This window comes from Halichoerus grypus, chromosome 9, assembly GCF_964656455.1.
Source record: "Halichoerus grypus chromosome 9, mHalGry1.hap1.1, whole genome shotgun sequence".
Taxonomy (NCBI): Eukaryota; Metazoa; Chordata; class Mammalia; order Carnivora; family Phocidae; genus Halichoerus; species Halichoerus grypus.
Window position 1 is genome coordinate 13360259 of NC_135720.1, and position 72089 is coordinate 13432347.

Consider the following 72089-nt stretch of genomic DNA (forward strand, 5'->3'; position numbering starts at 1 on the left):
TCAGGAATTTTTTTTGGAATTCAAAATTATCCAACAAAGTGAAATTCAAAATGTCGGGCATCCAATTAAAAATTACCAGACATGCAAAGAAGCATTCATGTACAATGCATTATGAGGAAACAGATTATTAATTCAGAAATAACACAGATAATTGAAGTAGTACAGGACATCATATTACTATAATTGTCTTCCATTTGTCAAGGAAGACAGAGGTAGAACATGTTAAGTAGAGAGATTAAAGACATAAAAAGACCAAAATCAAAGTACTAGAGATGAAAATTGCTATGCATGAAATAAAAAATACATTGGCAGATTAGACATTGCAGACTATTTACCAGTGGCAGCTGTACAAAATAAAATACATAGAGAGAAAAACTGGAAAAAAAAAAAAACAGCATGATTGAACTGTGGGACAAATTTAAGTTATCAGACGTATATGTAATTGGATCCCTGCAAAGGGTGGATGTGATTTTTAAAGAAATAATGGTGAAAAATTGCCAAAATTTGAAGAAAACTATAAATTCACTGATCCAATAAGTTCAATGAACCTCAAGCACAATAAACACGAAGAAAACTATGCCATAACACATCAAAATCAAATTGCCTAAAAACAGATTAAGAGGAAATATACATGTCAGAGATGAAAAAAAATTATAAAAAGGAAAAAAGATAAGGCTGATAAAGATAAGGCAGACTTTTAATCAAGAATGAAAAATAGAAGACAGTGGAGCAATATCTTTAAAGGCCTGAAAGAAAAAATAACTGGCAATCTAGGAATTTTTAGAAACAAAAATACATTTCTGAAACTAAAGTGGGGTAAAGATTTTTTGCACACATAAAAGCTGAAACGATTAATCATCAACACTGTAAAAAATGTTAAAGTCCTCCATTCAGGAGGAAAATGATACCATATGGAAACATGGATGTACAAAAAGTAAAAAGTTTACCTCTAAATGACTTTAAAAATGTTAGCTACATGGAAGATATATGTAAAATTTTAAATCTCTTTAAAATATAATCAATAAGTTAAAGCAAAAATAGTAACAATGTATGGTGGGGTTTATAAGATTTGTAGAAGTAGAATGTCTGATATCATTACAAAGTCCAGAGGGGAAGAAATGGAAGTACACAATTGTAATGTTCATATACTACATGTGAAGTAATAACAGCCTTGGAGGCTAAAGATAAGGGACACCTGGGTGGCTCAGTCAGTTAAGCGTCTGCCTTCGGCTCAGGTCATGGTGCCAGGGTCCTGGATTGAGTCCCTCATCTGGCTCCTTCCTCAAAGGAGAGCTTGCTTCTCCCTCTGCCTGCCACTCCCCCTGCTTGTGCTCTCTCTCTCTTTCCCTTTCTTACAAGTAAATAGATAGAATCTTTTTTTTAAAAAAAAATAACAATCAGATAGTAAGTAACAGAAGGATAGATAGAAACCTAGCCATTTTGAAAATCATATTAAATGTAAATGGGCTAAATTTTCTCACTAAAATAGATTGTCAGTTCAATTTTAAAAACAAAACACTTAACTATGTGCTGCCCATAAGAAACGCACTTTAAATATAATGACACAAAAAGCTTAAAAGTATGAAAACCAATATACCATGCTAATACAAATTCTAAGGAACCAGGAATAACTATATTAATATCAAACAAAGTAGATTTCAATGGGAGTGAGAGTTATTTCATAATTATAAAAGTATAAATTCAAGAAATAACAATTCTAAATTGCATCTAAGAAGAAAGCTTCAAAATTCACGAACAAAAACTGATAAAAACCACAAGGAGAAAGAGACAAACTCATATTTACAGTGGAGATTTCAGTAACCCATTCTCAATAACTTTAGAAAAGGAGGCATAAAATAATTAAGATTATACACATCTTAAATGACATTATAAACCAACTGACCTCTCTGAAATTTATATGGAAAACAAGTCTCTATAATTGAGAAGTATTCAAGTAACACAATTGAATTAAATTAATAATCAGTAACCGGAAGATTTTGGGGAAAATTCTGAAATATTTGGAAATTAAAGCACACAATTTAAAATAACCTATGAGTAAAGGAAGAAATCAAATAAGAAATTAGAAATGTTTCTTAACTGAATGAAAATGAAAACAACATATCAGAATATGTGTCATGCCATTAAAGTGGTATTTTGGGGGAAATTTATAGTACTAAACACCTATGCTAGAAAAGAAGAAAGGATTTCAAATTAATGACCTCAGCTTCTACTTTAAGAAACTCAAAAGGAGGAGCAAAGTAAACCCAAAACAATCAGAAAAAAAGAAATGATAAAGATTATAGGCAGAATTAATGAAATAGAAAAGAGAATTCCAATAGAGAAAATGAATAAAATTTTGATCTTCTTTGAACAGGTAAATCAGGACAAAAAAAGAGAAGATACAATTACCAATAAGCAAATAAGAGAGGTGACATTACATATTCTACAGATAGTAAAAAGATAAGGGGACCATAAGGGCAGTAGTAAGATAATACTATATATGGTAAAGACAGTGAGAGATTACTATCAACAACTTTATGACAATAAATTCAACAACTTAGATTAAATGAACAAAGTCTTGTAAGGCACAAACTAAAAAAACTTCACTTAAGAAGAAATAGATAATCCAAATAACTCTATATTTATCATAGACCTTCAATTTGTGGTTTATAAACTTCTCACAAAGTAAGCTCCAAGCCCAGATGAATTCACTGACAAATTCTACCAAACAATTAAGGAAGTAGTAATACCAATTCTACATGAAGTCCTTCAGAAAAATTGCACGACCAAAGACAGTATAAGAAGAGAAAATTATTAATATCTCTTATGAATATAGATGCAAAAATTCTTAATTAAATTTTAGTAAATATAATCAAACCACAGATAGAAACATAACACATTATACCAAACTCTTAATGAAATTTTAATAAACATAATCAAACCATAGATAGAAACATAGCACATTATACCAGTGGGTTTTTGCTTTCTAGGAGTGCAAGTTTGGTTTACCATTAGAAATCAATCAATGTAACTCACTATACTAAAAGATTTCAAGAGAATAAAACACATGGCCATCTCAACAGATTGAGAAAAAGCATTTGAAAGAAATTCATCATTTATTCTTGATAAAAACTTTCAACAAACCAGGAAGAGAAGGAGACGTCTTCATTTCAGTAAAGGACATTTATTACAAACCTACAGCTAACATCATTCTTTATGGTGGAAAGCCAAGATCAGAAACAAGGCAAAGCTATCTGCTCTAGTCACTTCTGTTAAACATTTTCCTAGAGGTTATAATATGTGCAATGGGCAGGAAAAATAAATTAAAGACATGCAAATTGGAAAATGAGAAGTAAAACTTTTTATTTGCAGATGATATGGTTCTCTCTATAGAAAAAGTTATGGCACCTAAAAAAAGCTAGTAGAACTATTGAGTGAATTTAGTTTGGTTAATTTGGTGAAGTTAGTATAAGTTCAGTTATACAAAATCAAACTGTATTTTCATATGTTCACAACAGATGTTCAGGAATTGAAATTTTAAAAATACCATTTACAAAAACATCAATAAATGTGAAATACTTAGGACTAAATATGACAGAAGATGTGTAGGATATGTATATGAAAATACAGAGCATTGTTGACAAAAATGAAGACCCAAATAAATAGAAAAACCATGTTCATGGGTTACAGATGAGAAGATTTAATTTTTCCCTTACTTTGTCTATACATTCAACACAATTTCAAATGAGAATATAGTAGGATTTTTTTGTAGAAATTAATAAGCTGCTTCTAAAACTCATATGGAAATGCAAAGGACTTTGAATAGCCAAAATGATTCTGAAAAAGAACATTGCTTAGAGGGCTAATAACACTATCTGACTTCAAGGCTTGTTATAAAGCTACAATCACCAAAACAGTGTGAGAGTGGCATCAATATAGACAAGTAGATGAATGGAACAGAATAGATAGTCCAGAAATAGACCTATACATATATGATCAATTTGACTTTTTGACAAAGTTTCAAAGACAGCTTTGCCTTTCCACAATTCTTTGGAATGGGGGCAGTTTTTTCAACTATTGGTCTTTGAATAATTGGAGATCCATATGTAAGAAAATTCCCCAAAGCAAAAACAAATAAATAAAAATCCTGCAGGGTTTTAAGGCAGGGATAAAAACACTTTGTAGAATATTATCTCCTAGAGATGTGGGAGGTTGTCATTATTGCATTTCATTTATTCTCAGACACACTTTTTTCTTTTCATTTTAAAAAACATCTCTGAAATCCATTTGTGATTAAAATTGGTGGCATCTTATAGTTCCTGTCAGGTGGCAGTCTCAGCACAGTTGTCACTTCCTGCATATGTGTGAATTTGATCATAGTTGCAATGGTTTATTACAGTTCAGGTGATAGATGTATCTTAATATAAGAAATTCTTATATTCTTAAAAGAATTCTTATATTCTTATAAGAATATAAGAAATTTTCATTTTGAGCATATTTCATTTTGAGTATAGGCAAACTATTTTAATTTTGAATCTTATGTTTTTGCCAACAGTTGCAAATTATTCTGAGCTAACTTTGGTGAATAAGATTGAGCAGCCATCTGGGGAATTGTTTTAGGTCAAAAGTGATATAACTATAAAGAGAGAGTATTTCTTGTGTGGTTTATAAACTGTCCTGACAGTAGTTCCAAAAGAAGGTTCTTGGCATACTTTGTGCAGTATTCAGAACTACAGGAAGAGAAAGACAGCATCTCTTTACATATGTAAACATAAGGATATGTATACAAAGAAGCCTTATTACTTTGCAATCTTACTTCAAAAGTAATTAAACAATTACTAATTTCATCCAACAAATGTGTAATGAGTGAATACTCTATAGGATCATGCTAGGAACCATAGGGAAGACAATACTAATTAGTAATAATATCAACCATGGATGAAGCAATACTTTGTATTTGAAGAAAATACTTTTCAAGTATTTAGAGACATTTGTTATCTCATTTAATCACTACAACAGCCCTGTGAAAAATGCATTATTATCTTCATTTTCTAAATGAGTTAATGCAGAAGTAGGTTAAATCACTTTCCCAGTGTCACTCAGTACTCAGTTAAGATGAGGCAGAACTAAGCTAAGGCTAGCTAAGCTAAGTACCTCAGTGTGACTTGTGAAACTGATCTTAAGCAACTTTTATTTGATGAGGGAACAAGTGAATTGTCATAGAATAGGCCATGATTTCACAAGATTACATTTGGAAGGAATTTCATGCAGTTGAATTTTTAACTAAATCTTGAATTATTTCTTTTTTTTTTTTTTAAGATTTTATTTATTTATTTGACAGAGTGAGAGACAGCGAAAGGGGGAATGCAAGCAGGGGGAGTGGGAGAGGGAGAGGGAGAGGGAGAGGGAGAGGGAGAAGCAGGCTTCCCACTGAGCAGGGAGCCCTAAGCGGGGCAGGACCCCAGGACCTTGGGATCATGACCTGAGCTGAAGGCAGATGCCCAATGACTGAGCCACCCAGGAGCCCCTTGAATTATTTCAATAGGTATATCTAGAAGGAAGAAACAGTAGAGTTGGAAGGGAATTATAGGAGAGGAGACATAGAGGTGATAAAATGCTGGACAAGCTTGTAGAAATTACGTTTAACTCATTGGGTCTATGCCTAGAAAGGAACGTAAGGACTTCATCTTCTAGGGTCTAAACACAGAGGTGACAGCTCTTTGTCTATTTTATTAGGTTTGAGTAGAAGAAAGGTGTGGAATTCTGAGTTTAGTGTAACTCCAACAGCTGAATTTTGTTTAAGAAGCTTAACATGGCAATTGAATATAGTCTGGATTAAAGCAATAAATCAAGAAGAAACATTAGGAGTCTGAGTTATGATAATGGCTTTGAAAATGGAGTTAAAGGAATAATACAGGTAGAGTAATATATTGGCAAGAGTAGTCAGTGTGCTACCAAAGATTTCTTTTTTTGGGTGGGTGAGAGTAGGACAGAGGGGGCAGGGTGAGAGACACTTACCGGGTGACTATAATTCCTTAAGAATTCCTAAAGTTAAATTCTGATAAGAAATATTGATTATGCTCTTGTACCCAGAAAAATGTACCCTGGTAAACTAGTGTTTTAAAGAGTATGCAGCTATAAAGAGATAATATTATTCTTTGATTATCTATCTATTATCTATCTCTCATCTATCTCATCTATCTATCTAGCCCGTCATCATCTATCTTCTGCCTTTAGCTTATTGGTTAAGGGCTGAACTTGGTGCTAGACAGCTCTTTTTATCTCTAAAATATCTAATATATGCCCGTGAACAAAATTTCTTTACTGTGTTTAGCCTAAACTTTCTCATATGTAAAATGGGGACATTAATGATGCTTCCCAAATAAGTTTATTATGATTAAATGAAATAACATATCTATAGTCTTTATCATAGTATTTTGTCATAGTCAGCACTAAAATATATGAGCATGCACATATGTGCATATTTTAAAACGTGTAAGTATATTTGTGGATGGGCTCTTGATTCTGCTGACTAGGTGTTTATTTCCTTTGGGGACTAATTACAGTACGGACAAAGACAGATTGTTGAAAATATTATCCTGTGGGAAGAGTTAATGTTTCATGCTTTGTCAATCCTTTTCCATCTCCTTTGGTGGCTACTTGTAGCTAAAGCACCCCCAATTCCCTAGGTTCTCCCTAGGATTCTCCCTTTGGCACTATCTTTCAATTGCTCTTGGTACTGAGAGACCTTCCTAATTTATCCATTTCATCACTGGAATCAGGTTTTATTCTTGGACTTCATTCTCCAAGTACTACTAATATAATCTTATGTATGTATATGTGGATTACAATTGCTTAATGAATTACTTTTTCCAGAGAATGGATTTACATTTAACCGAACTTAAAGAGTTTAAGATAATGGTTCTCAAATTTGAGTATGAATCAGAATCATGTGAGGGCAATAAAACACAGCTTGGCGGGCCTCAGTCCCATCAACTCTGAGTAGCGCTGGGATGAGACGTGAGGATGTGTATTTCTATTAAGTTCTTAGGGGGTGTTGATGCTGTTGTGTGGGGACCACACACTGAGAACCTCTGCTATAAGCTAAAGGGATATTATTAGAAGGAGTTTTCAGAATCCCAACTAGGTTACTAGGGGAGGCATTCGGTGTAAGGGAGACTTTCAGTAGTACTTCTAAAGAATAGGTGGAGATACCTTGGCAGTCAAGTGACTTCTACTGTTAACAGCAAAGGTTTTTCTGTGCCTTTATTTAGGTTATTTTACCTCCCAGGTGTCTGATGAAGATTCAATTGTCCAAAAACTATATTTTATATTGGAAAACTTGGATTTTTTTTTTACCATAGGTCGTCTCTAGTTTCTTTACTCCACGGAAATTTCTGTGTGTATACCACACTGACTTTTCAAATCTGCATGCATTAGCAATCTAGTGCCTCTTCCCAAACACATTTTATTTAGATTTAGATTTGCTTTCTAAAAGTATAAAAAATCTGAGGATAATCCCTGCCTTCTTGGGTCTCCTCAGTGATCAATGTGTCACCATTAGGATGGAAAGGATGGAAACTGCCACCTCTCTAACTTTGGAATTTGTATCACTTCATAAGACAGTTACTGACCTGAATCCTGAACCTCCAGGGCTCATTGTTTTTAGAGTCTGTGGTGAATACAGATGAATGAAAGGGAAATGCATGTCTGGTGTTACAGGGCTGCCTTAGTCCTCTGAATTGTTCAGATGATTGTTTCTTTGTAATTGTCCATGTAATAACTTTAATTTCCTACTTTACTTTGCATGCATAAGCCTGGCTGCAATCCAACAACTGAATTCTTTAGGATAATTATCAGGAGTGTCTTATAAGAGTTGACAGTTGCATGGAAATTCATGTTTCAAAAAGTGAATAATTATATGTACAGGTATCAAACAATATGCATTCTAAAGTACTCATTTGAACCGATTATAAATGATTGGCCAAATCATACTGAACTTTTCTATTCTTAACGGTCTGTATGTTGAGTACCAATCCAACTCAAGCTTAGCTTCAAAACCTCCTTTTGATCTCTGAACGCCTGCTGAAAATAGTTCATCTGCAGATAGCTGTTACACTAGTGCACTTTCATGTCCTCTTCTTGCATGCACAATCTCCTCTATTCCCCACAGCAAACTCATGTTTCTCATCAGTCAATTCTCCTTCTGAAACATTTCTTTGTCTGTGAAATTTCATTTGTGTATTTGATACTATGACATGTTTTCTTGGTGCACATCTATATTTTGCCACAGTTCATCATTTTAAAATGATCTTCTTGACTAGTCTCGATTTAGTTTTAGATTTTCTTCAATGTTTGAATTTAATTTCCTGTCCATTGTTTCACCTGTCTGAAACATGGTAGATACGTTAAAAATAAATAATTTAAAATAGATGGCTATTAGATTTAGGTGTACATTGTCACCTCTTTCATCCTTTCCTACTTTTTCCCCTTCTAAATTCAATCTGTTTACATTGGCAGTATTTTATCACACTTAAGTCCTCCTACCTGTGCTTCTCTGTGCATCTCTTCCTAGATGTAAGAAACTGATTGTGGATATTAGCAACAGAAATGAAAACACCACTTTGCTCCTTTTTATTCCACTCTGCAGTTTCTTTAAGCAATTAGGTCTCTTTGCAAAGGGAATGATTGGCTCATTAGCTCTTTGTGGAAATGGTCTAAAATCCTCTAAGAAGACAAAGACAGAGGATGTGCTTTTCTGCTGGAAATGCCACCACTATTAGTGATCTCCAGTCAACAATGTCAAAAATACAGGTGGTTTTGAAATGTCTTATGAACTTGTTCCTCTTCTTTCCATACCTTTCATGCCCTGTGAATTTATATGAGCAAATGCTGAAAATTCATACTGAATCATAAAAATAAAGATTTTGCAATGATTTCAAGGTAAAAGAAAAACCTTGCATTGAATTGATTGATTAGGGTGTAGGAAATTTGATGACCATAGGAGAAGAAAAAGGATTTTGTTGAAAGGATTTGAGTGGAAGCATTCCATGTTGAAGCAGGAAGGCGGATTAGGGAGAATGCATATCTATCATGGAGCTTTAGTTCTCTGGCCAGTTCTCATGTTTTTATGTCCTCTGAAGGCAATTTGTATAAGAATCTGAAAAATGGGTTTGCATGTAAAAATCTCTGTGTGAGACTTTGGTGGTGAAAGAAAATGCTCTTTGATACCTAAGTTATGGTGAATGAGGGACTCAGGCACCAGTGTAAGAGAAAGACAAAAACCTCAATAATCAAGATACACAATATTTTAATGGGATATATTAAAAATGAAAAATTAATACAAAAATCTATGAGAGACAAACACAAAATTTTAAATAAAAACTGGATCAATACTACTGATTTTTCCTTTGCCTCAATCTTCAATATGGCCTCATTTGGTACTGCTCTTAGGGATTATTGTGTCAAAATGCAGTATAAATTAATTTGCATATATATTTGTGGGTGTTGGCTGGGGTAAAGAGTTCTACTTTAAGCTTCACCTCAGTGGAGAATTGACACAATAGGACTACAGAATCCATCAGTAGGAAACAACTCTATTGGCAAAACCATTAGTTTGGGTAGAATATTTCCATATTTTGGAGGGCAGCACCATCAAAGAAACTAAAGATGAAGATAATAAAAATTATCAGTCTGACAGCAATTGTTCAGGACAACTGTCTGGGAAGATTTTGAAACTTATAGAAACATCCATGGAAAAAGCTAGGTTATCCTGTGTATTCTCAAGTAGAGAGAGGATAAGCAAGAGATACACTTAACTGCTTTTACTTACTTTGGGTAAATTCTTAAACTAAATGATCTTAGAAGCAAAGAAGAATTTAAAGAACAGAGAGAATGGGAAAGTCAAATAAGCCATCATCACCAAACTTTACTGGGAAATGAGGATGGAAGCATCATTGTATAATTTAAATGATGATTCCCCAGCCAACGGCTTGTCATGACAACATCCCATTTTGAATTATGTATTCTTTTGGGCACTTTTTCTGAAATAATTTAGAAAGCCAAGTAACCTTTTGGAATTGAAAAAAAGACTAGGGCTCTTACTTAGAAAACTAGAAAGTTTAATGAATAACATGGCATACATTATTCTTCAAAATTGATGTGAATAGGATATGTATGTTTAGCAACATTGAATGATCCCACAGGGTATCACACAGAAAGTTAGAGAAAGAAATTGGGAAGTAGTGTATTGTACTTTCCCTGAAGAGAATATCTACCAATCTCTGCTTCTCTGTATAATTATGCCGACATTATTATTGCTTCATAGTTTGTGTTTGCTGATTCCATTTGCATGTTGTCTAGCGTGGAAGGACCTTATAATTCACTCAGTTTGCCTCTTCAATGTCTTTTGGCCTTGGCTTCACAAACTTTTGGGTGGCTTCCTCAGCTCCTTGTATTTCAACAAAATATTGTTGCATGACTTAAATATGTTAGACACATCTTTGGACAGTGGATACACAGGTATTAATAAGACACTTAAGGAGCTCATTTTTTCTTGAGGACAGACAGCATGGTAAAGGGTTATAATAATAAGAAACACAATGACACCGAAGTATGTGAACATTTAATCCCCTCCATTCTGAATTATTCCCTACTGGTACCACTGTCTTGATAATTTTGGTACTCTCTTATTGGGCTCTTTGGTTTACAATCTCTTCTAATTCTTACTTACTTTGTCATTCTAAATAAACGGGCCTTCCTGATATATTTTCTCACACTTATCAGCATTTCCGCAACTTTCAAGGCTTCCTAGTACTTCAAGAAAATAAATCCAGTCTCCTTGGCAAAGTCCCCCTGACCTTTCAAACTGTAGCTTGAGTCATTTCCAACTATATGATCCACTGTTTTGTTCATCTCCCCCTAAAGCTCTTATACTCATAGTCAAATAGATTTCTATTATTTTCTATACATTATCATCTTGTTAGCTTATCCTATTTGGAACAGTGTCTCATATATTTTCTCTTTTCTAAATACTTCAAGGCACAGCTTAACTGCAATGTCTAGTCAAAGCTCTTCTTAGTCATCCCAAGTCACCTTGACAACAAGTTTCAGAATGTCTGAGATCCTTATTTTTTGTATCTTTTGTATCTTGTAACTTTTTAGAAATTATTTTATGCCATGAGTGGTCACTTTTGAATATGCATATTCTATCTTCAAAAAAATTAAGTATTTATGGAACCGAATTCTCAAAAAAAATTGTTTCAGGAACTTCCAGAGTATTCCCCATAGTATATATACAGTAAATGTTTGCAATAATGATGGTAGATAGTAGAGTGGTGGTGCCTCTTGAAGAAACAAGTTAAAACTAGTTTGCTCTCTTAGTGAGCATTGTCAGCCAGAATTAAGCGAAAATTACCATGAATTTCCTGAATTATACCCTGTTGACAATCAGCCAAAATTTATCAGCTGAGGCAACTTTGGAAATAATGATCCTCCAAAAGCTTATTAAATCAGTTTATTCAACTAATAAAAATTAACTTCAAGTTATAATATTTATATTTAAATTTATGGAATTTTAGAGAAATCTCCAGCTTTATTTAAATAAAATGAAAAGTGCACTTTCACTATAAATGGATATTATTTCTTAATATGCACTAATGAGCACTGATAGTGATCTGACTGACAGCTTTAACTAAGTAGACAAAAGGGCAATATTTTTCATTATTGGAGACAAGAAATTTGTCAAAAACTAGACTGGCATATCAAAAAGCAAACTTCATGAAAGCATAATAGATTTTACTTAACACCACACATTGTTTCATTTCCTGCTTGAAGATAATTATATTAAGACATATTAATATGTATTTATCCACCTCATTCTTGTACATAAAAAATGTTTGAGATGGTTTTTGATTAAAACACATTGAGTATGCATATGATTGGGAAATTAATATTAGTTGTATGGACTCTGAAGCCAGACTACTTGTACTCAAGTTCCAGTCCACTGATTACTTAGTGGGTAATTCCTTAACATCTCTTTAACTCCGTTCAGTCATTTGAATGTTGGGATACTAAGAGGACCTGCTCACAGAATTCTTAGGAGAATTAAATACTGAATTAACATTTGCAAAGCACTTAGAACAATGGCTAATACAAAAATATAAAAATACTGTTGTTAAAAAATTTCACTAAAATTACCAGGATGAAGACTTTTTACAAAGGGACAATTATATTAAATTGGTGAATGACTCTCAAATACAGCAAAACTTCATAGAAGTTAATTATGCAAAAAAAGAAGTTAATTATGCAATACCTCCAAAGGTCTGAAGGAAAATGTAGGTCAACTTAGATTTCTATATATAGCTAAACTATTTTTTAAAAATGAGGTCTGTGGTATAGTATAGAATATATCTTGTCGTAGGTGCCTGGGTGGCTCAGTCGGTTAAGTATTTGCCTTCAGCTCAGGTCATGATCTCAGAGTCCTGGGATCGAGTCCCATGTCAGGCTTCTTGCTTAGTGGGGAGCCTGCTTCTCCCTCTTCTCCCCATAGGTGCTCTCTCTCACTCTCTCTCTCTAATAAATAAATAAAATCTTAAAAAAAAGAATATCTGGTCTTTGTCCTCAGTTTTTATTACAGAGATTCAATAATCCCTGGAATTTTCTTTCTTTTTTTTTTTTTTTAAAGATTTTATTTATTTGACAGAGAGAGACACAGCGAGAGAGGGAACACAAGCTGGGGGAGCTGGAGAGGAAGAAAGAGGCTTCCCGCAGAGCCGGGAGCCCGATGCGGGGCTTGATCCCAGGACACTGGGATCATGACCTGAGCCGAAGGCAGACGCTTAATGACTGAGCCACCCAGGCGCCCCTCCCTGGAATTTTCTGAGTGATAGAAATGTCTTCTATTATTCTTAAGAGCCCCTTTCCAGCACACCTGGATTTATGCTGATCAGATGACTCACGGTGAATGTTTAGACAGTTTCAAGGGAGAAGTTAACCACTCCAGAAAGGCTACATTACATGTGATTGGAAGATTGGAACTTTCAGTCCCAACACCTGACTTCAGAGGATAGAAGAGGGTCTGGAGACTGAACTCAATCATTTGGCCAATTACATAATAAGACCCCAAATTCTGGACACCCAGAGCTTAAAGAGTATCCTAGTTGGTGAGCACATTGATTTGCCAGGAGGGTGACTCAGTCTGGTTCCACGGGGTAGAAGGTATAGAAGCTCTCTATCTGGGATCTCCCAGACCTTGCCCTGGGTTTCTCTCTCATTTGGTTATTCCTGAATTGTATCTTTTATTTTAAAATGCTACCCATAGACACAGAAGTTTCAATGAGTTCTAGAAGTCATTCTAAAGAACTATGAAGGCTGAGCAGATCATGGGAAATGTATAGCTAGTTGTCCAGAGTGTGGGTAGGCTCCCAAATTTGCAGCTGGGACCTGAAGTGGGGTTAGTATTGTGGGGGACTTTTCCCCTAGCTTAGGGGTTCCTCACTAACTTTGGATAGTCAGGGTCAGAATTGAATTGGAGTGTAGGACATCCAGTTGATGTCAGAGAAGTGGTGTCAGAATAAGGTCTAATAAACAAAACTTTTAGACATAAAGAAAGTTAAAAAAAAAAAAGCTTACCTCTGTGTAACTACTAAAAATCCCACTATATGAGAAATTTTAGTAAGAAATAAACCCAGAAAGAAAAGGAGTTGGATGTGGAAAGTAATACAGATCAATGATAAGGTGTAAACTCTGTCAGTAATTCCAATGAACTCTTGATGAATAAAAGCCAAAAATTTTGTGCTAATAATAGCTGTAATTAAAATTTTAGATAATACTAAAGATGTAGGAATGCAGTTTCAAGGGTGGGTAAGCCAGATAATGTCTTTATTTTGATTGGTAGCAGGATAGAGATTTCAATTCTTTTTTGTTTTTTTTTAAGAAAAATATAGAAATAAGTATCTACATCTCCAGAACCAATCTATCTATTGTAGAGCTATAAGGACAATCATCAAAATCATAGAAGCTAATTATATTACTTCTTAAATGCAGAAGAAAAAAAAAAGAACACTTTGAATCTTCAACTTAAAGATAAGCAGGAAAAATAAAATAATATAAAAAGTTAGCTAAATAAGTAACACAAAATAAGAGTGTATAAATAAATTCATATATGTCATTTATATCAATAAATACAAACAGATTAAGCCCGGCGATTGAAGGACAGAGATCATTAAGCTATTTTTAAAGAAGCTGCCTGTTTTCTGCTTTCAGAAATGACTGAGGCAATATCAGTAAGATTATATATATGAAGTATGAGGAAAATATACCCAAGGAAAATACTGATCAAAATTGAACTTATATAGCAATGTTAATTTTAGATAAAATTGCACTAAACAAATTAAATAACAAAAGTATTAAACAATATCACAGCTTAAATTTGAAAGAAACAATCCAATAAAAACTCTATCACAAACTTTGCACCAAGACACATAAAAACATATAAACAAGCAAGTTGCAAACATGTAAAGCAATAAGTGACGGATTTCTAAAGAGAAATGGTCAAATCTATAGTCATAGAGCAGAATTGCACACTTTTCTCAGGAACTGCTAGATAAAGACAGAAAGAAAAAATATTAGTAGAACTATAAGAGATATAAAGAAAATGTATAAGTTTCACCTACTAGAGAAGTAGAAAGTGAGAGAGATCTAATAATAATACCAATATAAAAATATAAGAATATATAATTAGTAGAATTACACACACAGACACACACACACAAGAATACATAGAACAGTTACACAAAAATGACCATGGGCAGGATTACAGAGGAAATCCCAACAAATTAAAAAGAATCAGATGATACAGGCTACAGTCGCTGACTACAATGTCATTAAAATTGTAGAGCAATATATAAGGTAAGAAAACAAAAGCATTCACATACATTCACTCAAGTGACAGTTTAGAACAAACAAGCAAACACTCCAAACTATGGCTTTGTGTTTAAGACTTTCTTCACTCTCTTTCCATTTCCTCTATGTGGTCATATGCAATAATTATGGACAAGTATCAAGTTCTAGGGAGAAAATTCATCCCACAGATTTTTTGGACTATTTTTTAATAATTTAATGCCATGAAATAATTTTTCAAAGACCACCAACTCATTTTTTCAAATGTTCTTTAATATTAAAAACATTCTTATAGAAAAAATATGAAATGATTTCAAAGGAATAATTGTATCGATAACATTAAAGAAAAAAGACACACTAACTTCATCAGTATGGATCAGGAATGTCATGATGAAGTCTAGTGTACTTTACTATTTAGCCAATAATGTCTATAAATATGTGATTTATAGTAATTCCCATGTATCAACTAATGTTCAGTAGTGTTTTCAAGTAAGAGAGTGGCCTTTAAGTATATGTTTGTGTTGTAAAAATATCTTCTGTCATAATAACCATTTCAGAATGAAGGAGAGATTCTAAGCCATACGAAGAAAAGGAAATTACTTCTGTTTTGCTGCTGAAAATACTTTGCTTATGTTTCACAAGCACATAGGCAGAACTGAGAACGTTTTAACTCTCATAGTAAAATTTTTTTTTTGAAGATGTTTTTAACAAGCTCCTTTTCAACTCTAGTGTAGAGTGTATCTTGCCAATATTTTCAGAGACTAATAAATATTGCTGTAATCAACTCAGAATATTGCTAATACTGGGGTGCAGGTGCCCCTTCAGATCACTACATTTATATCTTTGGGGTAAATAACACAATGTTTATAGCAGCAATGACCACAATAGCCAAACTACGGAAAGAGCCCCGATGTCCACCCACAGATGAATGGATAAAGAAGATGTGGTATATACATATATACAATACAATATTATGCAGCCATCAAAAAATGAAATCTTGCCATTTGCAATGACGTGGATGGAACTAGATGGTATTATGCTAAGCAAAATAAGTTAGTCAGAGAAAGATAATTATCATATGATCTCGCTGATATGTGGAATTTAAGAAACAAAACAGAGGATCATAGGGGAAGAGAGGAAAAAATAAAACAAGATGAAACCAGAGAGGGAGACAAACCATAAAAGACTCTTAATCATAGGAAACAAGCTGAGGGTTGCTGGGGGAGAGATGGGTGGGGGCGATGGGGTAACTGGGTGATGGACATTAAGGAGGGCATGTGATGTAATGAGGACTGGGTATTATATAACACTAATGAATCACAGGCCTGACCTCTGAAGCCAATAATACATTATATGTTAATTCGATTTAAATAAAAAAAGTTTTAAAAAAGAATATTGCTAATACTAGTTGTATTGTTGTTCCTACAACTACACTAGGGTATCAAAACTCATTTTTTCCTAATAATTTAAGAAAGAGATTTTCTCACTGTTTGGAGGCAACAATGATGAAGCTGTTCTGTGAACAGGAGGGATTGGATTAGGAGGTGAAAATCTTTGCAGAGCAATGTTCTCTGGGATTTCAAGTTGGATAAATGTGGAACCAGCAGGAGCTTTCAATAACACGTGCTGGCTTTGTGGATCATTATATTACACGCTTGTATGATAAAATATTTAGGAGAGGAAATTGAGTTCAGTCTTTTTATTCCTGTGAAAAATAGTCATTGTTTCTTATTCATCTACGTGTAACTGGTATACACAGAGATCAAATGACCTTTGAATGCACTTCAAACTTAATTCTGTGTTTTAGGTTCCATGATTACAAAACAGTCTTTCCAGGCTGGTGAAGTCCAAAGAGGTTACTTCCAAACCTCATTAGGTCTTCAGCTACAGCTGGGTATTTGTTAAAAAGGAAATTAAAGGACCAAAGCTGGCACCATTACACAGTGTCAGCTCCCAGTTCCATAATAACTTAAGTTTTGTCTTCATGAGATTTAAACTCTTTATTAATTTAGTTTTTGTTTAGGAAAGCATTATATGCAAATAATTTTGTGTGGTACTATATTGCTTATATATAAAAAAAAAAAAGTGCCATACCATCCATGCCAGCGCTTAAGCACTCACAATGACTCAACACCAACTATTTCACATGGGGTTCATTTCTTTGTTGGACTCCTCTAATAATTTATAAATTCCACCTTGTATTACACTTGAATCTGCCTCCTTGCAACTTTTAACTATTAGGCATTGTTTTTTCCCCCCAGAAAAAGAGATCTTTCTATCTCGGAACATTATAATTTACTTTTTGAGCCTCTATTTAACCCTTTTAAGTAATAGATAGAGTACTTTAAGTTTTCTTTTTTTTTTTACATTGCAAAGAAATTTGGTATTGAAATCTATGTTTTATGTCATTGAAAAATTAAATAGAAATCTCATATGAGTGTCTTTTAAAATAAAAATTGAAATACAACTTACAAGAAAATTAGACTTTCTCTTTACAGACTGTGATACTCTTTCAAAAACATTTCTTATTTCATCAAAGTACTAGAAGAATGAATTTTAATGTAGGAGAGTAAGTATCATTAGCAATGTAAAATTTTACATTATGTCTAAAAATATTACGTTATTTTATTTTTCCTTTATGTGATAAAATTTAAACCTCCAGGTAAAAATTTGCTTTTGATTTCTAAAAACTGGTTGAATAATATTATGATAGACTACAATACGATTCAGATTTTTTGGCTGCACAGAATTTGTTCGACTAGATATTATTTAAATAAAGCAAGTCTACTGCTGAGGCTTGTCAGTTATAGTGTGACATGTAGTTTGGGGGTAAAATGGTATTAGTGTGATGGAATTGAATCTGAGTAATCTCTTTTCTTCCCTCCTTTCCTCCCTCCCTCCCTCCCTTCCTTCCTATCTTCCTTCTTTCCTTCCTTCCCTTCCTCTCCTTTCTTCTCCTTCCCATGTCCTCCTTCTCCTCCCCTTCTTCTCCTTCTCCTCCTCCTCCTCTCCCTCCTCCCTTTCTCCTTCCGCCTTCTTCTTCTCCTCCTCCTTCTCTTCCTCCTCCTCCTCCTCTTTCTTCTCTCCCCTCTTCCTCCTTCCATTTTTTCTTCTTCCTCTTAGTTTACTTTGAGAGCAAGACCTCTGTCTTCCTCCATGTATGTTTTAAGTGTGTGTGAATTAAAAAGAATGTAGACATTACCTTAAATTAAACAAGTACTTATCTGGGGATCATTGAGCAAATCTAAACTAAATGATGCAGTCAGTTTTTCTGATCACCCTCCATTTATCATTTATCTGTAGAGTATGAACTAGCTGTGTCATTACCTCTGTGTCGGAGAGGGCAATTTCCAAACCTCTGCTTCTCCTTGAACTGACCTCTTAAGGATAAGTCAGGCTAAGTGTACCTGCTGGATAATCTGAAGACTCTTTGATATTTTAAAAAAACTTGCTTTACTCCTCTACAGATATTCATTAGAGACCACGTCCACTTACAGAAAAGGACAAATCTTTTCACCACTTTTGTGCATTCATTTTTTGAAGACTTGTCATTTTTACTTTGCAATATGGGTAAACTTTAATTATCAACCATATTAGTATAGAATTTGAAATAAATCTTTTTCCTAAGGTTAAGTTAACTTCATATATAATACATACATATATACACACACACACTCATGTGCACACATACATACATATATGTAATAGAGACCAAATAAATATGTGGGTAAGCACATTTTCACATTTCCTACTAGAGAATATACTTTTCAAGTATTTATCAAGCACTGATTTCTTCAAATGGTCAAGTTACTTAAGCTTTTTGAGATTTTGCATGTTCATCTGTAAAACTAGACTAATGATACTTAAATCTACTTAAATCATGAAAGTACTATGTGGATAAGGGGAGATGATAAAGTATAATGGAAATAATTAAGAAAATTTAAACTATTATTATTATATAATACTGACCTCAGCTGAGAAGGTTGTTAGGCTACTGCCAGGTGACTGATGGATATGTGGTCTAGGCCATATGTGTGCTAAGACCAGACTGACTTAATAAGCGCCTGCCAGGACCGGGGATAGTACTTGCAGGTATGGGGCAAGGCTTAATCAGACAGAGCCTCTGGGCACATTATAATCTAGTGAAGGAAACAGACACAAACTTAAAAGTGTTATGATAGAGCTTTTAAAAAATGAAACAGAGAAGAGGGAAGGAAAATTAATTCCAGTGCAAAAATGAGAGGATCTTGTGGAAAAAACAGGGTTTACACTTGAAAAATAGATAGAGCTGACAGCCATCAAGTGTAAATCGAAAAGAGAGTAGATTTAGGTCATTACTCTGTCCATAGTACAAAGAATGTCTACATTGTAACTAGTGAAAATTAACTAAATATCAAGGATAATATTGAAGAGCAAACTGAAAAGAAAATTGCCAAAGGCACAATTAAGTACCTTCTCCAATATTCAGAGATGATTTTCTTTACCAATTCATTTAGAATGTCAGACTATAGTCAGAAGGTCTTTTTGGAGATTTTACTCTGAACCTGGTTTTGTTAATTGTCAAAACGTTCTAGACGGAATCGCTCTTTCCGTTTTTGCCATTAATTTTAAAGACAACCATTCTAGTTTTTCTGCTTTTCAGTCTTTCTGTAATTAGAACTCTTGTTTCTCCTAGACTTTACATAGAAGCTGACAAGTACAAGAACAGCAGAAATGCAATGAAATTATGTAACACATAGTTGCAAATTTCTACCCCAAGGCTCTTTTCTTCTTTTCCAAAGAGACAAGGGGTTTTCCTGGAACTGATTGTGTATGTGTGGGGCGGGGGCGGGTGGCATGGTATAGCCAAGGGAAACACTCTGAATAGCTGACTAGTAACTTTTTAAGCAGTGGTTGCAGTAGTGTTTTCCATTATAAATGGAATTATTTAACAAAAATTACTTTTTCTAATACCAAACCATGTTGACTCAAATTTAATCATTTAGGTATGTATGTATTTTTTTGAGCCTTTCTTTTTTTAAAATTTAATTTTATTATGTTATGTTAATCACCATACATTATTTTGATTAGTATTCCATGATTCATTGTTTGTATATAACACCCAGTGCTCCATTCAATATGTGCCCTCCTTAATACCCATCACCGGGCTAACCCATCCCCCCACCCCACTCCCCTCTAAAACCCTCAGTTTGTTTCTCAGAGTCCATAGTCTCTTGTGGTTCGTCTCCTCCTCCAATTCCCCCCCCTTCATTTTTCCCTTCCTACTATCTTCTTTTTTTTTAATGTATTTTAAAATGTTATGAATCCATTTCAGCAAATCTGAGAAATGGGGAACATAAAATAAATCACCCAATCCCAACCCAATGCTCCTGGTATTTCATCTTTCTATAATTTGTTCAATGTCTGATTATCTATTGGCCTTTCTATCACCCTGCCATTCTCTTCCGTTTATCTACAGCATGGCAATCGCACCTCTTATTTTGCTTATGTAATATATCCATGTATTGATCTTGGATTTTACAAAATCTTAAAAATTACGGATTTTTATAGCTTTATATTTTCACAGAATGAATATATTATCATTTTTTATTTTATTTTTTTTGAAGATTTTATTTATTTGAAAGAGAGCACATGAGCAGGGGAAGGAGGGACAGAGGGAGAGGGAGAAGCAGACTCCCCGCTGAGCAGGGAGCCAGATGCGGGGCTCGATCCCAGGACCCTGAGATCATTACTTGAGCCAAAGGCAGACACTTAACCAACTAAGACACCAGGAACCCCAGATTATGATTTTTTTAAGATAATGACTTACTGCTGGGTTTTTAGGATATCCCAAGGTCTTCTGTTGTTGTTGAATCATAAACATACTTAGATAAAGATCATTATACATATAACTTCAGTGAGATATCTGGGTAAATGAACATGAACTATTTTATACCTCTTGACCACATAGATACAGTATCAAGAACTGGAGGGTATTATGCTGAGCGAAATAAGTCAATCAGAGAAAGACATGTATCATATGACCTCACTGATATGAGGAATTCTTAATCTCAGGAAACAAACTGAGGGTTGCTGAAGTGGTGGGGGGTGGGAGGGATGGGGTGGCTGGGTGATAGACTTTGGGGAGGGTATGTGCTATGGTGAGCACTGTGAATTGTGTAATGGACTCTGAGAAACAAACTGAGGGTTCTAAAGGGGAGGGGGTTGGGGGGATGGGTTAGCCTGGTGATGGGTATTAAAGAGGGCATGTACTGCATGGAGTACTCGGTGTTATACGCAAACAATGAATCATGGAACACTACATCAAAAACTAATGATGTAATGTATGGTGATTAACATAACATAATAAAAAAATAAAATAAAATGAAATTCTCAAACTAAAAAAGAAAAGAAAAATTTAATAGTTTCTCTTATTCTTGGTTTTCTTGCCAATTGGTTAAAAGAGATGCTGCTCACTATAGTGAAATGATCTTGCTTACTAGCTCTTGAATTTGGGAGGTTATAGAACCTCCGGAAAATTCTCAGTTTCATCACATAGAAAGTTGGAATAATAATACTTTCTCAAAGTGTTCTGATGTTTAAATAAAATAACAACAAGTCTTCTAGCAATTGCCTACTTAGTGAGCATTTGATTGATAGCTATTAGTATTAATTTGTTCCAGTTTGCATTTTTAAAAAAATATTATAATGATGTTGAAAGTCATCTGAAATACTTGGAGGTGATTTGGATTTCTTACTGTTGTTTACACGTTCATGCCTATTATCTCATGGCCATGTGTCTGTGCTAACCACAGGCATTACTGAAGAGAAAGGGATTCCAGATCCAGGCTCTCTAGTCTCTTGGCCAGAATTTTCCCTATCTAGGCCACTTTAGATCAGTCTCTTTATTTTTTTATTTTTTATATTTTTTAAAGATTTATTTATTTTTTTGAGAGAGAGAGAGTGCAAGGGGAGGGACACAGGAAGAGAAACTCAAGCAGACTCCTTGCTGAGTGCAGAGCCTGACCTAGGGATCCACCTCAGGACCCTAAGATCATGACCTGAGCTGAAATCTGAAATCAAGAGTCAGTCGCTTAGCCAACTGAACCACCTAGGCACCCCCAATGTCTGCTTTTAAAGACTCTACTGATGGGCCATGGCTCCTTCAGTAATTTGTTTTCACATTTTCAAACTGATGGTTACATTATTATTATTATTATTATTATTATTATTATTATTATTATTTTAATAGGGGAGACATTTCACATTCTTCACTCAGTTGTTTCACCTGAAATTGTATACTTAACCTTTTGAGGCTAAAGTCTACCTCTGATTTTTTAGTATACGTACTGCCGAAGAGTGACCTTTATATGGTCCAGACTACTGTGCAGAAATTTGATCCCAGGGCTCACGGCCAAAGCTCTTGTTTGTTTCATCCAACAGCTTTGCTTGTTTCATCTTCTTTCTATATAAGTACCTGAGGTATCTCCCAAGGAGAAGAGAATACTGGGGGCAGGGCATCTTGCAAATACCGTTTGAAAATTGTTCAATATTATTCCCAAAGCTTGTTTAGCTTCAGGAGACCCTGCCAATATGTGAATGGGGGCAGCAGTTTAGAGGCAAATCCTGGGCTAGGGTAAGTCTACCATGAAATGGATAGTATTACGGCATGTGGTTTTTTAACCTTTGAAATGTAAATATAAGAACTGATGTCTGGTGCACAATTAGTTATCTCAGTCTGTTCCCTGTTTAACTTGTTTTGAACACCACTAAAGGAATTGTCACCTCTCATGATAAGTGGGCTGGAAGTAACCTACCAGGTGCTCTCAATTGGACTGTCTGTATTAGTTATTTGATAGCCCAGACATTGAATCTTGGGGAGCAGGACAGCCGAGTGACAAGTGGAAAAACAAACACTTGATGATTTAGTGGCCTTTATTTAGATACCCCTCCATCTCTTTCTGAATGAAGGAATTTCAATGGTGGTTAAATAAAATAGACTTCCAAAGGAGAAAATTTTTCCCTTATATTTCTGCCTCCTAAACTTTTGCCCCCCCCCCCCCAGTTAATTCTAGGAAAATTACTGATCTAATTCATCCAATTCTAGGATATTGTGTAGATTATATTTTCTAGGCTAATGTTTTGCATTAAACAGTCAGACACATGTGAATCATCCTCCCTGTGTTCTCTCTTTCGCCCAAGCAGCAGCAGAGGTAGTTGACTCATGACTGGGCTTCTACGGCTCCTGCGGTCTTCAGGGGCTTCTAAGGATACAGAGATCTACGAGTACCATCTTCAGTAAGCACAGTGCTGGGGTCAGGCTGTACGTAGTACAGAGATGGGGTGATTCAGATTTTGGAAAAAAAAAAAAACCTGTTTCTTGTTATGCTTAAGTTCTAGAACTGTTTTGAAGGTTTGTTTCTCTGTGTACCTTCATGAGGGGAATATAAGATGGGGCCCATTAGAAATGGCTAGCCACTTTTACCTGGCTTCTTTTTGTTATTGACAAACCTAGAAAGAATTTCTCTTTCTAAAATGGATTAATGCGATTTACTTGTTTTTCTATGACAACTAAAAATATAATTTACTATTTAAATCAGATAATCATTTAAATATTGATATAATTTTGTAATTATTAGCCCGTATATCAATCAGCCTTAGCTCCAAGTGAACAAAAAGCAGTTTTCACATAAACCAGCTCTAATAAGTTGTTTATAAAGCCAAGCATATGGTAATAAAACAATCTTCCTAAAATTTTGTCTTCTCCTATGTCTTCTCTTTATCAGTGAACATGGAAGGACATGGTCAGTACCTCTGCCTTTCTAGGCAAAAACAGTAAAGAACTAACCACATGAGTTAGTTTTGTTTTAAAAGTCTTGAATATCCACACCTAATACAGCAGACCAATGTTATGAAGTAGGGCATTGTGAGATCTAAATGTAAATCAGGAAATGAACCAGAATCTAGATTAGAGGTTTATAAACCACAGGCACAGGACAAATGGGTCCTGCTGTGCTGCTTGTTCTTACAGATAAGGATTCATTGGAACACCGCTACACCCATTATTTATTTTACTATCTATTGCCCATGGCTGCTTTCACACTACAAAGGCAGAATTGAGAAATTGCACAGAAATGGAATGATCGGTAAAGCTGACAATGTTTATTATCTGGACATTCAAGTAAAATTTTTTCAATCCGGGGCGCCTGGGTGGCTCAGTCGTTAAGCGTCTGCCTTCAGCTCAGGTCATGATCCCAGGGTCCTGAGATCGAGCCCCGCATCGGGCTCCCTGCTCAGCGGGAAGCCTGCTTCTCCTTCTCCCACTCCCCCTGCTTGTGTTCCGTCTCTCTCTGTCAAATAAATAAATAAATAAAATCTTTAAAAAAAAAAAAAATTGTTTCAATCCCTGATCTAGATCAACAATTTTATGATACATAAAAATCTTATTGAATGGTACTGGTAAAACCAAAAGATAGGCAGAAGAGGATTAAAAAAAAAAAAGGAAAATTGGAAGAGAAAAAATAATGGATTGAAAGATACCAAAAAGAGAAATGAGAGTAAGAAAGTAGGAAAGTCAAAAAAAGGGAAAGGATCACGTTTTAGTTGTGGATAGTACAGTATCACTGCCTAATAGATTCCATAGAAACTCTGGTATCTGCACGAGAAGCTCTCTGTGTTTTAGCTCAACCAATGAATATGTTATGCAACAATAAATTTTTCAGAGGTTTTGAGAGGAAAGAGGTATTACCAACCAATGAATAGTGTTCAATTGCATATTCTCCAATACTATATCAATTTGCTGTTTGATTAATTATTGGATGAATCTGAAAAAGAAGTATTTTACCAATGTTGCTACTGTTAGTTTCTAGTTGCAGTCAGCTTATCTCTTTGTGAATATCATATTTCTTACAATTTTCTTTTGCAAAACTGAACAGTAATCATTCTCAGAATGCTAGGCTCATCAGTTCTTAGAAACAATTTTAAAAGTGGGTTTTGAATCTGACAAAACCTTAATAGCAGCTACAATGGCACAGACTTTATCTAAAACTGACAATATAAGTTTTTTTTAAATTGAACATTGATTCTCAGTTCAGCTTTGTTCTTATGAAAAGGGTAAACATTTGAATGTATTAGAAGAAAAATACTTACATAAGTGTGAACAAAAACAAGCTTTGATTAAAAAGTAAAGTGAGATACCATCACCCAGAGAAATGTTTGTCAAAGTAGATATTCTTGAAAGGTAATTTTGTTAGGCTAACACTATTATTTTAACTGCTTTTACTATTTTAATGCTTTAAACAGTGTTTAAAATAACACTATTATTTTAACTGCTTTCATTAAAAGGATAGTGGAAAGAGGTAGACAGATAAGCTCAAGGTTTGCTCTTACCAATTGCTAGTCATTTGGCTTTAGGTGAGCCATGGTGTATTTCCTCATGAGTAAAATCAAGTATGTCATGCCCTATTTTATAAGGATTTTGCAAGAACTTAAGTAAAATAATTCATAAAAAGCATGTATCACAGAACTTCATAAATGGCAAATAATAATAGATGATATATAATTACTTTTATTATTTTTTAGATATCATGTACTTCTCTGCAACGGTAAACTGAAAAAATATGAACTTGCTTTTTTTTGTGAATTTCAGAGATGATTAGACAATTTTGAGCTATTTTGTTCTATGGTAGTACAAAGGAATGAGTTGCTTCTATGTATTTGACTTTTTAAAATTCCACATAGAAGTGAAATCATGCAGTGTTTTCTTTCTGTGTCTGGCTTATCTTGCTTAGCATAATGTTTGTCTTCCAGGTTCATCCATAGGGCATAATCTCCTTTTTTAAGGCCAAATAACATATCATTATTTTTATATTTATACTTATATACATATAAAATCTCACAATTTCTTTTTCCATTCATCCATTGGTGGACACATAGGTTTTTTCCATATCTTGACTATGAATAATGTTGCAATGAATGTGGGAGCACAGATATCTCTATGCGGTAGTGATTTTATTTACTTGGGGGTTATACCCAGAGGGTTGTTGGCTCCTATGATAGTTCTAATTTTAGTCTTCTGAGGGACTTCATACTGTTTTCCATAATGGCTGTGTCAATTTACATTCTCACAGTGTGCAAGGGTTCCAGTATTTCCATACATTTGCATACAATTGTTATCTTTTATTTTGTTGATAAAGGCCATTTTAACAGGTAAGAGGTGATATCTCATGGATTTGATTTGCATTTCCCTGATGATTAGTGATGTTGAATACCTTTTCTTATACCTGTTGCCCATTTGTATGTCTTCTTTGGAAAAATGACTATTCAAGTCCTTTGACTATTCATCAATAAACACACTTCTTTGGAGAGTAATTGCTTCTAATCCTATCTTGGTGATGCTTGAGTCCTTTTGATTACTTCTACACTAGTAGCTTCTGTGGATGATATCAGTTAATATTTCTTCTTCTCGTTGTTAAGAAGCAAACAAAACTCCCCAAAATTCCACTATTTTACTATTAGTACTACCTGTTTATAATATTTTACCTAGAAATCACCTCAAATATTTACACAATTTAAATAATACTAAAATGATATATATAAATATATAAACATATTTAGTATTATTTAATTTAATACAATTAGTATTATTTAAATTGTGTAAATATATATATTACACATATATTTTAGAAAAAATCAGACTAGAACTAATATCTCAGGAATGTTATATAGCAGGATCTTACTGAGAATTTCTCCCTAGGAATTCTATTTTTGATTGGATGATTTAGGAGAAAATGTTAGAAAGAAAAATACAGTCTATGCTATGTTAAAGTAAAATTATTGTATGAACCTAGAGCATTATAAAAATTAGTGTTAATTCACAAAATATGTTTAATAAAACCAAGGCAGATTTTTTTTTATTGTGAAATTATTACAACACTAACCAAAATGTATTGATAGAGTTTGTAGAAGTTCCAGTGAGTTCATAGGGTTGAACAGAATACAAATAAAAGCAGAATTAATAATTTGAATTAATTCTAACATTTAGTGCAAACATGATTAGGAAAATTATTCTGTTGGCAATCTTTATTATCAATTTTTTCCCACAAAAATTGAAAGACACAGAGATTTCAAATATTAATAACTGCCAAGTGATATGAAAACCAAAAACAAAGAATTCATGGAAAAATAAAAATCTGCTGATTTTTTCTTCTCAGTTTTAATTTTGGTGTTAAACATTTTCATGTATTTCATTCTATTGTAGAGTGTTTTAACATATTTTTAAGGGACCCTACTGATCATTACATTGACAATACCTTGAGATAGTTTATCTTCAGAAAAATATTTTAAAAGATACACACAATTATGTGAAATTTCTGCTGTTTACTTGCAGCACTTAGAGATGAAAGGATTGAAACTTGAGAGCTAGACAGGGATGGTAACCCCTCTTAATAATAACAATGTAGGTATCAGGTATTAACTTTTGTTATTCCTACTTTGTTTCACAACTTTAATTATGTAAATAATGTTTTACCAACTGTATAATAACATAAAACACATAGATATGCCTTTTATAAAAAATATCACTTTAATAAAACCTACTGATCTGCTATTTCTCTCTTTTGAACAAGATCCTGGAAATCCAAATTGAAATTTTGAAGAATCACATTCTTTCATCCTTTTAATGATAACAATTGTGTAAGCTATCCTTACTAGGGCTTCAAAAACTGAAATTCAGCAGACTGTACTGAGATCTGAGATTCATTACTTCATAGGCCCAAAGGGACCTTTGATGTTGTACTGCTTTGTTCATGAATGTCTTGGGGCACTTTTGAAGTAAAGCAAAACAACTAACTCACTTTGTTGCCTTTCAACAAAATAAGAGCAATGCTATCTCCAGGGGAAGGAAGTTTTTTAGTACTGGTATTAATTTGTGCTTATACAAACATATCAAGAAAATATTTTTGTGGATTTAAGCATGTTGCAACCAAACAATACATGAATATTAGACATTTGGCTTTGTCTATTGATGATTGCCTTTTAATTTTAGAAATCAGAAATCTTTTGGAAAAAAGAGTCTCCTTAAGTCATTCTCCTACTTACACTAAAATCAAAGGTAAACATGACTTTCACCAGATTTACACAACTCAAGATTAAACTGAGGAAAGATGGCTATAATTATATTTATATAGTAAAGATAGCCTATCTTGGTATTCTTGGAAAACCCTTAAATTGTACCAGAACCTAGGAAAAAGGCATAGAATAGATTTCTCCCTCACAGCTCTCAAAAGGAACTAATGCAACTTATGTCTTGATCTCTGATTTCGAGTTTCCTGACTGTGAGACAATAAATTCCTATTGGTCTAAGCCATATCAGTTTATTCACTGATCCCAGTTATTCCATCACAGCCAGAAGTAGGAGTCCTGCTTTGTTGCACATTCTAAGAGATCTTATAATTTGGTTTATTAATTCATCTCATATTTAAACAAGAGTTATAGATTTCTTTTCTAAATTTTGTTAATATTGATAAAGGTTTATCAATATTAGGGAAGCCAATTTTATATAGACCAGTAGAGATGGAAGTGCCAGTATCTATTAAGAATTGTCAATCATTTAGACACACAAAAACATTGATTAATCTCGTTAGATTTTTAGAGAAGCCTAGTTGAATGTCTAAGTAATTTTGTGATTTTTTTAGTAGAACAAGCTTCTTAATGTTTTTCTTTACTTTTCTTTTAAATTGTAACAATCTCCTATCTTTTTTTTAATTATGTTCAATTAGCCAATTAGCAATCTCCTTATCTTTAGCTTATTTAAAAGGTTCTGAGGAGACACTAATTTGGAATCATTTTTTTAAAGATTTTATTTATTTATTTGGAGAGAGAGAGAGAGAGCAGAAGCAGCGGGAGCAGGAGGCAGAGCAGGCAGTGGGGAGAAGCAGGCTCCCTGCTGAGCGATGAGCCCAATGTAGGACTCCATCCCAGGACCCTGGGATCACGACCTGAGCAGAAGGCAGCTGCTTAACCGACTGAGCCACCCAGGCATCCCCAATTTGGAATCATTTTATGATTAAAAGTGTTTCAAAATACAAAAGTTGACCATTGCATGCTAGAAATTTGGTTTCTTTTTATTCAAAAGCTTTCCTTGAAAGAGGAATTTATATGCGTAAAAACACAAATCATATAACCAGAGAAGATCCTACCAATAGTTAAAAAATAATAATAAAAACATGTTAATTCTTGGCTTTCATATGCAGTAAATATCAGAAGTTTAAGACAAACACAGATACACAAATTAAATAAAGACTAATAGGAAAATGGGTCCGGATTTCTTGTCCAGCTGACAGAGACTCAATTTCTGACATCTACCACATGTCAACTGCATAATTCAAAATCAGATTTCACCACAATTGTCACCAGAAACAGACTTGATTATAAATAGAGTTACTGAGTAGGCTAAAAAGCTCAGTCCTCTTTCATGATATTTGCCAGAGGAGCCAAGCAAAACTAAGCCAAGGGCTTAGATGGTCCAGGTTCAGACAAGGCATGCCATCGAACTTCATGTTTCTATTGGCTTTCACATCCAAAGACAGGTGTACTATAACCTAATGGAACCTATAAGAATGACTATCAAAGAAGATTCAGAGACAAGTGCACTTAGAAAAAAACATCTTGTAAAGAATTCAAGGGAATCAGATTTCAGAAGAAAGATTTGTCAAATATAAAACACAACAAAGAAAAAGTATAAATTAATAAGATTATTTAGTGTACATTCATCAGCTCAGGTTGACAGATAGTAATTTTTAAAAAATTATAATATATTCATAAATAATGTGGTATGTCTTCAAATATCAGGACATCAAGAATTAACAATAAAATTGTCATTGTTAGTTTAGTTTAAGGAAAATATTCAAAATTTTGTTATTGTGGGGACAAGAACCAATCAGAATGACTCCTTTATTTTTAGCTTATCATAGACTTTTTCCCCCCTGACTGTGGTTTGTAAATTTTATAGTAGTTGTTTTAAATGCAGAACAAAGTATTGGATTTGATTTCTTCACAACCTATGACCTCTGCTCCTTAGGCAAGTTTCTAACCTTTGCGCTCCAGGTTTTTCATCTGTAAAAAGTGAATGGCAATAAGGTTATCTTTCTCAGTGAATTGTTATAAGGATTAAATCAGTGTATAGCAGGGCCTGCAATATAGTAAACAATATAAGAGTCTTTGTCATTATTGTTATTTTGTTGATGGAACTGATTCAGTGGAGACGAATATTTGATGATGCACGAGAGGACGACTGCAGCAGTTATTGTCCTCAAGTAGATGAAGATAAGCAGATGGGATCTGGTGCCCAAGTGGAAACAGGGCTTGGACAGAGACATAAATGGTTTGTCCATATAAGCATGAAGCAAAGCAAAGTACGTGGGTGCAACTAGGGGGCAAAGTATACGGGATATGTGGTACAGGGGAACTTTTCTCCAGACTGCTTATGTTTTCTCCATAAACTAAGAAGTAATGTCCTCATCTGGAAGTAAAAATAAGGAAGTATTGGAGGAAGAAAGAGAAGGTGTGATGTTGTCATCTCAGAGAGCAGTAAATTGAAAAAAACAATGGAGTAGGATTCTGAAGGCAGAATCTGAAATACCAAGAATTATGGCAGAGAAAATACTATTGACATAGTCTGAATATGTTATTTTTATGTTTTTATGAAGCTTTTAGATTCAAGGCCAAATTCCACTTTATGTTGGACTTAAATCCTGTAAACTACTTTATAGAAGTGCCTATTATAATTTTTATTCATTTTTGTATAGCATTAATTAAAAGTAATGTTATTTATCCATTGGGATATTTTGGCTACATTTCTAAACCTTCAAAAAACTTCTTGGTGTATAAAAGCACATTATTGTATATGTATAGCTGTTATGGATATCCATGAATTTGGTTTCAATGGTAAAATGCAACAATAAAGAAATTTAGCAATAGTGAGGACCACCTGAGCTTACTGGTTATTAAAAAATGAAGCCAGTCCCACAGATTCTGTAAATAAGAAGTTAAACACTTGGGCCAAGACAGAGATGAGAAAGAAGGTTAAAAGTACATGCAAGAAGTTCACAAAGAGATGAAATATGCAAGCTCAGCTGGATAAGAAAGGAAGCAAGAACTAAAGTGAGTGAGGTTCAGGGAAAATATGTTAGAATCAGTAGATTCTAAGAAAGGGCTTTTTTATTGGCAATGGCAATTGGCAAGTAAGAGGCTGAGCTAAGTTAGGGGATGATATTATGGAGTAAAGATGGCAGGATCTGGGAGAGCTGTATGTTGGATGGGTTATCCATATACAAATGGAAAAATCACCATCTTTATTTCAAGGTAATAATAGGTGTTGGTGGAATGACATCTGTATGCATCCCTAACCTTAGAAAATGTGATTTAAATTTTTTTATTTTATTTATTTATTTATTTATTTATTTATTTATTTATTTTACCATCAGCTCTAGCCATGCCAGTCTTTTGAAAAGGAAAATTCATATTTAGATAGCCTTTTCACTCTTAAGGTAGTTGTACAGTGTAGAGATATATTTTTTTATGTAATAAAGATTATAGGATGGAAACGAGTCCTGGATATTTCCCTCTTCACACTCAAGTGGTTCATTCTCAATGTACTCTTTATCTGGAAGGGAAAATCAAGTGTCATGTTGCCTCTGAGAATAGTAATTCATTAATTTATTCTTTCTAAAGAATACATTTTGAAGAGTTTAATATTTTTAAAGATAGTAATTTTAAGTTGCCATTCACAGTAGGGACATGCTGAAAATCATATGAGTGTATTAGAAAAATTAGTGATAAAACTCATTTGGCTTTAATTTAAAAATATTAAAATATTAAACAGATTTCTTTCATCTATGAATGATTAATAAAATTCCTCTTTTCTTATATGAAATTGTATGTAGTCGATCACTGATTTTTTAGTTTGCAAGATAAAAGGTACATAAAGCACTTTTAAACTTGACTAATGGAAAGAAATATTATAGACTCTTATGAGAAAAATATTGTTTGAACAAGATCCTTTTACATATCTGTAGTGGTATTCCTAGCTCCACTTTGTAAAAGAATGACAGAAGAGAAGCCTGCACTCTTACTAGATTCTGTACTTTCATGTTCAAGAGCCTATTCTTTGAAGCAGAATCTGAAATGTAAAGTATTACTGCCAAGAGCATCATTGGCATAGCCTGGACATTTTGTTTATATTTTCACAGTGGATTAGATTTGTACCCAGTTTCCACTTAGTATTGAAAATAAATCCTGCCAACAGCTTTGAAGAAGTGACTATGGTGGATTTTTATTCTTTGTTTTCTTGTCTATATTTAATTAAAAACAAAATAGTTATTTATCTACTGGGGAATGTTTATCTGGGGATATTCTTTTTAAAAAATTATTTATTTACTTATGTTTGAATGCTAAAGTTATAAGGAATTATTTTATTCTTCTTTTCTTTTTTTTAAGATTTTATTTATTTATTTGAGAGAGAGAATGAGAGACAGCATGAGAGGGAGGAGGGTCAGAGGGAGAAGCAGACTCCCCGCTGAGCAGGGAGCCCAATGCGGGACTCGATCCCGGGACTCCAGGATCATGACCTGAGCCGAAGGCAATTGCTTAACCAACTGAGCCACCCAGGCACCCTTATTCTTCTTTTCTTTGAAGTTTTTATTTAAATTCCAGTTAGTTAACATACAGTGTAACATTAGTTTCAGGTGTACAATATAGTGATTCAACACTATCACAATATAGTGAGTGATACAACAACAGTTAGCGAAAGTGCGGGCCTTAATTCCCATTGCCTGTTTAACCCATTCTCCCATCCCCTTCTCTCTGGTACCCATCAGTTTATTCTCTATAGTTAAGAGTCTGTTTCTTCGTTTGCCTCTCTCTCTGTTGTTTTTTTTTTTTCTTTGCTTGTTTGTTTTGTTTCTTAAATTCCACATATGAATGAAATCATATGGTATTTGTCTTTCTCTGACTGACTTATTTTGCTTAGCATAATACTCTCTAGCTCCAGCCATGTCATTGAAAATGGTAAGATTTCATTCTTTTTTAGGGCTGAGTAATTTTCCATTATATATATATATATATATATATATATATATATATATATATATATATACCACATCTTCTTTATCCATTCATCAGTCAGTGAGCAACTGGACTGTTTCCATAATTTGTCTATTGTAGATAATGCTACTGTAAACATCAGAATGCATGTATCCCTTTGAATTAGTATTTTTGTATTCTTTGGGTAAATACCTAGTAGTGCAATTGCTGGATCATAGGGTAGTTCTATGGAGTGATATTCTAACTGGAAATTTAAACTCTGTAAAAGTAATCCTATCTGGCAAGAAACATAGTACTTTCCATATGTACCTATCTAATTGATCTGAAATTTTATCAGTGCTGAAAAAAAGGTGGAGACAGTGTTAGCTGGCATAACTATGAGAGTTTCTGTAAACAGATTAGATTTATTTATAGAAGGTTATAACTTCTTATGAATAAACCTATAATATAATCACATTTAAAATTTAATCTGAACTATTTGTAAGCCATCAAACTTCTAGAAGATTATAACTTCTTATGAGTAAACCTATAATATAACCACATTTAAAATTTAATCTGAGCTATTTGTAAGCCATCAAACTTCTCCAATAACATGATGATGTTCCAGATGCTAAAGTTATTTTATTTTTATAATGGTGAAGTAAAGTGAATCATGATTTCAGAACTAACTAATCAACTTTATTAAGAGAGCATTTTCTAAATCTTCATGAGTTTAAAATGAAGTCCATTGTCTTAACAAAAGGGCAAAATTAATTCTTGTCTAGATCCTGATGTCATGATGGGCTTGACCTTTTGGGTAAGAATTATTCTTGTTTGATAAAAAGATCTAGCAAACATATGTTAATTGTTAAATGGCATTATTAATTCTTTTAAATAAATGAAATAGTTGATAAAGTTTTCAACAAGGCTAGTGAAACAATCATTGACTTTATTAATGTTTACTCTTTCTCCTATCTATAAATTAGTCTGGACATACAGAGTGAAAGATGCTACTCCCTCCCCATACAATGATTCCTTTATAGAAATGTATGATTTGCATAAGTATGCTCTTTTTACAAGGGAATGGGACATTTTGCTTCTTGAGATCTCTATGAAATATCATGAATTAAATTTGTCTACACCTAAAAATAAAAAGGGTTTTATTTCATCAAATGGCCCTATCTAGACAATAATTTCCTCTCCTATGTCCACTGTAAATAAGGAGTTTATTTTTTTGCATTTTATTTCTTCTTTTAGCCTTTGGCTTTCTTCTGTATGAAGCCAGGATTGGCTACCACATGTTCACTTTTTTTTTTTAGATAATGGGCCAACACTCTCAGCAGGTCCTTGAGTTATACTTGAGCCCCTTTCTTGGCTTCTTATAACACACTTTGGACTGTGGACAGAAAAGCACATTTTCACAAGGTCTTCAGGAATTTTTGACATAATTTCAAAAGGTAGTTTTCTCTCTTCTGGTGAGAGCTTAGAAAAATTTCCTCTTCTGTCTCAAAAATGGAGATCCACTCTCTTGTTCAAGACAGAGAAACATCATATATCCCTAAACACAATCAAATTTGTGAAGTCAAATATGCTTAGTTATCTTCTTAATGAAGTTGATGAAATAGTTATTATGCTGATAATCAGTGTTTGAAACAGGTTGCTAGCAATAAGGACTGGAGAGACAGTAGGACTTGTTTCTTAATTTCTATTTTTGATCAACACGAAGGAAGACATTTTAATCCACATTACACTTTGAAGTCATGGCAGATAGAGAAATTCAGCATATAATATATAATAGGCCTCAAAAAAGTACTTGCAGCTTGATATTGAGTATTTATATAGGAGGAAAAAATTATCTAATAAAATAGATTTCTAAGTTTGTTCCATTTTTCACACTCCAGTTCTTTTCCTACATAGTGCAATACTGTTTTAATGGCTCAGCTTGACTTTTAACAGCTCTTCTCATCGTTATGAGCTTCTACAAGTAGAAGAATAGAGGCAAGAAACAAAAAAATACGTTTGTACTGCTTTCATTTTTGCCTAGGTTACCTCTACTGTTGCTCTTTATTTCTGCACGTGAATTTGAGTTACTGTCTAGTGTCATTTTATTTCAGTCTGAAAGTGAATAAAACTGGTGTTATGGGCTGAATCATGTTTCTCCAAAATTCATATGTTGGAGTCCTAAACCCCAGAATGTACCTCAGAATGTAACCATATTTGGAGATAAGTCATTTAAAGAGGTAATACATTTAAAATGAAATCTTTAGGGTGGGCCTTAATTCCACGTAACTGGTGTTCTCATAAGAAGAGGACACTTAGACATTTATTTCAGTGTTCCTATTGCTTTTACGGAGGGGAAGATTTTCATGTGAATGCCAGCTTGTGATTTAAACTGTCTCTTCAAAGATTTTAGTTTTACTTTTTACTCAGCACCAAGGCCAGGCCAGTGTGTGTGTGTGTGTGTGTGTGTGTGTGTGTGTGTGTGTGTGTGTGTGGCATGTGGATTTTACTTACTGTTTATATTCATCTTTTTTTAAATTTTTATTTTTTTAAAAAAATTAAGGTTTTACTTTTATTCCAGTTATCACAGAGTGTAATATTAGTTTCATTTGTACTGTATAGTGATTCAAAGCTTCCATAAGGTACCCGGTGCTCAACACCAAAGTGCACTCCCTAATCCCCATCACCAGTCTCACCCATCCCCCCCACCCATATCCCCTCTGGTAACCATCCATTTGTTCTCTATAGTTAAGGGTCTGTTTTATGGTTTGTCTCTCTCTCTCTTTTAATCCCGTTGCTCATTAATATTGCTTTTTAAATTCCACATATGAGTGAAATCATATGGTATTTGTGTCCTTAAAGTAAGGCTGTAGCTTTTATTTTTTTAAAAGATTTTTATTCATTTATTTGAGAGAGAGAGGGAGTGTGTAAGAGAGAGACAGCACGTGCAGGGGGGAGGGGCAGAGGGAGAAGCAGACTCCCTGCTGAGCAGGGAGCCAGACTCAGGGCTGGATCCCAGGATTATGACCTGAGCTGAAGGCAGCCATTTAACTGATGAGCCACCCAGGTGCCAGAATAAGGCTGTAACTCTTATGAGATCCATATGTATGCAGGTGTATTCTTTTATCTACATTTCCATGAGGGAGCGCTAGGCTTTATCATATGTTCCCTTTGTTCTTCAAAGCCAGAAAAATGGAAGCTCAATGTCACAATAATTTGGCCCCTCAACACTTGCTTTCTCTCTAAGCTTTCCACTTATCTGATTTTTGTCCTTTATTCATCCTTCAAATTCTTGCCATTTATGCAATCATCTAATTATATAAATTGCACTTTTTCCAGTTTCAAAGTTGATTTGTTCACAGTTGTTCAAACTTTCTCATGTTTGAACTTTCTCACCAAAGTATCAGAAGTAGAAGTCAGATTTTATTTTTAATGAACAATATTCCCTAAAACTTCTCCTCTTTTGTTTCATCTCCCAGTAGTAATAAAACTTTAAAATCAAAGTTTCTAAATTAATATTGCAGTGATACTTCTTTTTCATTCCATGTAGTATTTATACCTATAATAGCATTTCAGAAATATCAAGAGTTTTCCATTACTTTTAGTTATTTCCTCTAATCCTAGTAAGGAAATCGTTTAAGAAAGAAAGAGAGTTATCCTCGACTTAATCAGTTGGACAGTAATGACTAGCAATGACTAGTAAAAAGCAATCTGTTTTAAAAAAGATTTTATTTATTTTAGAGAGGGGGAGAAGAGGAAGAGGGCAAGAAAGAATCTCAAGTAGACTCCATGGGGAGCATGGAGCTCAACACGGCTCGATCTCACCACCCTGAGATCATGACCTGAGCTGAAATCAAGAGTCTGACGCTTACCTGACTGAGCCACCCGGGTGTTCCTACTACAAATCAATCTTGCTCAGAGATTAATTGTTGCTATTATTACTTACATATATATTACTATTACTAGATTGATATCTAAATGTATATTGTATTTTCTGCTCACAAGACAAAGATAAGCCAATAATACATTCTAGATGTTAGTCTGGTCCCAAGGTATAGAATATATTTATTGCACATATCTTGCCACTTTTGCCTCTCACATACATTGCAATTATGATGGGTCAATCTTGACAATTGACCCTTTAGAGGTCTTCTAAGGCTTCTTAACATGGTATACTAGGCAGGCCCTGATAATTGGTCATAGTTGGCACAGCATGTGAAACTGCCATCCATAATTCATGACTACCATGTTAGTATTTAGATTTAAAAATTCTACAGAGAAATAACCAACTCTGTAAAGGTGTCTAAAAACAAAGTCACCTCAAATTGTTAAAACCAGAACTATTTTATAAATGTACTTTTACCTCTACTGATTTATCATAAGTATTTAAACAATTATGTGACATAAGCTAGCTCTTTCACTTTTAATCAAATACAATGAAAACGTCTTTATTCAGCTTCCTAAAGAATGCACTCTGGGTGACAAGCGTTGGAATATCTTAGAAATTAAGGTCACATGCTCAAATGCACATTGTTGCTGTGTCCAGGAAAGCCACAAACTGGCACAGATCTGAGTCTGAGATGAGAGAATCAGTCTTATAGGAGGCATCTCAGATAGACGACCAAGATTTCATTTGAAGATGCTGTAAACTTTGCAAAAAAAGCACTAAATATAGACTTGTAATGGTAAGCGTGGGTCAGGATTTAGGAAAATAGCCAAGATAAGAGGAGATGAGATTCTCTGAACTCTCTAGGGTAACTGGACTTCCTAAAATATCTCTAGTGTTACCTCTTTAGGGTAGGTGGACTTACCTAAATGAGATCTCTCTTAATTAGGATATGCTTTTAAAGAATCATGAAACACTTTGTAGCTTTTGTACTGTAGAATCTAATTTTAGGTGACATTTAGAATGTCCTTCATGATACACCTCATATATACTGTGTGAAAACTCTTCGACCCTACAAAAATACCATCATTTTCAATTTCCAAGTTTATCCAAGTAGTTCTGCTACATGAGAAACAAACATCTCATCATATTGATGGATGTGCTTAAGAGAAACATTTTTGAGAGCTTAATTACTGTTCCTCTCATGTGTAATTAACTAAAAATTATTTTCAATTTTAGCTCCAGAAGTATATTTAATATGCAGCTTTGGTTTGTCAAGATTCTATACGGTGTTACTATGTAATGCATTATCTCTCTTTTTGACATTTTAAAATTAATTATTCTTTCTCTACTTGGTTGTGTTCCAAATTGTAGCCCTGTATTTCAGAATCAAAAACATATTATTGGATTAAAGTATTAGGTATTTGAGGTCAAATCCAGATAATATTCAATCATAAATAAATCAGTCAGATAGAGAAAGACAAATACAATATGATTTTATTCATGTGGAATCTAACAAACAAAACAGATGAACAAAGAAACAAACCAAAACCAGATTATTAAATACAGATAACAAACTGGTGGCGGAGAGGAGGTGGAGAGGGTCGATATCAGTGAAAAAAATAGATAAATCATTGAGTATTTCCTATGATGGAGCATTGTCATAGACTTTTATGAAGTAATTGTGAATAAAGGAGACATTTTCCTAGCTCTCAGAGAGTTTATAACCTAGTAAAGAACATAGAAAATAAAACAGATAATTACAATAAAGGTTGATGTCAAAGAAAAATCTGGACTCAAGTAAGTAGAGCCTTTATTCAAAAGGATAATTGCAATAATGGGAGAGAAATACTGTAATAGAAGTAGGGAGACTTTGGCAATAGGGAGAGGCTTCTGACCATAAGAGCTGAAATTATCTCAAAGGGCAAGCAGAAAATGGCTTTTCTTTTATTGAGAGGAGGAATAAATAAGGCAAGAAAGAACCACAGTGGGTGGAGGGGGAGAAAAGGAATGAGGTGGCACAATCGCAAAGTAGATGTTTTTTTACCAGGATCTATCCTTGGGAATTCTTTAGGAAGGGCTGTTCTGTGTCCCAATGCACTAGGGTAGACCAAAGCTCAGGGGTCTAGGGGAAGGAGAGAAGCTTGACTAAAGTTTGGTCAAGTCAAGTTAGTGGACATTTTGTTCTGATTGATCAGTGCAGGCAAAGAGTTGAGCTCATTGTTTATGAGACAAAGAATAGGCATCTGGAGGGACTGGGTCTGGTCGTGTCCTAGGTAAACAAGAAGGACTATCCACAAGTTTTAACTAAGTCATATGGGTATGGGCAGTTCTTTGCACTAAATCATTTTCCAGAACACAAAGGGTGGGAGGATTTCTTTAACTGTCACTGTTTTCCAGGAACACAGGACTCAGGTAAATTTGTTCGTGTGATTCTACATTGTCCATAATAAAAGCTATGATGGCAGAATTGCAGAGTCCTATGGGAACATAAAGATGGAGTCTGGGAGGAGGTGAGTCCAAGCTCTGATTCTAAGAATTAGTAGGACTTAAAAAGGACAGAGGGATCCGTGAATTAAAAGGCAAAGAGCATATCATTTATAAGCAGAGTAAATGACCTAGTAAATTGCCTGTTTGGAAGAATTAAAAATACATTCTCCAGGGATTCGTGAACTTGCACAATTGGATTTTCAGTTTGTGTGTGTGTCCTTGCAAACGTAGCTTCACTTAACCAGAGGCGTTTGGGAACCAAGAAGTGTTTGATGCTTATTCAGAAGAGCTACCCGATGGCAGGCCTCCAGCCCCTGATACTGAGGGCTAACAGGAATTACATGGGCACTAAGGCTGGAGATCAAAGCACAGCCCAGTGTTAGGTAAAGCAAGGAACATAAACATGGCTAAGGCATAGGCAGTGAGGGGAGAAAATAATGGAATTTGGGCTCTCCAGCATGTTAGCTCCTGTTGGTGTATTGGGGGGAATGTATAAAGGAAACATTTATTCCAAGACCCTTGTTCTATTGTTATGACTCCATATCCTAAACGATCTCCTGCTTCATTCAGATTAACTCAGGATTCCAGGCAGCATTTTGCCGTCAATGATGATGGTCAAGCATGGTGGTGGATGGTTTGTATGTATTATACTCATTCAATCCTTCCAACGACTTTTTGAATTAAGCACCATCATTATCTTCATGTATTTAGAGGTGAAGAAAGTGGGAATAGAGAAATTAAATGACTTGTCCAATGTCAGGCAAACACAAACTCAGGCAATCTTGCTCCTGAGTTTGATCTCTTGAGCACCACAACCATGTGGCAAGTTGGCATCCACACACCATGTGGCCCAAAGTCAGAGGCAAAGGAATTTACACTAGACTTGTAGGGATGTGATCAAACCTTTCCAAATGCAAATGGTTCTTGATTGATTCCCTTTTTTTAAAATTAAAAGAAAATTTTTTATTATGTTATATCACCATACAATACATCATTAGTTTTTGATGTAGTGTTCCATGATTCATTGTTTGCATTTATTCCTTTATCATCAAGACTTCAGTGCTCATTTTTTAACTCTTTTCTGGCCCTGAGAGGAAGATAAAAAACTTTGAAAACCCCTAAAGAGAAGACAAAGCACTGGGAAGAGAAGAATGCAGAAAGGCAGGAGTTCCACCGCCCCACCTCCCCCACCCCGCCCACCCAAAGTGCAGTTTATGTTGGGCTCAGTCTGAGGTGTGAATTTAAAGTCAGTTTGCTGCATGCCACAGCTTCTGCTGCTAACAGGGACAGGATAGATGGCCCTATCTCTGATTCTCACAGTGTCTCCTGAGTGGTAAATCTGTGCTGATATATATTATCTGCATTCTGTTTCAGCAAATCATCAGCCTTTTAAAACTCTGAAGTAGTACTTTGTGTCTGAAGACAAAAATGTCTTAGGATACTTTTTCCCCTTGGAATTTTATGGAAGTCAAGTTTTTAAACAGCTGATCCCTCAGGAGTTACAATGAAATGCATCACTGTCAGTGAACTGACTGAGCTACTGACTCTTGGGTTTGTTTTTCTCTTTCCGTGAGACTCTTTATTTGAGAATGCTTGAACACAATCCACAGAGTTCCAGTGCCTTTACTTTTATTTTAAAGCAACCTTGATTTGGGGGCATAACAAGAGAGAGTCTGCTCTAAGCTTTAAGAACTCCTTCATCTAGCAACCATTGGATGGAAAGAGGTTTCCCACCAAGACGGTTTTAATATTTTTTTCTTCTGCACCTACTTTTTACTTAGGCCTTAGAAAAATCTGATGTTTTGATGCTAAAAACCATTATAAAAATGTAATTTTGTCCATAGAGGAGGCATAATCACAGGGAGTCTATGTTTGTGCTAAATAACTCTTTCATAGTTTGAGCTTATTCCTGGCCCCCATATACATATCAAAAATGCTTTACTATGTCTCGTAGGTGACTTTACCACTCTCATTGAGCTTGCTAAACATCCCTGCCCTTAATAGCATATTGCCTCAGGAAGTTAAAAAAAAAAAGTACGATCAAGTCTAGCAAAATGACACTGTTGCTGCCTGAGGAACACTTCTCAGCTATCAGCAGCTTACTTGTTCTTTAAAATTAATATTTATTTGACATAGCAGAATTATAGAAAAATATAAGAAAATATAAGAAAGAATGTAATACTCACTTAGCTACTCTCTACCACAATTAACAATTGTTAGTGTTATATTTGCTTCAGATCTTTAAATAAAAATTTACATTTATGGGCACCTGGGTGGCTCAGTTGGTTAAGAGTCTGCCTTCGGCTCAGATCATGATCCCTGGGTCCTGAGATAGAGTCCTGAGTCCAGCTCCCTGCTTGGCAGGGAGTCTGCTTCTCCCTCTCTCTTTGCCCCTCCCCCCTGCTCGTGTGTACTCTCTCTCTCTCTCCCCTTCACTCTCTCTCAAATAAATAAATAAACGCTTAATAAAGAAATTTACATTTACATGTGCATATATATTTATATAAAGTTGAAATTTCATTTATCCTCTATCTCCAAAATTTTTCTTCATCTCCACGTCCCCAGTCTCCTGGCAACCACTGTCAAAAATATAATGGGTTTCCTTCTAAGCCAGTTTTTATACTCTTTCATATACCTACAGGTGACCATAAATAAGGTATATTTTCGCCTGTTTAAAAAAAAACCCAATAGATAAATTGTATATATCATCGTGTAATATTCTTTTTCATGTAACATTTTGTTTTTGAGATCTGTATAATACTCTGAGCTTTTTACAATCGCTAATGTCTTTTTAAGACAAGCATTGATAGTGTTAATAAATGGGTTCTGCAATATTGTTATTAAAAATAGCATTAAGCAGGTAGATTTGCTGCAGGTAAGAATTATAAAAAGAGCATAACAAGAAGTGTGATTCAACCACGAAGCCGAGATGGAGGGGCCACAGATGCAGTGTTCCATAATAATGCTAATCATTATAAAAATGCTGACTTGAAGTATATTTTAGAGGCCACCTGCTGAAGAAAGTATTTCTCTCACCATGCTCTAATAGAGGGAATCTCCTGGGGTGGTGATCCCCATTTGCCATATCCTCAGGCTCACTTTGCCCAGCTTTTGAAATGAGAAGGACAGAGTCTCACTGCGAATGGTGGCTTATACACACCGCCCATCATTGAGAGTGACCACCACGAGGCACAGAGATGCTAAAGCATATATTGTATGTGCCTCCATCTGGCCAGCCTGTTGTAGATGCTGTCCTTTGGAAATCATGATGTATCATGGATGCAGTCTTAATGTGAATTCTGTTCAGAGAAGGCCAGGAACTCAGCCTCCCCATATGAAAAAGGGATGGGGGCGCCTGGGTGGCTTAGTCAAGTATCCGATTCTTGATTTCAGCTCAAGTCATGACCTCAGGGTGGTGAGATCGAGCCCTATGTTGGGCTCCATGCTCTGTGGAGCCTGCTTAAGATTCTGTCTCTGTGTCCCTTTGCCCCTGTCCCTGCTCATGTGCAAGTCCTCTTTCTCTCACTCAAATAAATAAGTAAATAAAATCTTAAAAAAAAAAAAAGGAATGTCAGGCCCACCTCAAACTGTTCACAAAATATTTGTGAAGACTTACACATACATATTATTTTTACCAGCTGCAAATGTATTTCTGCAGATTTGACAGGGTATCTCCATTTGCCTAAAGTTATGTTTTCTGCTGAAATGTTGAGAGATGCACCACTCCAAGTGATGATAGGTGAATAACCCACATCTCATATCTCAGATGACCTTATGAATTTTAAATTGAATTTCAACCTTTCTTGACATTTTATAAGAATTATTTCCTCGGAATTTTATTCTTCTTGAATTTGAGTTGCTGAAATGCAGGAGAAAAAACAAACCTAATTCATCTACTAGAGTTAAAAGTTCAGAAACTAGAATTTTTCATTTAAATATGGATGGTCAAGATGGTACCCCATACTTTTTCATAAGCTGACAAATTTCTATCTACCCTTTAATACAACATCTTAAACTCTTTCATAATAGCTGCTAAGGTCTCTCTTGCCTATATGATGTGTGTCTTTCCTCTGAGCTCCTGTAGCATTTTGTTACCTTGTGATATTTTTATCTCCCAACAGTTTTGTTTTCTATCTTAGAGTTATTTACATGTTATGTATAAAATATAATCTTATTATATTTTAACTTAGTTGTGGGAAAGGACACTGTCCATTAATCGTTGCATCCTTCACAGTGTTTATCACAATACTAGACAGGTAGTAACTACCTGGTAAATATGAATCAAATGCATGAATGAGCAAATGAATGACTGAGGCCAGGCACTTTAAACAACAGTAATCTTTAAATACGTGCAAGATATTGAGTCTTCTTAAATAAATAATTTTATTCAAATTGATTATCAGCTTAAATATTCTATTAGATAATCATAAAAATTATAAGGCATAGATAACATACTTTTTCAAATACCACTTATAAACATATAATAGTCAATATCAAGAATATATGTATATATGTATATATATATGTAGAGAGAAAGAAGAAATAGCAATGAAAATATAGAGTTAATTAATAATGAATGGAGTGCCTATTACATGCTGGTTGCTTAATTAAGCACTCTTGCTACATCATTTATTCTATACTTAAAACATCTTATAGTACAACTTTATTGTTCTTATGTTTGCCTTGTAGAAACAATTGCATCAGTACCATGTTTGAGATCATGTGTCTGAAACAGCAGAAGATGTATACAAAATAAGTAAACAAATTAAATATCAGTTATTTCTGTTAGAATTCCAGTAATTGGAAGAGCATTTATTTTATAATTAGAAAAATGCAAGCAAAAAGCAACTTGTCAGCACTCCCAGAGGGTGAAATTTTCAACACAATAGTTTGAAAAGTCTGAAAACAAATTGAATTTATGTTAATTGAAGACATGTACTTATTCTCTTTGTCAAAGTTAAAAAAAAGACCTACTTCTTCATAATCCACAATTATTCCATTACTCATCAAGTTTTTTATTATTGTTATTGAGAAATGATTGTGATTGCTGGATCATACTAAGTCCAAATGCATATAAGAGCAAGCTCAGTGCATTTAGTTGTAGGTCATGTTACATTTAGTGGAAATGCTAATTTTGTGGCATGTTTGTGGGTTGGGTTATCTGGATTGACTTTGGATCTAGTCTCTATTAACCATATAATTGCATACTCATCCGATCTTTCTGACTTACAAGACCAATCTTGCTTATTTGTTGAAATATATATTTATGAATTTAAACATTTGCCCCTGAAAAGTTTACACACTTTCCAGGGCCCATGTAAATGGGTGAAATAATTGGCTAAGGAAAATCCCAGAACAATGAATGAATCACCATTTTATAGAGTGACTGCGTTTTTGTCTTTGATTATTCCTCATTGTTTTACTCAAGCACACATGTAAAAATAGTCTTCAACCTTTAATGGCTAATAATGCAATGTGCTAATGGTACTAATCATACACCACTGGGGATGGAAGAACACTTTTTTTTTTTTTTTTTAGAGCTACCACAAAAGGGCAATAGAGAGTACTTTGTGGAATTTGCAGCCAATTCCAGTCCATGAGCCACCTAAGACTAGCTCATGAGCCACCTACCATCAGTCCATAAGCCATCATTTTCTCAACTGGTGTCAGTAATAGTTTCTACCTCATCAGACTGTTGTGGGGATTACAGAAGATGATACATGTAAAATGCACAACAGAGTTAGTACTCAGAAAACACTAGTTATTGTAAAGGATATTATTAATTGGTGTTCTATGTTTAAAGAATTTCAAACAACAGATTATTATAGTAGTATCATGACTTCACTTAAAAATTGCTAATCAGTTATAAACTATATCAATAAAAGAATGAATTATAAAGTGAATTATACCAATTCAATTTCTTGGTTTCCTAGGTCCTATGTTTTGTTTTGTTTTTTCTTTAAATGTAATGGTTGTCACATCGAGACCATCTGAGATAATGGCGGGGGAGGTCCCTAAATCTGATTTTTTGGCCTCACAGTGACAACTGCTTGATTGAGAAGTTTTGGGGTCCTTCTTCACTAATTACCTTTCTGAGTCTTACTTACCTTTTACAGTTTGAGGTACAAATGCAGTTGTAATTTCTAATCCCATAAGACTCATGATCTCTGGACAGTCTCCATTCTATTTAATCTTCACTTTAAAAACAAAACAAAACAAAACAAAACAAAAGAAACCAAAAAAACTTCTTGCCTAAGCTTGTGGATATTTTTTTTTTCTTGTAAGGCCTTACTGAAGGCAGCCAAGAATAGCCAACATGTACTTACCCTCTAACTCCCAGAGCTCAGGTAACCTTCCAGGTAACATTGGGCATCTGATCAATTGTAGTGCCTCTGCTTGCTATGATTTTTCAGTGTTCTAACTGTTCTAAATTCTGGGAGGCTGTGGGTCTTTCATCTGAACTTGGGCCCTCAGAACTGTGACTTTCCTAATTAGAGGGGCTAGATTTTATTCATCTTCGTATCTCCAGTGCCTAGCCCATAAGCTCAGAGTGTAAGTACTTAACAAATATTTTTGTGTTGTAAATGAATCATCTCGGGTTAAAGAACTAGCCATTAGATAGCTGGGTGGATCATTAGGAGAATTTTTACTTACACTTACCCATTCTGTGCTTTTTTCTCTCTCTCTCAATTGTACAATGAAGAGGTTGGATGAGTAGCCTTTGAGTTCCAGTGTTCTACATTTCTAACAATCTATGCTTGTTCTCTCTTCTTTTCACATTCAGACAACTTCTCACAGGATAGGAAACAAAAGGTAAGAGAAGTGAAGAACAATGAAGAATATAATGCATACATTTTCTCTCCTTTTCTTCCTTTCCTTGTTCATTGACTTGTAATATATTGCTTTCTCTGGTTAAATTCTGCAAAGAACTTTCAAAGATGAGTAAAACATCATTCATGTCTTCAGTGCGCTCTATTGAAAGTTGTGAATATAGTCTCATTACCAAATTAGTATGTACTAACATTTTATGTGCCATTTTAGTGATTAGTGCAAAGTGCGAGGGAAAGAAAGATTTTACCTTCCTAATGGAGATCAGGTAAAGAATCAAGCAGAAAGAGAACATCTGAGCTGAGCACTGGAAATTAAGTAAGAATTTGTCAGGAATAAAAGTACAGAGAGGGCCATTCCAGGCAAAGGAAAAGCTTGCACAAAACACATGAAGTCATACAAATGAAAGGCTTTGTATCAGGATTGAAATCCAGGTGGGGCGTAGAAAGACTGTTTTTTCAGTAAAGAATGGTAGCAGATAAGATGGAAAAGACAGCACAAAATTTGCTTGAGTTGTGGTTGGTTGAGAAAAATTATCTGTGACTTGAAAATATGTTTTCTTCTAAAGAGTTTTGCTGACCAGTTTTTATCCATTCCTTTCCCTCACATTCTTTATCCTTAGTAAAATAAACACTTGTGGCTTATGAAATTCCTACAGGCAGGTGCTTGTTTTTGCATAACTCTCCCATGATCTTTGATTTGATTTCTTTGCATATAGGGCTTAAAAAAATTCTTGCAAGCTGATTCCAAGATTAGCATATAAGGTAGTAATAAACGGTATTGCATATTTAAGACAAAATTAATAAATCCAGCTTTCTTACTGTTTCTCCCCTCAAGTGAATTTGCTGTCCCTCAGCCAGTACTACTGTGAGAAGGGAAGGAGTGGGTAATAAGTCAGCATTTCCAAAGAAAAACAAAGTAAACATTTCCTCCCAGAAGGCCCATTTCAAAGTGGCATGAACATCAGAGAAATGATTCTGGAATAGAGGAACAATTTGAAAATTGGGATGGGTGTTCAGAATTACTGCCACAAAAAGCATTTGGTAAAGGGGGATCAAAGTTGTCAGCTCGGATGCAAGCAACCAGGAGTTAAGATCCATGTAATAAGTACTTCACAGTGCTGATTATCCTCCCCACCCCTTTGGCCTATTCTATTTTTGCTGTGTTATAATCATCTATCTTGCAGACCTGCCTCCTACTTCTAATTAATTCCAGTCTCCAATCTCAAGAGCCCATTTCCTTTCCACCTTCAAGGAGACTGATAAATATCAGAAGGCATTTGGCCACTTCAGCCTGTGACCATTGAAGGAAAACCTTCTGGGATGCATTCACGCTGCGGGCTAGCAGGAGCCAGATGGGAAAGAAACTGGTTCAGAGACTCAGAAATGGAACTACATTCTCAGAGGGGAGAGCAAAGAAACAGCCAAATATTAGGCTTTGGTGTTTGCTTTGCACTTTTGAGCTATGACATGGTGGGGGTTGCTGTGGGGTAGGACAATAAGTGTATGAAAAGATAAAGTAGAAAAACTATCCTCAATTTGCTCTGCATCTGTTAGATATCAGGAATTTTCCAAACTAATGTGCATTTTCTCTAATGAGGCATTCTTATTGGCTCAACATTTAAAGATTTCGAGATTTTTCAGTATGAATCTGCCTGGCATTTCTTATTTGCAAAATGAGGGCCCTGGGATAGTCCGTTTCCAAGATCCTGTCTACAGATGTGACGAAGAACACTCCTCCAGCATACGTGTGTTTCTAGCAATCCAAAGAGAGAGGGTAAATTCTTATCTCTCAGAAGTTTCTGGAAAGTTTTATGTCCAGTTTCTTGTGCTTGAAAATACCAATTATCCACCAAACCCAATTTCCTTAATCAAAAACACCTACAAGTATAGTATTGAGAAAACAAAAAAATAACTTCTATGTATATTCATTCTCTGTTTTGTAGGAAAAGGAGTTCAAACTGAATATATTGTCAGGTGACTCATAGCATACCTAGTACTTTCCATGACTTCACTTATGGTCTTTCTTGTTCTCATGCACAGATGCTCACACTCACATATCCTCTACACACACACACACACACACACACACACACACACACACAGCTATTCTAGGGAAGAGGGAAATAGCAATGACTAATTCAAATAATAAGGTAGTAACATATATATATATACACACACACATATATACATATATATATGTTCTGTGTTTCAAATAAGGCAGTAGTAGAGAGACATATATGTATGTACATACATAGAGCAGATATATATACATATACATATCTATACACATATATATACACAATATATATATACACAATATATATATACACATATATATATACATATTTTCTGTGTTTCAAGTTTTGTACCTAGACTAACTTCTATGAATTTACCTGTTATGCTAATCAGAGCTTTAGGAAAACTGGACAATGAATTAGTATTTTCAGTAGTTTCTTATGGTCTGAATTTATCACCCAAATAGAGAAACAGGTATCTGTTCATGGTTGAATTTCATCTTTAATTTGCTAACCTTTTGGAACAGTTAATTTCATTAGAAATAACATTTTAATTGTAGCTCATCATTTACAGCAAAGTACTTAATGACAAACAGAAAGAAAAGAATTTTGTTGTCTAATATGAAGAAAATAAGGAAAACAGAAAGGAAAGGAAGATTAAGCTTGCTGGTTAGTTTGAAGAAGGCAAATGGAAATGCCCACAATTGAGAAAAAAAAGGGACAAAAACAGAAAATCAGAATTTCAATAGGAAAAAGATTAAATTGGACTTCAGGGATAAATCCAGAAAGATCAGTGTTCAAAATGAGAAAAAATTACTGAAGAAGGAGGAGGAGGAGAAGAAGAAGAAGAAGAAGAAGAAGAAGAAGAAGGAGAAGAAGAAGGAGAAGAAGAAGGAGAAGAAGAAGAAGAAGAAGAAGAAGAAGAAGAAGGAAGAAGAAGAAGAAGAAGAAGAAGAAGAAGAAGAAGAAGAAGAAGAAGAAGAAGAAGAAGAAGAAGAAGAAGAAGAAAATGTTACAAATTGGCCAAAGTAAAAGTAATAAGAAGATAAGAAAACAAATCTCTTTTTAAAATCTACCTGTATATAAATTGAACAAAGTAAGCAAATGAGGAAATGACAAGAAACACTAAAACCATATAAGATTCTGACATCATGAACACCCTTGCAGATAATTTAAATTGTGTCATCTAGACTTGAATTTAAATATATTTAGTATGGACTCTCTTAGGATTACAAAGAAATATTGATTGTGCAGTAAGCACTACATGATAAACACAGTAAGAAAAAACCTAAAAGTGCAATCTAATCACAAATATGTTTCAGGCAATAGTGGATGCTATGGTCTGAATGTTTGTGTCCTCCCAGAATTCATATATTGAAAACCTAACGTCCAGTGTGATGGTGGTAGGTGGTGGGGCCTTTGGGAGGTGATTAGGTTAAAGGTGGAGCCCTCACTAATGGAATTCATGCCTCTAAAGATAAAAGAGGTCTGAGAAAGCTCCCTTGCCCCTTCTGCCAAGTGAGGACATAGCAAAAAGATGGCCATCTGGAAAGTGAGTCTTCATCAGACACTGAATATGGTAGCCCTCAGATCTTGGATTTCCCAGCCTCCAGAACCATGAGAGAGAAATTTCTGTTGTTTATAAGCCACTCAATTTCTGGCATTTTGTTATAGCAGCCCGAATGCACAAAAACACTGGATAAATTTTTTGGAGGTAGTTTGTTGATATTTTACTAGTCAATGAGGAACGTCTAAATCCTAGTCTTTCTTCACTCCTCTTCATGCAAGGGTTCCCTGCAAAGCAAGTTCTTTTGGGGCGACTGAGTGGCTCAGTCGGTTGAGTGTCTGCCTTAGGTTCAGGTCATAATCCCGGGGTCCTGGGATCCAGTCCCGCATCAGGGGCCTGCTTCTCCCTCTCCCACTCCCCCTGCTTGTGTTCCCTCTCTCACTGTGTCTCTCTCTCTGTCAAATAAATAAATAAATAAATAAATAAAGCAAGCTCTTTCAAAGGGAAATAACAGCCAACTGGGAAATGAAATATCTTGGCAAATAGCTGGTAACTCCCATTGGATGTATCTGGTGAAGACTCTATTAGAAACTGGGAATCAAGTCTAAGTGAGCCATTCTGCTTACAGCACCCTGTGAGATTACTTGTTTTAATGATTTTAGCAGATGCACCCCAGCTTCAAGCATGGAAGTTGAGTAACGCACAGGGAGAGACTGTGACTCTTGTGCCCTATGCAGATACGTTCTACCTCATTTGCCTACTTAGGGGCACAGAAAACAAAACTAGAATGTATGTTTCATGGCTGTTGACCTTTAAAGGTCAGTAATCCAACACACTAGTAAAATGCCACCTCCACCCCCCCATCTTTCTAAACTCATAGAGAATATAAATGTCTTCTCTCTATGCACTGGGGTCAAGGCACAGGGAGAAGATAGTCAGCATTGCTTACCTGTATAGTAAATTAGAAAAAAGAGATTGAACATAATAAATAGAGAGAAATAGTATAGACCAAGACATGAGAACGAAAGTGGTATATTTAGGGAAGCACCCACAGGTCAAACTCCCTGCAGAGCCCTGAAGACACAGCAGATAATCTGCCTTACAGGTAAACACACACTGTGTGTGTTGAGTGATTGCAAAACAACCATAAAAGGCTATTTGTTGGGGCCCATGGATGGCTCAGTAGGCTGAACATTTGACTCTTGATTTCAGCTCAAGTCATGCATGATCTCATGGTCATGGGATTGAGCCCCGCCTCCCGCTCAGCACTTAGTCTGATTGTCCCTCTCCCTCTGCTCCTCTCCCCCACTCGTACACTCTCTCTCAAATGAATAAATAAATAAAATCTTTTAAAAAAGAGACTATTTGTTTCCTTAAAATTGTCATTTCTGTTCAGTGAATTTTTGATGCTCCTTGAAGTGCATCAAAGCCTTTACCGCTACTGGTAGAATTTTCCTGTGTACATATCAATGGAGAAGTTTGCCCTAAATATAATGCAAAGTTCAAATTAGCATTTCCAAAACATTTAGATTTAAAGGGTCAGGAAAAAATCAACAATAAAAATATTGGGGGGGGTAATGACATAGGTGGTTACCTACATTTTATTATAAGGAGTACATTAAAACAAATTTGCATATAATAACATCATTATGATGTAATGAGCAATGAGTATTATTACATAAGACTGATGAATCACTGAACTCTACCTCTGAAACTAATAATATACTATATGTTAATTAAATGAATTTAAATTAAAAAAATAAGAGTTGAGGGGTACCTGGATGGCTCAATCATTAAGCGTCTGCCTTCGGCTCAGGTCATGATCCCAGGGTCCTGGGATCGAGCCCCACATCGGGCTCCCTGCTCTGCGGGAAGCCTGCTTCTCCCTCTCCCATTCCCCCTGCTTGTGTTCCCTCTCTCTCTGTGAAATAAATAAATAAATAAATAAATAAATAAATAAATAAATAAATCTTAAAAAAAAAGAGTTGAAAATGGGGGAAAAATAATAAGATCATTATGGAATGGATATTTTACTGTGGATAGAATTAGTTCATGAATTTATATGTGGACGAGTGGATAAAGTTTTCCCTAGATAGTTGGACTTTGCTTTTTGCTGTGTATACATAGTATAAACAGTATGTATCTTCTTTTTCAAACTGAGGAGCAAAATAGGATCAACAGAAAATCATGAGTAAAGTAAACGTCAACTAGATAAAAAGTCTTTTAGTCAATGAAAGGGCTTTTTCTTGGAAGTTTTTAGCCAAATACTTCCCAGATTATTTAGGAAATAAAATGAAATCTCAAAGATACTCATGATGTTTAATCATTAATGATAGGTCAATGAATGGTGTCTTGATGTTAAAGAAAGAAAATCTGGCAGAGGCTCTTTCTATAGATCATAAACTAAATAGTACTTGAGAATTCAGAACCAGTTGGTCGATTTTCATGCTTCTGGAAAAATTTATTTTAATAAAAAATCAATCTGGGAGCACCTGGAGCACCAAATGTTAAGTAGCAGTGACTACAGATTTGTCAGAAACAATTGCTCTCAAGTAACTCTAAATTTTGTCTCTGTCTAAATAATTTACTTTGTAAATGGGGAAGAACTGGCACAAGTAAATAGCATCCACTTCTATTTTAAAAAGATATAATTAAAATATATCAAAATAATTATAGAAAAAATATGGTCAAATTGAACAGAATGACACTTGTATTGCAAGTTTCCAGCTGCATCTAAACATGTAGAAATCATTGAAATTTAACCAAAATGCATACAAAAAGTGATGTCAGTATCTCTAACAATGTACAATATTGAACAAAGATTACAGATTTCTTTAAAACTTCATTTCACTAAATTTTAAAACAATATTTTGTACATTTATAATTCTTTTCTTTCCATGAAACAATTGAAATCAAAGCATAATTACAAAATGCTTTTTAACTTCACAAATCTATTATTTTAGTATCAATTGGTGAACAGTACCGATGAATTGGTTTGCATAGATGCTGATATTATTCTGGGTATAGAACCCTGGGAGAAACATGAATGATACCACAAACTGTAATTTTTATTTTTTATTTAGTGCTTTCTTTGAATGTATCAGTCCTCAAAATTCTCACATCTATTTTATTTATTCCCATATCCACTGGTCTTAAAACCAATCCATATTTCACCTCCTGTGATCCTGTCTCCCACTGGTAATATTTCACACTTGGATAGAACGCTTGAAAAATGCTAAAACCATTACATATGTAGTCTACCCAACCTCTCTGCTGTTCTCTCCATTTTACAGATTTTACATAAATGGGTCTCTGAAAGATTGAATTGGCTTGGCCAAATTCACATCGTAATAAGGCGATATGGTATTTATTTGGGGTGTTCTTATTAGAACTTTGTTGCCCTGCCAGTTCAGCCCATTGAGCTAATTTAAGCCTTGGTCTTGGAGATAGAGGAGGTGAAGGGAGGAAGGCATGCTTCCAAATGAAACTTGGGGTTTTGGAAGAACCTGCCCAGTCCATATTTTATCAGTTCGCAGGTGCCACCTAGAGGTAAAGAAAATGAAAAAAAAAAAAAAAAAGAAAGAAAGCCATTGTTTTCCACTTTTGTCTTAAAAGAAATATCTGTTTCAGAGAGAAAAGAAACAACTATTGTCCAAATTCTTACCTTCAAGGTATAAAATATCACAATTGAAATAGTTTATAGAAAGAAAAATTATTGAGTAGATTTTTATTAACTGTTAAATTCACTTCACTGAATGTTTACTTTTAACTTTTCTTTCATCCAAGCATGTGTTTGCTTGGTCCATTTTTAAAATCTCTGATACACAAGTTTTAACCAATTTCTTCTTTTTTCTCAAATTGAAGCTTCTTTTCCTATTTGTTGAAGTGTCTACTCTCTGTGTCATTTATATTTGTTCTGTCCCCTTAAGTTTGTTTTGATGTGTCTTTTAAAAGAACCATATGCTATTTCACTTTATATGTATCTTGAATCAACTCTTCATAACTCCAGATTCCTTTAAGTATATGGCTTTTTGGTGCCCAAACTTGTACTTTTAACATTGTAAAAGCATGAGCACTATAGAATATAGGATAAAAATTCTTTTTTTTTTTTTTTTAAGATTTTTATTTATTTATTTGACAGAGAGAGACACAGCGAGAGAGGGAACACAAGCAGGGGAAGAGGGAGAAGCAGGTTTCCCACGGAGCGGTGAGCCCATGCGGGGCTCAATCCCAGTACCCTGGGATCATGACCTGAGCCAAAGGCAGATGCTTAACAACTGAGCCACCCAGGCGCCCCTAGAATAAAAATTCTTAAAGAGAGTTTTATCACCTTGTCCGGATTAGCTACTCAATGTCAACAACTTTAATTTCCCATATGAGTTATTAGAATGTGTAAATACTAACCTAAATATGAGAAACTGTTTATTTTGAAATAAAATTGAAAATTTAAACTTAAAGTTCTGATTAGAAGTACAATGATAATGAGCAAAAGATTTATTTTAAATGGTGACTTGGCATTTCTTTCTTTTGTTTCTTAAACAAAGGAATAACTTTACAGTGAAGAATGCGAAGTGCCCTGATCATAGTAGAGTTGGGTGAACTGTTCATAATGTTTGCTCATGTGTTAACAATCGAGATCAAGATGTAGACCACTTCTAACACCCCAAAAGGCTTCCTATGTTCTTTCCCATTTAATATTGTCTATCAGTGGGAACTACCATTTTGATTTCTAGAGCCATAGGTTAGTTTTGCTTATTACTGAATTTCATAAAAATTGGGTCCTAATGGATAGCTTCTATTGTGTTTGACTTTTGTGCTCAATATTTTACATGTGAGATGTAACCATTTTGTTTCATGTGGTTGTGGACAGTGCATTCTTACAATGTGTAATATTTTGAAAGTGGAAATCATGATTCAACATTTACATTATTTGTAGCAAAACATGAGAAAGATAATATATGTTAATATTGCTATGTTAATATATATGCTAAACAGTTTATGACAATAAAATCTTGGACTTAAGAAAACATATTTTACAAGAGCACTTTTAACATGATGCTCTTGCTTTGTGTTTCATTTTCTGTTGTTTTATAATTTTCTTTGTATTTATTGTAATAAAGTACTTCCTGTTTTGCTTACTTCCTCTCTCATGACTAAAGTTATTATTTTCATTTTTCTGGGAGAAACTATGAAAGAATTGATTGTTCCCCTGAGTTCTATTTAAGATTTACTTTCATTTATAAAATGAGATGTGTTCTTTATATGTTGTTTATGTGTAGTAGTTACAATACATGAAATTATCAGTGATTAATTAACTAAAGGATAAAAGAAAATAATTACTTCTAGTTTTCACAGCTGGATTGTAACTGAATTCTTAACATGCATTATGAGAATTATTTAACATACTTGTTAGACCGTAAGAAACACCAATATTCAAAAAAATCATTCTGATATAAAACGACAATGACTAACAATCCAGACAATATTACTGATGAAACCTTATTGTCAAAGATAAAAACTATTATAATGAACAAATAAAAACTTAGACTTGATCAAAATGAGGGAAAAATAAGACAGATTATGCTTTAAACTGCACACGGTTCAAACTTTGACCCAAGAAAATTAAACTATGCAGAAAAAAAATTCCTAAAAATTTACTCAAAATGGGAGAAGTTATATTTGGTAAAATCAGATGTCATTTAATAAATTGATAAATGTTTTTATTGCAAAATACATTCAGAAAATAATTTATCCAGAAGAATGTTTTATAAACTTCAAGTAGGAAAAATTGTAAATTACCAATCGGAAATTAGTTCCAGAGCAAACAACTAAAACCTGCTTATAATCAGCATAACTGGTGAAACGTTTGTTTTACGTAACAAAAGTGTAAGTTTAGACTAAGTTTGGTTTGTACAGCAATACTGAAAAGACCCAACCTCCTTTTATTTTCGTGCTCCCAAGACTTGTAGTAGTCGTATATTTTATTCTTCAGGATGATAAAATAGCTGTTGATTCTCCAGTAATCCTGGGCATATACAAGGTAGAAAAATAGAGAAGGAAAAGGACACAAAGGACAAAAACCAAAGCAGCATTCTAGCTAAGTCTATCCCTTGAAAAGAGTTCTCCCGTAATGCCCCTCTGTATCTTCCTCTTCTATTTCGTTGGCCAGAACTAGATCGCATGGCCACTTTTAGCTGCAAGACCGGCTGGACAAATGAGTAGTGCAGTTTTTCCATCTGGATAATAGAGGAATGCAGAGGAGAAGGGGACTCTGAATGATTCGGGGCAGGCATTTCAGTGCCTACTATACGGTTCCACTGTTCTCTTTGGAAATTTGAACAAAGGATTAAATTGGCCAAATTTTTCCTTACATTAAAAAAATTGTATTAAAGTTTGAGTATTTTTTTCTAAATTTCTTTTATAAACGGAGTAAAAAAAATATTCACATTTCAAGGTGGCAGAGTAGACAAGGTTCTAAACATTTGCTAACCATAAAAAAAAAAAAGCAGGATCTGAAACTTGTTTAGTGATAATCAATGAAATTTCACTGAGCTTCAGAATCCATGAAAACAAAGTATTTAGAGAAATAGTGGAAGCCATGGTAGATTGTCTTCCCATAATAATGCATCAGATATTGATCTAAGGCTACTGATTTCTCCTGAATGCTAATTATCTTTTAATTTTGTAGCTGTTTGGTGCCCTGTATCTTGCGTACATGGAGATAATATTTTGTTTAGTTTCCTTGTTTGTGACAAACTCAACTCAATCTTGTATGACTTGTTTTGTTGACTTTCTCCGTGTATGTCAATACACTGCTATCTCAGGTTTTCTGTTTGTTTGTTTTGCTTTCATGACACCTTGCAAGTAAGTGATGGTAGAAAGATAATAATTTTATTTCCTTAAAATTTTTATAATCTTTATATTTATCCTATCCTTAGAAGCCATTCAATTTTCTTTTGTTAAGGACACGATGTTCTGTACTAATCTATTTCTAGCTGGTGTTTTTATTTTAAGGTCTCTGGGATTCGTTTCTGCTACTAGCACTCATAGAGAGAAGCAGAGTATTTCTTTACCTAATTTCATAGCAAGTCATTAAATCTTCTTGAGATAGTTTTGAAAGATGTATTATTTCCTATATTGACGTTCATAGATGTGCACCATTGATATTGAATTTAATAAAATTTGAAGAAACGTATGAGGAAATATCCTTTTCTTAAATTCTAGTGACACCTAATAAAAATCATATGTATGCATAATAACAGTATTTGGTTTAAATAATCACTATTTGAAAGGATTATTGAGTCCATAGAGTCAAATGGATTTTACAAAAATTTCTTTTTTTTTACTGCTGACAGATTTTTTTATTTTACCCCAAGCAATGAGGGGCCTTTATTACATATGAAGGGTTTTTTTTCCCCCCTAAAGTATTAATTAGAGGAAACATTCTGGCATTAAATAATATGGTTTTCATATTACTGCTCATTTGAAGGTTTTTAAAAATGGCATTACGTATATAAAGATTTATGTTTTTTCCAAAGGTCAATGAATCCAGAACCTGGAGAATATGAATTAATTTTAGGGATTTTAACAAAGACTATTAATATATGCCTTGTCACTTCCAGGATTCATTCTGTATCTGAGGCAGCATTAAATACCAAGTGACGTCTCTTCATAGATCCAGTAAGAAGTAACATGGAAAAAAGTAGGGAAAAAAAAAAGAAGCAAAAACTAGAATTGTTTCAGGCACTCAAGGGCTACAGCTTAAATCTTGCATTCAGTGAAAAGTCCCAAATGTCCTGCTTGTGTGACGAGTCCTTAGAATATATATCATGAATGTGTATATGTGCTCATATGTGTATGTGAGAGCATGTGGGTGGTAAACATAGGGGTTTTGTGTGCATAAGGGACCTGGCGCTCTAAAAAAAAAAAAAACTGGTTAGATATACTGGGGAAGATGGCATCCTCCAGTGCCAGGCTATCAAGATGCATAAATCACCTGTTAAGCCTCCAAACAATATCTTGGTTGGTAAAGAACCACAGATTGGGAATTCACAACTTGGGAAGAAAGATCAGTAGGATACATAATGGTTCATTCCTTCATTTACCCAACAAATAGCTGCAAGGGTATAGCAAGGAAAAAGTTGACAAAATTCCTACTATCCTGGGCTTATATTCTAGTGGGGGTTGCAATCATTAAGACAAACAATCCAAATAGACTGTGTATTAGATGATGATACATTCTATGAAAAAAACATACAGCAGAGAAGGACTCTATAAATTTAGGAAGTATTATTGAATAGTACACTTAAAACAAGTGAATTTTATAGCATGTAAGTCATAGGTCAATAAAGCTGTTTTGTTAAAATAAAAAACATAATTTAAAAATGCCTCTGTAAATCATTAAAATCTAGGATCAATGAAATTGTCTAAATTATGCTGTGCTTTAAGAGAAATGGACTTTTTTTTGGCAGAAAAAGTCTTCTCTAAGGAAAGTGAAATTTTTATTAGATAAATTTGAGGGATGGGTAAGGAGAATCCAATCTTAGCAGGGATTACTCTATCTAGATCCTCAAAAAGAGGACAATCCTAAATGTCAAATAAACACAGATACATATCACTACTGTATCAGTAGGAGTCAATCAGAAAAAGTAGTTATTTATTTATTTTTAAGATTTTATTTATTTATTTGAGAGAGACAGAGATAGTGAGAGAGAGAACAAGCAGGGAGGAGAGGGAGAAGCAGGCTCCCCGCTGAGCTGGGAGCCTGATGTGGGGATCGATCCCAGGACCCTGGGATCATGCATGCATGATCTGAGCCAAAGGCAGATGCTTCACTGACTGAGCCACTCAGGAGCGCCAGGAAAAGGATTTTTTTAAAAAGATATTTAAACAAATAAGATTAGCTATTATAAAACTTGTTTTGTTGATTAAAGTGGTTTGTTGCTTTCTCTTATTATTATCAGCCTAAGGTGTTCACTGGGAAGGATGAACAATTGTTATCAGTCAATTTCATGGGTGAGAAATATTTTCTTGGCACTGTAACTATGGACTTGGAGAGCAGCATCTACGTGCTGGAGATGGAAAGAGGACTGAATTCTCCCGATTCCCTATTCATTAAATTGCCAATTAAAGTTGCCTATAGGCATGCTATCCTGTGGAAACTTTAATTAAAGACCTGATTTTTCAACTTAGGATCAATAACACCTAAGAGAGACCTTTCTTTTCTTTTAAAATGAGCAGTTGTTTTTCATGGCAGAGTTATTGTTGTTATCAATAGCCTTAGTAGTAGCAATAATAAATGTGGAAGACACTGGAAATAATACATGTAGAAGGGGAAAAGTTTTAAAAAAATTATCCAGATTGATAGGTATGATGAGGTTGCATGTTTTTTGTTTTTTTTTTAAAATTTATTCTTATCTTCCAAGGTTCAGGCAAAATTAAAATCTTATCCTCTGGGAATCTGCTCTCAGAATATGTTCCACAGAGCAATAGTTAAGCCTGATGTAATGATTCATAACAATAAGGAAAAATAATGTTTTAAAAAATTGGGAAACTTTGGGATAAACAAAATTAGTTTTTTGTTTTTTGTTTTTAACCATATGACTTCTCAGAGTTTAATTTACAAAAGTGTACGGTAAGTCCCTATTGGAAAAAAATAGTCTGCAGTGATATCAAAACTCATTTGACCATGACAACCTTTTACTTCTACGGGAACCTCGTGAGGCCAGTTTCTTATTTGAGGAACCACTGCTTTAATGCGGACCAAGACAGGCCAACATAGTCCCAGGAGGGGCTGGGATGCTGACTGAAATTCTAAAATACGTTACGGTTAATATTAATTTCATTCTTCTGGGCACATGAGACTACATTTTTGAGACACTTTGCATTTCAGCTGGGACCAGCTAGGCTCTGGTCAACAGACGGGAAGTGGAAGTGATGGATTTGCCCGTCCGTATCAAAGCCTGCCTGATCTCTCACAGTTTCTCTCCTCTTGTCGCCATGACCCTGAAGGCTATGCTGAGGCTGGTGGCATCATGGATGACAGGGATCTGGACTGCAGAGTCATTGTCTGGTGTATATCTGCACAGGACAATGGTCTAATCTGATCGGTACTGAGTGGGAAACTTAATGTCATAAGCACTGGAATTACGGGGTCTAATGTAACCGTATCTTTATCTGGCCAGTACTGCAATTTCATTTAATTCAACTCATACCATGTTCCTAAAGTGGGAATGGTTCCAAGGCATTCTGTAATAACACAGCTGTTGGTAGCACAAAAAACGAATGAGCCAATATTCTGGCCTTCAAGGATTAGCAAACACAGATGGCTCACACTCTCCGGCTCACTCGGGCGTTTTAAAACTCTAGCCTTTTGTTTTGCCTGAGTTGACTTCAGATTGCATTCTGGTCCTTCTCCCCTCTTGCAATAGTCTTAAATAAGGCTTATCCCTTACCTGTTTAACTTTTCCCAGTGCAATTTTTGCCTGACAAGACTAATTACTAATATTATGCTCTAAATCTTTAATTATGCCACTTGTCCCAAAGTGTCTACAGGTTCTTCTGTACTGGTTATAATGGGAAGATACCTTATATTCACATTCCGGCTTTGTGTACCTATTGTTCATGGTGGAAAATATACAGTCAATGGTTTTCAGTATTTTCTACCCACTCTTGAGGAGACATGACTTCAGTTCAAAATGGTTGGGCTGGACTGCTCTGGGAGTCCTTTGTCTAGACTGCCACACAGATAAGACAAAGCCTAGATAATGAACCTGGACTTATTTTCTGAGGACGAGTGGTGGAAACTGTAGTTGGGCATGATAGACAATTAGTATGCAGAGTATGGAAATGAAATGGGATGAAATAAAATTGGAAGTTAAAAGCAAATTCAGGCATATAGTAACATTAGGACTGATATCTGAGCAGAGAAAGAGGATGGAAGTGGAATATGGAGACATTTGCTGACCCGTATGGCCTCTTCATAGTGTCCCCACAGCTTGGGTCTGGGTAGAGATTCCTTTGGGCAGCCATATTGTCAGATAAACTGTCATAGCCCGTTCCATTTTAACTTCTGTGAATTGTTCTGCAAACCCACACTCTTTGTTTCTGCATACTGCCTGTTCTGCAACCTCTGCTAGAAAAATCCAAATAGTATGGTGGATCAGTACTGCTGGAATAAAGTTAAGGCTTTTCAGCTTAGTCTGACCTTTAGTATTGCTTAATTAATCTTAACTGTTGTCAAATGTTTGTTTTTTTCAATTTTCTAGTGTGGCTCATCTAAATCTTTAATTTTTTTTTTCTTTTGCTTTCCTCATTTTCAGCAAGATATAAAAGCTCAAAGGAATAAAAGTCACAGTATGCTCCTCACCTCTTGTCCATTAAATTTATTTATTTTCTTTTTTTTACATTTTTTTTCTTTTTCTTTTTTTTAAACATACTCTTTTTTTTTTTAAGATTTTATTTTTTTATTTGACACAGAGAGAGACAGCGAGAGAGGGAACACAAGCAGGGGGAGTGGGAGAGGGAGAAGCAGGCTCCCTGCTGAGCAGGGAGCCCGATGTGGGGGCTCGATCCCAGGACCCCAGGATCATGACCTGAGCCGAAGGCAGATGCTTAACGACTGAGCCACCCAGGCGCCCTTTTTTTACATTTTTAAAAATTTTATTATGTTATGTTAATCACCATATATTACATCATTAGTTTTTGATGTAGTGTTCCATGATTCATTGTTTGCATATAACACCCAGTGCTCCATTCAGTACATGTCCTCTTTAATACCCATCACCAGGCTAACCCATCCCCCCACGCCCCTCCCCTCTAGAACTCTCAGTTTGTTTCTCAGAGTCTATAGTCTCTCATGGTTCGTCTCCCCCTCCAATGTCCCCCCCTTCATTTTTCCCTTCCTACTCTCTTCTTCTTTTTTTTTAAACATATAATATATTATTTGTTTCCGAGGTACAGGTCTGTGATTCAACAGTCTTACACAATTCACAGTGCTCACCACAGCGCATACCCTCCTCCAGTGTCTATCACCCAGCCACCCAATCCCTCCCACCCCTCACCACTCCAGCAACCCTTAGTTTGTTTCCTGAGATTAAGAATTCCTCATATCAGTGAGATCATATGATACATGTCTTTCTCTGGTTGACTTATTTCGCTCAGCATAATACCCTCCAGTTCCAACCATATCGTTGCAAATGGCAAGATTTCATTCCTTTTGACGGCTGCATAATATTCCATGTTATATATATACCACATCTTCTTTATCCATTCATCTGTTGATGGACATCTTGGCTCTTTCCATAGTTTGGCTATTGTGGACATTGCTGCTATAAACACTGGGGTGCACATACCCCTTTGGATCACTACATTTGTATCTTTGGGGTAAATACCCAGTAGTGCAATTGCTGGGTCATAGCGCAGCTCTATTTTCAACTTTTTTTTTTTTTTTTTAAGATTTTATTAATTTGAGAGAGAGCACCCACAAGCAGAGAGGGGCAGAGGAAGGAGAGAGGCAGAAGAGCAGAGGGGCAGAGGGAGAGGGAGAAGCAGACCTCCCGCTGAGCAGGGAGCCCGATGCGGGGCTCGATCCCAGGACCCTGGGATCATGACCTGAGCTGAAGGCAGACGCTTAACGACTGAGCCACCCAGGCGCCACCTATTTTCAACTTTTTGAGGAACGTCCATACTATTTGCCAGAGTGGCTGTACCAGCTTGCATTCCCACCAACAGTGTAGGAGGGTTCCCCTTTTTCCGCATCCCCGCCAACATCTGTCGTTTCCTGACTTGTTAATTTTAGCCATTCTGACTGGTGTGAGGTGGTATCTTATAAATTTATTTTTATTTAAACATATTTTCCCCTTTTTTTCTCCTCCAGTCCCAAAGCATTCTTCTTCTCCTACCTCCTCTGAGACCTTATTTCATACTTTAATATTTTAATTCATCACTTGATTCTTTCCAATCAGCATAATTCTTTCTTTCCCTTCCTCCCCTTTCCATTCTTTCTCTCTACCTCCCTCTTTATGTGTTTACTCCTACCCACCCCAATACACATGCATCCTGGAACTTTATTTTTTTAATTTTTTTTTTTAGATTTTATTTATTTGAGATAGAGCAGGAGCAGGGGAGGAGAGAGAGAGGGAGAAGCAGGCTCCCCACTGAGCAGGGAGTCTTTTGCGGGACTCAATTCCAGGACCCCGGGATCATGACCTGAGCAGAAGGTAGACGCTTAACAAACTGAGCCACCCAGGCACCTGATACCCTAGAACTTTAGCCTCCTCTCTACTATTTTTTTTAGACCTGCATTCATAATAGGTCTTTGGAAATAGTAACCTACATTTGCTATTGTAACTCTCCTACTTTCTTGTTAATCACAATTTACTGTCATTTTGCTTCTACCCCAATCCACTGAAACTTGCCGTCAGTGCAAATGACCTTCCTTGTATGAAAGCCAATAATTTTTATCATTTTATTTTATTTTATTTATTTATTTTTGAGGCTTTGCCCATTTTGGTCATTCTCTTCTTCCAACTTTCTCTTGCCTTGATTTGTATCATAGCATCAAATCTTCATTCTCTTCCTACCTAACTGTCCTTTCCTTGTTTTCAAATTATTGTTGTAGTTGTTTCCTCTCCATTTACCATTTATTCAAGTACTGAATTTCTTTGGGGTTCTTTCTCTAGCCCTGTTCACCTTTTCATCTTCATGCCCTCTTTTGACCACATATTACCTGTGTACATCTTTGAAATCTGTTCCTTCTTTTATGTTCCTTATCTGGGATATTGGCATGTCCATTCACAACTCAAACAAACAAACAAAAAACTAGGAAGGATTAGAAACCCTGCATATCCTTGTGTGATACTGTGATTTATAATAAGGAATATATAATTGGTCCTCATCATGTTTCCAGGCACACAGCTCTTAAAACCCTCCCAATTTTCAATATAGGAGCCAGAGAAACCTCTTTGGTATAATACTTCGTTTTGTTCCCAGTTCCTGAAATAGCTCCAGAGCAATACAAGGGAAGTGGATGTTTTTTGTTATTCATAACAAGCCCCTTTCAACCACACCTGTTTATGCTAATGCTGTGACAATTAGAAAGTCACTAAAGAGGAGGGCTGGTTGCCAGGGGAACCAAGGGAGGGATTAGAGGGTTGGGATTAGGAGACTCCAGGTTGGTGAACACAGGAGGTGATGGGAGGGTAGTGCACCCAGAACAGGCAGAGAAGCTTCGAGCCTTTTCCATATAACTTGCGCTATGCATTTTTTCCATGTGACTCTTTCTAAGTTATATCTTTTCATAATAAACTGGCAATCTAGAAAGCAATGTTTCTCTGAGTTCTGTGAGCCACTCTAGAAAATTAACTGGACCCAAGGGGGGGTTGTGGGACCCTTCGATTTATAGCTAGAAGCACAGGTAACAGCCCAAACTTGCTATCTGCATCTGAAGGGGGTCTGAGAACAGTCATATGAAACAGAACCTTTAACCTGTGGGATCTGAGTCTATCTCCAGGCAGGTAATGTCAGACAGAATTGAGTTAAATTGTGTCACAACTGCTGGCAACATATACTCCCAAATCTCTTCTTCTTTTAATATCCTTTATTTGAATGACTAGAACCCCTTTGCACAGAGCAATCCAAACATAAAATCTGAAGAGTACTGAAAAATCTATTATATATATTTTTTATAACTCCTATATCTTCTTGGTGAAACTTGCTTGAAACGGAAACTTCTGCACTTCCAGTCTCTCTTACACTACTCCATTTTTCAACCTAACATACAATTTACTTGTTATTTTTATTATTTGTTATCTATAAAGTGTAAGGGTCCCAAGAACAAAGACATTTGGACTGTTTTAGTCACTGAAGTATCTTAAGCATCTAGACCCTAGCCCTAACCCTAACCCCAACCCTAACCTGGCACATTTTAGTCACTCAATAAATACTTGTATAGAGTGAATTTGTATAAAGAATGAATATTTGTAGACTGTAGAATGTGTGGTGTAAATACATTCTTTTCTCAGTTGCTCTCACAGCTTACACTTCTTTGAGATCGTGGGTGCTTATTAAATACCTGTTGAATGAATTGATGACAAGTAAATAACTCAATTTCCATAAACAAAATTTTCAGGGACTCTTTGGTGCCATGGATTTTAAGTGAGATAAACTAAGTAGACATAATAGCCATCATAAACTACAGAAATTATACTCCAATTGTAGATTTTGTCACTTCCACTTGAATTTTATTTCCAATAAGCAATAGATACTCTGTCATCAGTAACTGTCTCATCTATATGTGGTGCTAATAAGTACCCCAAACATTTTCATAGAAGACTTAGGTATGTAATTTCACTCTATCCTTTGAACTGGATTATAAATGAGGTCTTATTTTGTTAAATATGCACGAAATTTTGGTTTTACAAACTTCATCCATAAATTAACCAGGTATGTTTTACTTTGAGTGATCAAAGTTTGGATATGAGAAATTCTTCTTCTTATTATTATTAAGAGAGTATGCATGGACTAGTGGAGGGGAGGGGCAGATGGAGAGAGAGAATCTTAAGCAGGCCCCATGCCCAGTGTGGAGCTGGTCATGGGGCTCCATCTCATGACCCTGAGATCATGACCTGAGTTGAAACCAAGAGTCAGACACTTAATCAATTGAACCACCCAGATGCCTTGAGAAATTATTTTTTTGACAATTCTTCATATTATTTGAACAATAAACTTTATTTAAGTTATAACATATGTGACCTTTCTAAATCTGCTAAGTCATTTATCATAAGTATTTGTCAAACGGAATGACCATAGAGTCTGTCATCCAATTTGGGACATAATTAAGAGTGATAGAAGGCACAACTAATTATTCTGGGGTTCTGGGTTTACTTAGATTGTCCTGAAGGAACAGGGATGTCAGATAACTTATTGTTAACTCATTTCATTTGCATTTCGATGTCCATGATAAGATAGTAGCACAGTTCAATAACACAATGGTTTTCATATAAACCGTTATAAGCAGGAAGAATAATTGATGATTTTCATGTTTTATTTCAACCAAAATATAATAAATATGATCTTCTCAGAACAGCTCACCATGCTATCTCAAGTGATTAAAATATACATATGATATTTTTAACAAACAATTTAATTTAGTTTATAAAAATAAATTTATCTAATTCAAGTTATGATAGGTACTTCAGGACCCAAGAACAGTATGGGACTACTAAGGCACAATGTTTTGTGAGAATGGTAGCATTTTATTGCCTTTACTTTGGTGTAAATGGCAGAAATCAAACTCTGATGAAATGAGTAAGTTTTTAGAGGACAGATATTTTAAGAGACGTGAGTCCATTCAGAGTATATGAGCAGGGAACAGTGTTGCAGAACAGTGCAAAATAGAGGAGATCCATGTCATTTGTTGTCCAAAGGGAAAAAGTGACAAGGACAATTCTGATTGATTTCATAGTTTGCTAGTTCTTAACTCCATCTACGGTTAAATATTATTAATCATTAAGAAAGACATTCTTTATAATTCACTTCTCTTTTTGCTTATACAAATCTTGCTTTAAAGAGCAAAAAGTTACGTTTATTCAATTCTTTAAATTTTAACATACTGCTTTCTATTTCTACAGGTTTGATTGCATTTATCTTCACATGTCAGTTCTGCAGATAGTTGAAGAAACATAGTAAGTGCTAGATAAGTGAAATAAAGTGGAATGACTCCATTTGATCTGCTTATACCTGATCAGATTACATTAGGAGTTCTTGAGTAGTTGTCTGTAGTTGTCTTTCAACAACATGCTTGATTAGTGATTAAAAAGATAATGAAAATGCATATTCTAACCTCTATTTATGGTACTCAATATGTTAAAAGTGGATTCTTCCCCCAAAGAATTCCTAATTTTTGGTTCCTTAATATTATAAAGTGCAACACAGCCTAAAGGACATTTACTTTTCTGGGTCAAAGCTATAACACATACTTGAGCTAAGTTGAGAAAAATGTAGACAAAATCCTCCAAAAACAATGTAATTAAAATAGAATTATATTGGGGCCCCTGGGTGGCTCAGTTAGTTGAACGTCTGACTCTTGGTTTTGGCTCAGGTCATGATCTGGGCTTCGAGGGGATCACCTGGAGGATAGGATTTCCTGCTTAGTGGGGAGTCTGCTTCTCTCCCTCTGCCTTTCCTTTGACTAGAGTGCACTCTTTCTCTTTCAAATAAATAAATAACTTTTAAAACATAGAATTATATTAATGTGAGTTAAAAGCATTTAAGTTACAGGTATGCTCAAGACTAATGGAGAGATACTGACTAATTTAGAGAGCTAAAACACATATGTAATTTAAGATGGAAACTTCACATGGAATGTCAATATTAAAAAAGTAACTTAAAAAAGAATAGTATTCAATGTTCATAAAAAAGGGGGAATAAAGAAAATTTGATAATGGATAGAATTCAGAAAAGGAGGAAAATAATAATAGAAAAATCAGGATAAATAGCAATGAGGAGAGTGGAAATAAATCCATATGCATCATTAATAAAATAAATGTAAATAAACCAAACTGGCTTATTAAATGATAGTGATTGTCTGATTAGTTTTTTTTAAATCAAGCTATGTGTTCTTAAAAATAGGAAGGCGCTGAAAGCTTAAAAATGAAATAATAAAAGAAGATACATCAGGCAAATAATCATCAATGGAAAATTGGTAGAGCCACATTAAAAACAAATTAAACTTTGAAAGAAAAGGAAATTTTTGGCTTAAAAATATTTAGTACATATTAGAAAAAGAACAATTAAACAGAAAGACACAATAAAATGATAAACGTGTGTACCTAATATCACTGTTAATTAAGCAAAAATTATTAGTATTACAATGAGTTGTTGAAAAATCCTAACAGAGGATTATATAATAAAACTTTCTGAAATATCAAGTAAACAAATATGAGCAAGGTTTAGAAAATTTGCAAAACACCCTTAACAAACTATCTCATGACCATATACAATCCTACAAACAATAATCAGAGTGAACACATTCTTTTCAAACACTTACGGAATATCTGCAAAATTTAAACGTGTACTGAGCCAAAGACATGTTGTTGTATATTGGTTTGGTATAATTTTAAATCTACTTGTTTATGACAAAAATAAAATTTTTCTTAAGAGTACAGTTGTTTTGATTAAGAGTGAAGTAAGCCGTGACAGGCTATCATTATCTCATTTGCTGTCATTGATAAATTCTCGTTAGCTCAGCTGCTGAGGGACCCTGCTGGGGGCTTATCAATGAAAACATGAGGAAGCAACAATGGCAAGGAGACATTTAGACTGTAAATACCCTGAGTTTGTGAGAATTGTCTGAGGTTGGGTCCGGGTAAGGTGACTCTTTGCTGGTCTAAATAGCTCTCCTGAAGACCTTGGGTCAAGTAGCTGCTGCCGCAGTAAAAGGCAACTCTTTTATTGGTAGTGGTGAAAACCAGCAGTAGCCCACTAAGGAGATCCTCTTGCCTGTCAACACCGAGGTGGTTGTTACCTAGCAACATCCAACTTTTACTTTTGTGCTGGCAACTGGAGGTCAGCTTTGAACTGGCTAAGCCTCTCTCTTCAGTACCAACTCATATAAAGATAGACCTCAACCAAATTTGGACTTTATTCCTTTCATTTCCTCTTGCCTGGAACAACAGTGTGATTAATCTATCACTGGTTTGGAGTGTGTTATTTCTTTATTGGCTTACTAAGAGGCGTTATCCTGTATGCTATTGCTTGTGAAATTCCCTCAGTAAAAATGTATTAATAAATTGTTGGCAAAGACAAACTCTGAGCATTAATTTGCCCGCCTGAAATAAAACACATATCTTTGTAACTATTCGGGAATTCTAACCATTCAGAGCTAATTCTATGATCTAAAATCAATTAAGATAAGAAAGAATTACAAAATAGCAGAACTTTGGTATTTCTATAATACTTATCAATAGCCATACTTATAAAAAGCTAGTTGGTCAAAGAGGACATCAAAATGTAAATAAGAAATGCAGAGCCATGGGCAAGATTGCATTTGACTTAAATGTTTACACTGTTTTTCTAAAAAATGAAAGAAAAGTTAATGGGCGAGATCAGATTTAAGAAATTAGAAAAAGAACAATGAAATAAATCTCCAGGAAGTTGAATAAAGAAAATTATAATTCTAGTGTGCGCAGATTTGAAATAGAAAACCAAGTTATATTAAAAAGTATTAATAATCCATTTACAGATGGTTTTTTTTTGAAAAGACTAATAAAATAGATAAAACTCTGGAAATTAATCAAAAAACAAATTCAGCAATGGTGAGATACTTGATTATGGATATAGGATAGAATCCTATACAATCCTATAAAAATCAGAAGACAATCATATCCTATAAAACTCAGTAGAGAATTTAATGCCAATGCATTTAGAAATGTACCTGGAATGGACTTTGAATAAAAACATATATCAAAGCTAAGAAAGCAATAGATGACCAAAATACACCTGTAACCCATTGAAGAAATTATATCAATATTTTAGGAAATCTCTACAAAGTCCAAAATATTATGCTGGCCTGTCACGGAAATAATCTCAGTCTTTTTTTTTTTTTTTAAAGATTTTATGTATTTCAGAAAGAGAAAGAGAGAAAAAGAGAGCATAAGTGGGGAGAGGGGCAAAGGGAGAAGGAGAAGCAGACTTTTTGCCCCACATGGGGCTAGATCCCAGGAGCCTGGGATCATGACCTGAGCGGAAGGCAGACATTAACTGATTGAGCCACACAGCCACCCCAAAATAATCTCAGTCTTAAGTGAAGTGTTCCAGAGAGTAAAAGTGAAAATTCTTTCTTGTTTAAGTGAAAGTTCTTCTTATTTTATCTTAAGAGGTTAGTATATGCTTCTTACTCAAATCAGTTAGGTACAATATGAGAATAGAGAAGTAATGACTAGTTTCATTTTGAACATGACACACAATTCTATTTAAAATCTTGGCAAATTAAATAAAACTATATATGAACAAGCATCACACACACACACACACACACACACACACACACCTATAGAAAGCATAATTAAGTGGAATATATCCAGGAAATGAAAGCTGGTTGGTTGTCATCCTCAAATTCCCTTAATAATACAATTTTAAAAAGGAAATATGTGGTCAGCCTCAACAGATACATAAAAATATTGGATAAAACTTATAACTTATAATGATACAAGAATCAACATTTTAGCAAACCAGCAATAAAATGGAATTCCCTTGAATTTCCTTGAATGAAAGGGTAAGGATATTTTCAGAATTTTTTTCTGAAGTGTCACAACAAATTGTGAAGTTAAAATGCATTTTCTTTAAATTTAGGAATAATAAAAACAAATCTGCCTTTATGGCTTTATCTGTTAGAATATTTAGGCAACAAAATGATAAAAAAAGATTCAAAAGTTAAAATAATTACAATAAACAAAACTGTCACCATCTAAACTTTTATGAATGAATTAATAAAAGTCCCTTTCCTGCCATTTTTCTATGTCTGAAACTCACTCCATAGATATTTTCCTTATCATTTGAAATTAAAAAAAATTTTTTTGAGAGCTTTAAGCTGGCCAGCTAAAAGTGTTAGGATAGCCAAGGGTTTGATCAATAAATCTCTTCCATTTCAAAGGCAAGATCTCCAATGGGCAGGTTTTAGTATTAGTAACAAGCAACATCAATTTGACCATTCCTTGACAATTCAAATTGTACTTCATCAAAAACTGCGTGATGGGGCTCTGCTATCTGGACATTGAGTGATCCAATATCACACTATCATTCATAGAGTCTATTTCCTAGAACCACTTTTGTTGCTAATTCTCTTAGGTCCCAGAAATAGATCTTAAGGTGAGGATCCTAATGCAAGTGAATTATTGAAGAAAAATAGAAGCTAGCTGCCTTGTATCTGCATATATTCTATCAGTCTTTTCTGAAATAGCTGGCATACAATTTAATATAACAAATAAATAAATTAAATAATGGCATCTTTATGTGCTGTACTTATGTGCCCCTTTCTCTTCTTTTTCTGGTAGTACTATACCCATTCCATTGCAGATCCTCCCTGCCAACCATAGATATTAAATAAACATGTAACCTAGTCATATTCAACTACATGATTACCCCCTCACCCTGGTCATAATGATTGGACCATGGATGACCATTGAACACAAATAAAGTTCATGTAAGTCCTTCAGGTTGTTAGAAAAAACAAGAAGATTTTATCCATTACTGACTATGGAGATGTTGAAATCTGGGCCATCTATGAGCATACTTCCCTCTCATGCCATACTAAGAAAGAAATTTGGATAAATACAGAAAGAATCAAACCAGAAATGGAGAGAGGGCAACTCCCTATTATATCAATTGTGCCAAATGATCAGTCCTGTATCATTGACTCCTTTGCCAGTATGGGGGCTGATTTATTCTACTTTTTTTTTAAAAAGCTCATTTGTATGGGTTTACATTACTTGAAGGTGAAAGGGCAAGATTACTATGCTTAATAAGCTGAAACTGTTAATGTAGTGAATTATAACTGAATGAAAAATCCAATAAAATTAGGAAGAAAATTGAGTGACACACTTAAAATGATGAAAGAAAATAGCTGTTAACTTAGTGCTATAAAACTAGCAAAAATATCCTTAGAAGATGGAGATGAAATTGAGATATTTTCAGACAAACAAAAATTTGAGAAAATTTGCAATGAGCAGACTTGAATTCAAGAAAATGCTTAAGGGAGTTGTTGAGAGAAAAGAAAATGATCTTAGGCATAAAGAGAGAAATGCAGAAATGAATAAAGAGCAGAATAAAGGGTGAATATGTAGATGAATTTAAATGAATGTTGACTGTGCAGAATAATAATAAAAAGTCTTTCATGATTTAAAATCAAATTAAACTACACATCAAAAAATGGTGTAAACGTGGGAGTAGGCAAGGGTACTCTAAGTGTTTTAAAATCTTTGTATGTTTGTGAAGTAATAAAAGTACTAATTTATATTAGGGGCAAATAAGTCAAGATTTCATGTTGAATCTTTAGGGAAACCACTAAGGAGTAGTAAAAAAATGTGCAACTTACAAACTAACAAAGGAGAAGATTTAATAATAACATTTCATTCAATTATTCCAAAAGAAAGCTAGATAAAGGAGAAAAAGAAACATAGAATAAATTGGAAAAATACAAGGCACATTTTAATATGGTATTAAATATGGCTTTATGGCATTTAATATAATGGGCCTAATGTTTCAAGTAAAAGTAAAAAATTCATAGACCCATTAAGAAATACAAAGCTGGGGCTCCTGGGTGGTTCAGCTGGTTAAGCATTTGAGTATTGATTTTGGCTGAGGTCATGATCTCAGCGTTGTAAATCAAGCCCTGCATTGGG